Source organism: Papio anubis, chromosome 3, assembly GCF_008728515.1.
Source record: "Papio anubis isolate 15944 chromosome 3, Panubis1.0, whole genome shotgun sequence".
NCBI lineage: Eukaryota > Metazoa > Chordata > Mammalia > Primates > Cercopithecidae > Papio > Papio anubis.
The window spans coordinates 110,445,689-110,517,777 of NC_044978.1; the positions used below are offsets into that span (position 1 = coordinate 110,445,689).

The 72,089-nt window shown below is 33.8% G+C and overlaps 1 long non-coding RNA gene across 1 annotated transcript; it reads right to left on the reverse strand.

Annotated features, from left to right (window-relative positions):
• Positions 1-38,342: 38,342 nt before the first annotated feature.
• LOC103884425 lies at positions 38,343-51,792 on the reverse strand. Its single transcript, XR_001902556.3, has 3 exons — positions 51,731-51,792; positions 43,529-43,702; positions 38,343-42,115 (listed from the first exon to the last, which is right to left on the reverse strand). It is a non-coding gene; the product is annotated as an uncharacterized LOC103884425 (long non-coding RNA).
• Between the last annotated feature and the right edge of the window lie 20,297 nt (positions 51,793-72,089).

Here is a 72,089-nt window from a genome sequence, read left to right on the forward strand (position 1 = left end):
GTCTGTCACTGATGGACATTTGGGTTGATTCCAAGTCTTTGCTATTGTGAATAGTGCCGCAATAAACATTCGTGTGCATGTGTCTTTATAGCAGCATGATTTATAATCCTTTGGGTATATCCCCAGTAATGGGATGGCTGGGTCATATAGTACATCTAGTTCTAGATCCTTGAGGAATCGCCATACTGTTTTCCATAATGGTTGAACTACTTTACAATCCCACCAACAGTGTAAAAGTGTTCCTATATCTCCACATCCTCTCCAGCACCTGTTGTTTCCTGACTTTTTAATGATTGCCATTCTAACTGGTGTGAGATGGTATCTCATTGTGGTTTTGATTTGCATTTCTCTGATGGCCAGTGATGATGAGCATTTTTTCATGTGTGTGTTGGCTGTATGAATGTCTTCTTTTGAGAACTGTCTGTTCATATCCTTTGCCCACTTTTTGATGGGGTTGTTTGTTTTTTTCTTGTAAATTTGTTTGAGTTCTTTGTAGGTTCTGGATATTTAAAAAACACAAATACAAAACAAAAAAGTATAAGCAATGCACACTTCTTTTTAACACATATTATGTTTGTTATTCTGAATTGAAATTAGAGCTGTTGGAAATCACAGTAAGTTTAAAGACACCAGGCCTTTTATCTCAGGAACTATAAGTGTTAGTTAAGAAAAAACAAGGTAATTTTTGTTAGTTAATTTTTTTTAAGGGAAGGACTGCTTTTTAAGACATACTACTTTTTTAAGTGTCTTTCAACACAATTGAAGAATGTACAAATTTTGCACTGTAAAGTGTAAAGGCACCACTTTTATACTATTATTTATGTAAAATTATAATCTTATCGATTGAAAACTTACTTTTTAATGTAGGATGAATTCTTTCTTAAATGCCATTTTAGAAGATCATTAAAAAGTAAGGAAACAATAGGTGCTGGAGAGGATGTAGGGAAACAGAAACACTTTTACACTGTTGGTGAGACTGTAAACTAGTTCAACCATTGTGGAAGACAATGTGGCGATTCTTCAAGGATCTAGAACTAGAAATACCATTTGACCCAGCCATCCCATTACTGGATATATACCCAAAGGATTATAAATCATGTTGCTATAATGACACATGCACACATATGCTTATTGCTGCACTATTCACAATAGCAAAGACTTGGAACCAACCCAAATGTCCATCAATAAGAGACTGGATTAAGAAAAATGTGGCAGGTATACACCATGGAATACCATGCAGCCATAAAAAATGATGAGTTTGTGTCCTTTGTAGGGACATGGATGCAGCTGGAAACCATCATTCTCAGCAAACTATCACAAGAACCGAAAACCAAACACCGCATGTTCTTACCCATAGGTGGGAATTGAACAATGAGAACATTTGGACACAGGGTGGGGAACATCACACACCAGGGCCTTTTGTGGGGTGGGGGGAGGGGGGAGGGATAGCATTAGGAGATATACTTTATGTAAATGATGAGTTAATGGGTGCAACACACCAACATGGCACATGTATACATATGTAACAAACCTGCACGTTGTGCACATGTACCCTAGAACTTAAAGTGTAATAAAAAAATGCCATTTTAAATAAATGATAAAATTGGCTTAAGAGATATGAATTGGCAGGACAATACATATTATAATTTATGTCTTCTAAAATTAGTAATTTGTATTGTATACAATTATTTAAATAAAATACAGCACAATGTGTTGTGAAAAATATGGTTATAACTATGAAAGACTAAGTCAAGTTGTTATTGATATTGTCATTAGTAGTAGTATCATTCAGGATAGGTTATATTGCACCATCACCTGGTCAACAGTAAAGATTTTCTTCGTGTTTGTCGAAGTCAGGAGTAGAGATTCTCCCCTTCTTTTCTTCCTCCCTTCTTCCTTTCTTCTCCTTTTTCTTTTCCTATTTCTCCCTGCTCTCCAGCTCCTGTTTTTCTCTTTTTTCCCTTCTTTTCTTTTTCTCTCTTTTTTTTTTCATTTTCCCTTTGAAACAAATTTTTGTGGAAATTAAATCAATAAGACCTATTAAATCACCATATCTCAAGAAGTCAAAGTCATACTCAATCATGTGACTTAATTCATCTTTATTTTAAAATTTATTTTTAAATAATGTGATTAATATATGCTGTGAGGAAAACACAAAAAGTACAGAATAATTTAAAAAATAAACTTCACGACTCCTCCAAACAATTCCACCTCCACTAGCATTATGTGATACCTATTACCAGTTTGGTATGTACCTTTCTCTACTATCTGTATGCATAGACCAGTATATAAATATATTTAATTTGTATGTATGGTTTCATATTATTCATATCTTTCATCACCTTTCTTTTATCATGTTAAAATTATCTTATAACTCCATATAAATCAACATATACAAAATGATTTTTTTCCCCAGGAAAAAACTAACTGGGACAGTTTTATACATGTATGTATAGACATTTTTACACTGGAATTGTTTAAATAAAGTTCACGCATCTTTGTGAATTGAATAGATTTTATTAACCAACTTGCCGGGTGCGATGGCTCAAGCCTGTAATCCCAGCATTTTGGGAGGCCGAGGTCAGGAGTTCAAGACCAGCCTAGCCAACACGGTGAGACCACATCTCTACTCAAAATAAAAAAAAATTAGCCAGATATGGCAGCAGGCGACTGCTAAAAATACAAAAATTAGCTGAGTGTGGTGGCAGGTGCTTGTAATCCCAGCTACTGAGGAAGCTGAGGCAGGAGAATCGCTTGATATGGGAGGCAGAAGTTGGAGTGAGCTGAGATCACTCCATTGCAATCCAGCCTGGGTGAAAGAGTGAAACTCTGTCTCAAAAAAAAAAAAAAAAAAAAAAAGATGTTACTAAGCAATCTTCTACATTCTTCCATAAAACAGCTCCTTTCTCCATACTACTACAGGTGTTAAAATTTCAAATTTTACTGTAATCCCAGCATTTTGGGAGGCTGAGGTGAGCGGATCATGAGGTCAGAGATGGAGACCATCCTGGCTAACATGGTGAAATCCCGTCTCTACTAAAAATACTCTCTCTATATATATATACATATATTTGCAGGGCATAATGGCGGGCACCTGTGTTCCAGCTACTCAGGAGGCTGAGGCAGGAGAATGGCGTGAACCCGGGAGGCGGAGCTTGCAGTGAGCCGAGGTAGCACCACTGTACTCCAGCCTGGGCGACAGAGAGAGACTCCATCTCAAAAACAACAAAAAAAGAAAAAGAAATTTAAATTAAGTTATTTCACTGAGGAAGCAACAACAGCCAACCAAACGGTATTGATTTGGTTTCACACTGCTGATAAAGACATACCCAAAACTAGGAACAAAAAGAGGTGTAATTGGAGTTACAGTTCCACATGGCTGGGGAAGCCTCAGAATCATGGTGGAGGTCAAAAAGCATTTCTTACATGGTGGTGGCAAGAAAGAATAAGGAAGAAACAAAAGTGGAAACTCCTGATAAACCCATCGATCTTGTGACACTTACTCATTACCACAAGAATAGCACTGGGGGTCAGGCATGGTGGCTCATATCTGTAATCCCAGAACTTTGGGAGGCCAAGACAGGTGGATCACCTGATGTCAGGAGTTCGAGACCAGCCTGAACAACATGGTGAAACCCTGTCTCTGCTAAAATTACAAAAATTAGTTGTGCGTGGTGGCAGGCACCTGTAATCACAGCTACTTGAGAGGCTGAGACAGGAGAATCACTTGAACCCAGGAGGTAGAGGTTTCAGTGAGCTGAGATTGTGTCATTACACTCCAGCCTGTGTGACAGAGTGAGACTCTTAAAAAAAAAAAAAAAAAAAAAAAAAAAAGCATGAGAAAGACTGGCACCCATGATTCAATTATCTCCCACTGGGTCCTTCCCACAATGCACAGGAATTCTGGGAAATACTACAATTCAAGTTGAGATTTGGGTGTGGACACAGCCAAACCATATGACCAACCATTATTTCTGCTACTTAATCATTTTAAAGCTTTTGTGAATTTTAGGAAATTCAAAAATTGAAATGATCAAATTAAATTGTATACTATACCTGTATATTGCTGTTGTATCTGATTTTATACAAATGATATCACATTTTATTAAGAACTTTAGGAAAATCATTAAATAGAATTCTGAGACAGTAGGTAAGAATGAACTGCAGCACCCAGGCAAAGGTTTCTTATTCTTATCATAAGAAGTAGAAAAGGAGGATAGACCTGAAAGGAAGATAAAAGAGATTTTCTTCCACGGCTTCTATTTTGTCTGTGAGGCACTTACCTGCTGAAGACCGTGGAACATATTTGTTTTAATACAAAAAAAGAAATTTTCTTAGTGTTATATTCTTTGGAATAATTTAAGTATTATTGAGACTATCCAGTTTTAAAGATTAGCTCAATTGTCCTGTGAAACTAATTGGAACTGGTGGTTTGAGGGGCAATTTCTTGACAAATTTCTCATCATTTAAGTAAATTAATATGTTTCTGTTTACTATTTCTATTGTGGTTAATTTTGGAAAATTTTATTTAACAAATTAAATTTATATTTTCTTTTTATCTAGGTTTCCATATATGTGTACATAGAATTCTATTTAACAGCTACCCTTAGGATATTTGTTTATTTGTTTCTTTTTGTATTTCTGTAAAGAATGGTTTATTTTTTATTCATTTAAAGTATAAAACTTGATGGTTTGATACACATATATATTGTGAAATGATTACCATGATCAAGCTAATTAATATATCCTTCAACTCACATAGCTATCTTTTTAAATTCTTTGTGGTGAGAAAAGTTATAAACAACTATCTTAACAAATTTTAGGTAATGATACGGTATTATTCACAATAGTCACCCTGCTGTACATTATATCCCCAGAAATTATTCATCTTTTAATAAAAGTTTGTACCCTTTGAAGAGTATCTTCTCATTTCTCCCACTCCCAGCCCCTGGAAGGAAGCATTCTACTTTCTGTAAGTTTAACATCTTTAGATTTCACATATAGGTAAGATTATTCAGTGTTTGCCTTACTGTATCTAGCTTATTTCACTTCACATAATGTCCTTTGGATTAATCTGTGTTGTTACAAAATGGCAAGATTTCCTTCCTCTTTATGGCTGAATAATACTCCATTTATACATGTACATAAATACTTATACACAAAATACATATATATGTATGCATATATACATATGTACACATATGTGTACTATACACATGTACACATATGTATACATATATGTATATGTACACATATTTATATGTATATATATACACACACACAAGCAATTCATTTATCCATTGACAAACAGATTATTTCCTTACATTGGCTACTGTGAATAATGCTCTAATTATCATAGGAGTGCAGATACCTTTTTGACATGCTAATTTCATTTTCACTGAGTATACATACAGAAGATGTATTAATAGGTCATCTGGTACTTTACTTTTTGATCTTTTGAAGAGCCTCCCTACTGTTTCCCATAATCGTTATATCGATTTACATTCCCACCAATAACGTACAAGTGTTCCTTTTCATCACACTCTAGCCAATAGTAATTATTTATTTATATATTTTTATAATATCTATGTCTATGCTGATAATAGCCATACTAAGAGATGTGAGGTTATATTCCATTTTGAGGTTTTGATTTGCATTTTCCTGATGACTAGAGATGTTAAGCACCTTTTTTTATTTCCTTGATTTAATAAAGGTTTATTTTTTCAAATGTACAATTGGTTGGACCTATTCATGCATCATCACCAGCATCTGGAGCATTTCCTCCATTGGTATTTCTGGTACAAATTATTTGAGCTCTGTTAAGCACCTTTTCATACACCTTTGGCCATCTGTATGTTTTATTTGGAAGTATTTATATCTGGGTCCTTTTTTTTTTTTTAACTGGGTTATCTGTTTTATTTGCTGTTGAGATGTATGAACTAGTCATATATTTTGGATATTAACTCATTTTCAGATATTTGACTTGCAAATATTTCATGCTATTATGTAGGTTGCCTTTTCATTGATTTGTTTTCTTTGTTGTGCAGTTGATACTACCCAAAGCCACATAAAGATTCAATGCAATCTTTATCAAAATTTCAGTGATATTTTTCAAGGAAATAGAAAAATTCTAAAAAAAATTTAGAACTTTAAGAAAAATTACTAAAATACGTATGGAACAACAAAGAATACCTCAATAGATAAAACAATCAGGAGACAGAAGAACAAATTGGAGGCATCACACTTCCTGATTTCAGATTATATTGCAAAGCTGTAATAATCAAAACAGTATGGTCCTGAAATGGAAATAGACATATAGACCAATTAGACATAATAGAGAGTCCAAAAGTAATCCTAAGCACACATGGTAAACTAATCTTGACAAAGATGCCAAGAATACATAATGAAGAAAACAGGATGAGTTTGTGTCCTTTGTAGGGACATGGATGCAGCTGGAAACCATCATTCTCAGCAAACTATCACAAGAACAGAAAACCAAACACTGCATGTTCTCACTCATAGGTGGGAACTGAACAATGAGATCACTTGGACTCGGGAAGGGGAACATCACACACCGGGGCCTATCACGGGGAGGGGTGAGGGGGGAGAGATTGCATTGCGAGTTATACCTGATGTAAACAACGAGTTGATGGGTGCTGACGAGTTGATGGGTGAGGCACACCAACATGGCACAAGTATACATATGTAACAAACCTGCACGTTATGCACATGTACCCTAGAACTTAAAGTATAATAATGAAAAAAAAGAAAACAGTAATTTCAATAAATGATGTTGATTAAACTATATATACACATGTAAAAGAATAAAATTGGTCTGAGCACAGTCGCTTATGCCTGTGATGCTAGCACTTTTCAAGGTGGGCAGATCACTTGATCTCGGGAGCTCCAGAGCAGCCTGGGCAACTGGGCAAAATCCCATCTCTACCAAAAAAAAAAATAAATAAATAGAAAATAGCTGGATGTGGTGGTGCATGCCTGTGGTCCCAAATACTCAGAAAGCTGAGGTGGGAGAATCATGATGCAGGTTGAAGTGAATTGAGATCCTGCTGTAGAACTCCAGCCTGGGTGACAAAGCTAGACCTTGTCTTAAAATAAATAAATAAAATTGGACCCTTACAGTACATCATACACAAAATTAACTCAAAGTATATTAAAAACTGAAACGTAAGATATGAAACTGTAAAATTTTTTGGAGAAAACTTTCTTAACTTTGGTCTTGGCAATGACTTCTTGGATGAGATCCCAAAAGTACAGGCAACAAAAACAAAAATTAAAAAGTGGGATTACATCAAACTAATAAACTTCTGCAGAGCAAAGAAAACAATCAAAATATTTTTCTGCTTTTCTAAGTTATTTTATCCTTATTATTTCTTATTTTGTATATCTGTGATTTCTACCTTAGTAAATGGATTAAGTTAACTATTGGTTCATTAATCATGTTACTTTTTTCCAAGAGCCTGAATTATGGTCTATTATTACACCTATTCCTTTTTTTTTTCTATACCTCATTAATTTATTTTTTAATGTTTAATTCCCTGTGTTTCTCAGATGAGAACCACTGAAGGCAATATCCATAATAATTTAGATTTATAAGCCTTATTAGCATACATTTTGGACTTTTGTAACCGAAAAAGCCATATCTGGAAAGCAATCAGAAAAACCCATATTGTTAGAAAAACTGTAAAAAACTCCCCACTGTGCCCCACTGCCTGGATGAATGTGTTTGTTGCCTTTATTATTTGGTTATTCTGTAAAGAGGATCTAAAATGTCATTGGCTATTAAAAACCCTGATCTAGTTAAATACAGGAAAATGTCAGGACAAAATATGTGTATAAATTTTGAGCATATAAAATACCAAATAAATGTTTGATGGAACGTATCTATTGCATGTTATACTTCCTTAAAGTACTGTGACAAGAGAACAAGAAAGCGATGTTTTTGGAATATTGTTCATACCTTTTTTTTTAACTTTAAAATGCCATCACATTGCATTGTTCTTCTGGCAAGAATATTCTAAAAGAGAATAGTAATAAAAAAGAGACTAGAGACCCACCCCATAATCAAATCCACAGGGATCTTTACATGGTCTGTATAAAACAGGTTCATTGTAATCAATGCGAGTTCTTTCATACTGAACAAAAATCAAGCAAAATGAATTCAAAGAAAGCAATAGGCAGGCTTTTTTATTGAACACCAGGATTTTTTTTTCCTGTAGAGTTATAATCTCTGATTCATTGAATCTTTCTCTTTTCAGCAGAATAACATGGATGAAAAAGAAACTTGCTTTAGTGAAATAACTTTTATAGATGTGTCTATTGCTGTAATAAAAAATTAAATTAGACATTCCCTTATCATCAGATTTTACTTTATGAGGCGATGGAGATTTCAATAATTTGTTCAATAAGGTTTCTACATTACAACAGATTTTCTCTATCATATTGATAACACATAGGCATAAGTAATCAATATTTGATTAAATCATATTTATTTAAGTGGTTATCATCTGCAAAACAGATAATTTCTAGTAGAAATTATTATTTATTATTATTTCTGGTACTCAGTTAATAAATTTTCTTCTTTGATTTAGAAGTAGGTTTTGAATTATAAAGGATTTAACAAGGCTATCTGACACAGGACTTCTAAAACATTGATATTTTGAACACTTACTTAAATTGCCAGACCTTTTTTGAAGAGCCAATCCACCTTATTTTAGTTCTGTCCAAGTTGTAGACACAAGTTTAATAAAATAGTTTATGATACACCATAGTTTTATTTGGTTACACAAAAACATAACTCCTTCTAGAAGGTTAAAAAAAAGGTTTTCACTGAGGTGAAGTTTTAATTTGATTCTGAAAGAAGAGTAGGAAATTACAAATGAATTATCAGGAATAAAAACAAAGTCACTAAGCAGAATAAACAAAACATATGAAGGTAACAAATTAGAAAACAAAAGATTATAACAACAACAAAAGTGAACTCAACACATGACAATAATGAGAATTTCATTATATCCACAAAATACAATTATGATGAATAGGCAAGAAATGGAAATGTCATTATAACTTGAGACAAGATTTTAAAAATACTTAGTTTTAAGAGAGCCAGTATAAAGTTTTATTCCTAAAACTAATAACATCAACTTTCTCTTTATCATATAAAAATATGCGCTTTTAACAACTTCCCAGCTGCTCTGCCTAGGAAGTAGCTATTCTTTTATTCCTTTGCTTTCTTAATGAAAAAAAAGTAAAAGAAAAAGAAATGAGAAGGAGAGGGAGAAGGGGTAGGGGAAGGGGAAGGGGAAGGAGAAGGGGAAGGGGATGGAGAAAGGGAAGGGAGAGGGAGAGGAGAGATGGGAGAACAAGGGAGAAGGGAGAAAAGTATTTACCAGAAGAGGAGAAAGCTACTCTCAGGGAAAACCATTAAGTGTCCTTTGCAACAATCTGAACAGGCATGACAAGAGTCTTAACTGAGGCAACACTATTAGTAAAAGAGAGAGGCAGCAATTGGGGAGCATTTCAGAGGTATAATTAGCATAACTGGTTGATTTAATAAAAGCAAAAGTCTAGAAATGTGAATCTAAAGGTTGCTATCAAAATTAGTGCTCTTCAGACTGTGTGTGTGGTTATGTCACCATGTAAGGCCTAAATGAAAAATGCTATAAAGTGTGGTGGGAAGAAAACAAAGGTTATTCAGCATATGTTAAAATACCTGTAGAAACTCTAGAAAGATGAAAAAAAATACATGTTTGGTGCTTGGGAAGTCACAAAGAGGTAATGATAGACACATACTGGAGAGTAGTAGCTGAATTTATGTGAAAGAGAAAGATAATAAAATAAAAAAGGCTAAAACATACTGATTCTAAGATTTAAGAGATATTTGGAGTTGGGAATATTATTCTTAGATATAAGGACACATTTATCATTACAGTGATGGATATTATATAAGCCAATAGAAAGTTGATATCCACCCTGAAGCATTTTTTATTTGATAGTTTTAACCAACTAACATACAATTTTATATTGGCCTGTTAAAAATGTTTTGTATAGATGTATGTGAATAAGTTCATCATCTGCCAATATAAGTATAATTTGAATGAAATAAAATTGGCAATGAACAATTTTGACCTAGAAAAAAATGAAAGTTTTTTTTGTGCAATATAATATCCTTAAAATATAAGACCATGACTTAATTTATTGGTCTTAAACAGAGATTACATGTGATTAGTTCAATTTGTGGTGCGTGACTTCATATCTAAAAGTCTTTATCAAAAAGAAAATTTTAAAAAGCTGCAATTTCTTTATATGAAAGAAAAGATTATCCATGTAATCTGGTTACTGACAATTCAAATATTTATTAGCTCATAATTTTTCAAAATGTTAAATTTAGCTATTTTGTACTGAAAGTCTTGGAGCAAATTTATATGAGTATGTGTTTGATATGTTATTTCCAAAACTGTAAAAAATAATATGCTGAAGAACATGCAGATAGAATTATGTTTTCATAGACATTTGATTTCCAGTTAGAAAAAAATAAGTTACCAGAAATGTCAATAAAAAGGATTCGTTTGGGCAAAATGACTACAGATAAATTTCTAAAGGTTTCACTGCACTTCCTATAGGCTGCTGCTAGAGGGAAATTTAGATTAGTTAACTCTAAAGTAAAATAAGCATTAAATACAAATTTAGACTGAGTAGAATGAATCCAATGTCTGTTTTTTCTTTGGGGCATAGTTGAGAACCACCTTGAAACTGATGAAGTTCTTCTTTCCTTGCAGATTTAGTTTGTAATCTCTACATCTCTAAAAGATGCTGAAGGAATTGTAAATATAAATACTCCACTGAGCTCTAACCTAGATAAACCTCTGAAAATATACCTGAATCTCTATAGTATCAACAGCAAAATAATGGGAAAATAGAGAAGAGTGAATTTAATACCCGCTTATGGTAGCTTCTCCTCTGAAAAAGGAAAGAAAGAAAACATACACATTAATAAGACATTTAACTATTTGAAAATAGGGAGAAGCAAGACAAATGGGCCAAAAAAATTAGTAGATCTAGCCATGATTTTATTATGTTGGACTTCTGCAATAGCATTCTTCCTGAACTCCCTGCTTCGTGTCTCACCTTCTTCCCAGTACGGATTATTCTTTACGAACTGTAACCAAAATTTGATATTTTAAATATAAATCAAATTGTGAATTGTGTCTGTTCAAAATTTTTAGAGATTTTCCATCATACTCAGAATAAAACCAGAACTTTGAACCACAGTCCAAAAGGCTTTTGGTGATAGGAAATTGACTGTGATAGGAAATTGACTATGACTGTCGGGTGGCTAGCTCACTTCTTATTCCTAGTCTCTTTCTTCTCTGCTCACTCTGAGCTAGTCACACTAGAAAATATAATTTCTCGCTTTAAGGAAAGGAACTCTAAGAATGTATCTTAATGTTTGTATATAATAAAAACAAAAATTTTAAAAGGTTAGGGGAGAGACATGGAGTAAGAGACAAAACAGACTTAAGGAAGGAGCAGAGAGAGAGTGTGTGGGTTGAATGACGATAAATAGAACTAAGTGGGAGAGGGAGCTTTCTCCTATCCACTCAAAAGTGTATGCCTGCCAGAACCACTTAGTGGAGCTGCTAAACAGCTTTGTTAAGGTGTTTATACCCTAGACACAGTTCTGAGCTGTGGGCATTCAGTGGTATAGAAAGGAATTTCAGAGTATGCCAAGCACACAAGAGGAGGTTTTCTAGGCAGACAGAGTGTTGTGACTCATCTGCATAATCCCCTCACCCTGTTCAAGGAGGAAGGAGGACACCATGAATTCTGAGGATGTCAGTCCTGACAGCTTTATTACAAAGAAGGAGCCAGTCAACTAATATGCATTCTGGCATGGCTACTTCCAGACATATTAGATGTACCCAATTCAGAGGATACTCTGGTTTATTACTAATTTATTTTTAAGATACAAAAGGGAGAAAGATGAAAATGATGAAACAGATTGGATTACACTCAATCATAGATTCAATTTCATCAGTTTATTTTGGCTGTCCGGACTATGAGAGATAAAGACATGGAGAGAGAATGGATTTTCCTTTTTCATTCCACACCCATCATTGCTAATTTCAATACAGACATCATTGCTGCCAGTGCAATTGTTCTTCCTCTCCTTTCTTTATCCTCCTGTCCCCATTCTTGTCCATGGAGGAAAAATTAAATCACTTGTCATTTAATAAATATATACTTTATTAATCAATTCATCCTTAATAATTATATATGTAGGAAAAAATACATATATGTAGGTGGTTTAACAAAAATGGATACATATATATATTTCCATATTAAGAAATAAATATATCGGTATTTTGATGAAAGAGTTTACTTAGGCATTTATTTTTTTTCTGAGCCAGAAATGGAACTAGCTTGAAGTTAGCAAAATGAGACCATTAAAAACACTCTAATTAATTAGTATGAATGAAAAGGCATGCCTAAAATTTAATAAGGAAGAGTTATATATTCTCAAACATATTTTAAAGATTTTATCTTCAGCTTCAATTACTCTCTTCAATGTTAGAACTCTTTCATATCACGAGCCACAATTTATCCAGTGTCTATATTCTAGAGTTCTAGATATTGGAGATGCCATTAAAAACCAAGCATGCAGGTCTTTGTTTTAATGGTGTTTACATTCTAATAAAAAGACAGTGCACCGATATGTAAATGAAAATAAAATTAATTTAAAATAGTTGTAAGCGTTATGAACAATAAATCACAAAATCAGCTGTAACATTACTGTGAGGGCTATTTTGATAAGGCAACAAGGAAAACCTGTCTAGAAAGGTAACGTTTTGAGAAGGATTTAGTCATATGAGTGTCATAGGATGAGATTCCAGTCAGAAAAAATAGCACGGGCAGGCCGGGAGCGGTGGCTCACGCCTGTAATCCCAGCACTTTGGGAGGCTGAGGTGGGCGGATCACGAGGTCAGGAGATCGAGACCATCCTGGCTAACAGGGTGAAACCCCATCTCTACTAAAAATCCAAAAAAAAAAAAAAAAATTAATTAATCTGGCATAGTGGCGGGCTCCTGTAGTCCCAGTTACTCCAGAGGCTGAGGCAGGAGAATGGCGTGAACCCGGGAGGCGGAGCTTGCAGTGAGCTCAAATCGCGCTACTGCATTCCTATCCATTTATTCATTGTTAATGCCTGCTTTTGTACTACAAAGGCACAATGGAGTAGTTGTGACAGAAACTACTAGGCCTGTAAATTCTAAAAGATTTACTCTACGACACTTTTCAGAAAAAAAAAATTATATCACTCAGTGTCTATTAATGAAAAAGGAAAATGTGATAAGAAACGTGAGGAACTATCAGAATTAAAATATTATTAAAAATAGGATGGAAAAGTATTGTAGAATATTAACAGTGGAATGATGTACTCTACTATGTGTCTTAAAAATATTCTCCCTTGCCCTGTTATAGAAAACAATAATAGAGGTAGGAGAGTAAGTAAAGTGATTATTGCATTCATTCAGTTTAATAATGAAGGTGGATTAGACAAAAGTGCAAAGGTGTGAAGGGACTAAAATGGTCAGATTCTGGATATGTTGTGGGGTAGAGTGATCAAAACATTCTGATGAGTTGATTTGGGACTATGTAGAAAGGAGGGAAAAAAGTATATTAGTTTTAGATTTGAATGATTATGTAACTGATATTGCCAATTACTGGGATAGAAATTATTGGCCAGGAATAGACTATACAGTGATAGATATCAAGAAATATTTTGTGAATTTGTTAAGATTTATATACATACTAGACATTTTGTCCTGCACATTACACAATACTGATAATGATCATTTACATGATCTTCAATGTAGACACTTTACTATAGACATTCAAATGGATATGTTAAGATGGATACACAAATGGGAAATTTGAAAGTGAAGATAGAGTTAAAAATCTGCTACTTAATGAATGTGTTTAAAGGCATGTAACTCTATGGTATAAACAGTCAAAAGGAGTAACAAGGAAAGAGAAGAGGAGTCTCAGGAGTAATTACTGTAGCACTTTAACATTTAGTGGATGAGCCATGGATGGATGTTAGCACAAAAACTAAGATAGAAAGGTCACCAAGGTAGGAGGAAATCTGGAATGCAAAGGAAGAAATAGTTTAAAATAGGTGATAATGTCAGCTGTTTCTAATGTGGCTGAGAAGGTCAAGTGAGATAGGATTTGAAAGCATGGAAGTCAATGGAAAGTTGGAAGAGAAAAAAATTCCGCCGTGGAGGGGAAAGACATCCAACTTCAGTGTGTTGTGGAGAGAATGGAAAGTGAGCAACAGGGTTAGACACTAGAGACAACTCTTAAGAGCTTTGCTGTGAAAGAAAGTGAAATATTAAGTTTTGTTGGAGATAGCTGTGGCGTCAAGAAATATTTATGATTGAGTTTGTCGGTTTTGTTTCTCCTCCACACACCCCCAGTTTCATTGAGACATAATTGCAAACAAAAAATAGTATATATTTAATGTGTACATCATGATTTTTGACACTCCTACAAGTTGTGATATGATTATCTCAATCAAGCTAATTAACACATCCATTACCTCACATAGTTACTATCGTGTGTGTGTGCACGCACGTGCATGTGTGGTAAGATCATTTAACATCTACTTTCTTGGCAAATTTCGAATATACAATACAGGATTATTAACTATAGTCACCATCTTGTACTTTAGATCTCCAAAATGTATTCATCCTGCATAATTGAACTTTATACACTTTGAGCAACATCTCTCCATTTCACCTACTCTCTGGGAACTATTTTACTAACTGCTTCTCTGAGTTCAACATTTTTTGAATCTACTTATAGGTGAGATTATGCAGTATTTGTTTTACTGTGTATGGTCTATTTCATTTAGCATAATGTCTTTCAGGTTCATCCATGTTGTTTCAAATGATAGGTTTTTTTTTTTAATATCTTGTGACTTACTGATATTTCATTGTGTGGGTGTACGTATCCCATTTTCTTTAGTCATTTGATGTGGTTTGATTGTCCATGTCTGCCCAAAATTCATATATTCACATGTTGAAATATTAATCCCAAGGAGATGACAGTAGGGTTATATTGAATTACAGTGGTGAGAGTGGGCTTTCTTGTTTTGTTCCTCATCTTAGAGGAAAATATTTCACGATTTCACCATTGAGTATGATGTTAGATGTGGACCTGTCATATACGGTTTTTTTATGCTGAGGTAAATTCCCCCTGTAGTTAGTTCATGAACTTTGTCTAAGGCTTTCTCTGTATCTATTGAGATGACTATATAATTTGTATCCTTCAGTATGTTAATGTAGTATGTCTGTCCATTTGGACTGCTATTGCAAAATACCATAGACTGGGTAATTTATAAATAAGATAAATTTATTTCTCACTATTCTAGAGGCTGGGAAGTCCAAGAACAAGGTGTCAACAGATTCAGTGTCTGGTGGGGGCCCACTTTCTGGTTCATAAATGATGTCTTCTTATTGTGTTCTCATAGGGTGGCAGTGGCAAGGCAATTATCTGGGGTTTCTTTTCAAGTACATTAATCCCATTCATGAAAGCTCTTCCCTAATGACCTAATCATTTGGTATGGGCCCTGCCTGCTGACACCATCACATTGGTGATATGATTTTAACCTATGAATTTTGATGGAGACACAAATATTTAGACCACAGCATTCTGCCTTTGCCCCACAAAATTCATCTTCTCCCATACAAAAGACATTAACTATATCCCAATAGCTCCAGAAGTTTTAACTTGTTCCGACATTATGTTTAAAGTCTTCTCTAAATATCATTTAAATCAGACATGAGTGAGACGCAAGGTACAATTCATCCTGAGGCAAGTTGCTCTCCAGCTGTGAATCTGTGAAGTCAAACAAGTTATGTTCTTCCAAAATACAATGATAGGACACGCCCAGGATGGGCCTTTCAATTCCAAAAGAAAGAACTAGGAAAAAATAAACAAGTAAGTCCCAAGTAAGTCCTTAACCCAACAGGGGAAAAAATATTTCATCTTAAGCCTTGAGAATAATTATCTTTGACTCAATATTCCACCTTCTGGGCACTTTGAGACAGTGGTTGGTTCCCCAAGGCTCTGGGCAACCCTGCCACTGTGGCTTTGAGGAGGATAGTCCACGCTGTGGCTCTCACTGGTTGGGTAGCATACCTGTAGCTCTCCAAAGCTGGAACCACATGCATGTGGCTCTACTGATCTAGAGTCTTGGATGCAGCCCTGTCCCCTTAATTTTTCTAGGCATTGTTCTGTGGAGGACTCTCTGCAGTTGCTCTCTATCGTAGTAACATTCAGCACGAGTCATTGGTGTGAGGTTTAGGGCAGCACCGTCTTTCAAAATCTAAGTGGAGGAAGGCACACTTCCAAAGCTTGAGTATTCTGCATGATAGGGAAGATGGTACCATGCAAATGCCACCAAGGTTTATTGCATGTGCCATGTGAAGAGGAAGGCAACATGGCCCACACCATACCTGGGCTCATTAGAGCCACACCTCAGATAGTCAAAACGTTTACTGCCAGAATTTGTGTAGCAGTGCTTTGTTTTGGTGCTGGGAAGCAAGTGCCTGTGTCTGACAAGCACTCGTGATACCTCATTTGAAATTGTTCATTCTTCAGACTCTGACATTCCGAGGCTGTGATTGTAGCAGCAGCCTAGGTAATCTCCAATAAGCCTTGGCGTCATCTTTCCATTACCTTGATGAATAACATCTGGCCAAACCATACTAATTTCTTTATTAAACAGTTTTTTGGCCACATAATTAATGTTCCCACCCAAATGTATTTTCGCTTTTTTTTTCAGTGTAGACAAGTTGAGAATTTTTAAATCTTTCAGTTCTGCTTCCATTTTGATGATAAATTCTGTCTTTAAATTGTTTCTCTCTTCTTACATTTTACTATAAGCATTCAGGATAAGTCAGACTACACCTTCATACTTTTGTTTAGACATTTCTTCAGCCAAATATGCTGATATTTTATTATTCTTAAGTTCTACCCTCCACAGAGCACTAGGACATTAACATAATTCAGCCCATTCTTTGCCCTTTTATAAGAAGGATCACATTTTCTCCAGTTCTCAATGATATGTTCTTCATTTCCATTTGAGACCTCACTATATTTCTACAAACATTCTGTTCACAACCACTTACATAATCTCCAAGAAGACTGAGGTTTTCTTGACAGCTTTTAAATTCTTATGAGCCCACACCAGAATCACCCTTTATTATCTATTAATGATAGTGTAGGCTTTTTCTACATGCACCTCAAAACTCTTCCAGCTTCTTTCCATTACCCAGTTGCTAAGTCACTTCCACATTGTAGGTATTTGTTATAGTAGCACCTCTCCCTACTCAGTACCAGTTTTCAAAATTTTAGTTTATATAAATTTCTATGATAAAATATCACAAACTGGGTATCTTATAAACAAAAAAATATATTTCTCACAATACTAGAGGCTGAGGAATTGAAGATGAATGGTAGATTCAGTAACTGGTGAAGACACAATTTCTAATTCATAGATGCCATTGTCTGTGTCCCCGCATGGTGGAAAGGGTGAGGGAACTCCTTTGGGCCTTTTTTTTTTTTTTTTTTTTTTTTGAGACGGAGTCTCCCTCTGGCGCCCAGGCTGGAGGGCAGTGGCCGGATCTCAGCTCACTGGAAGCTCCGCCTCCCAGGTTTACACCATTCTCCTGCCTCAGCCTCCCGAGTAGCTGGGACTACAGGCGCCCGCCACTGCACCCGGCTAGTTTTTGTTTGTTTGTTTGTTTGTTTTTGTATTTTTTAGTAGAGACGGGGTTTCACCGGGTTAGCCAGGATGATCTCCATCTCCTGACCTCGTGATCCGCCCGTCTCGGCCTCCCAAAGTGCTGGGATTACAGGCTTGAGCCACCGCGCACGGCCTTTGGGCCTATTTTATAAGGAAACTAATCCTTTCATGAGGACACTAACCCATTCATGAGGACTCTGCCTCCATGAGCTAACCACCTCTCGAAAGATCCCACCCCCTAATATCTTCACTTAGCCTATTAGGATTTTAAGATATAAATTTGGGTGGTAAGATGACAAATATTTGACCATATCATTCATTTTTAATATAGTTTTTCTAGATTCCACTTATTTCCTCCTTATCATTATTTTCTTCTTTCTAACTTTGGCTTTAATTTTTTCTTCTTTTTCTAGGTCCTTAAGGTGTAAAATGAGGTTGTTTATTTGAGATCTTTATTTTTTATTAATGTAGACATATATCACTATTAACTTTACTCTTAGAATTACTTTTGCAGCATCTCTTAAGTTTTGGTATTTGTGTTTTTATTTATGTTTTTATCAATAAGTTTTTTTAACTTATCTTTTGATTTCTTTTTTAATCCATTGGCTATTCAGGGACATGTTGCTTGATTTCCACATATTTGTAAATTTTCCAAATTTCCTCCTGTTAGTAACCTCTAGTTTCCTACAATTGTGGTCAGGAAATATATTTGATATAATGTACCTTTCTAAATGTGTTAAGACTCGTTTTGTAGCCTAATATATGGTCTATCACGGAGAATGCTTCATGCGCACTTGAGAAGAATATGAATTCTGATGCTGTTGGATGGAATGTTTTGCCTATGTCTGTTAAGTCTATTCAGTATACAGTGTTGCTGAAGTCCACTGTTTCCTTATTGATTTTATGTCTGCATGATCTATTTATTGTTGAAAGTATGGTTTTGAAGTCCCTTACTATTATTGTACAACTGTCTATATATCCCTTCAGATATATTCAAAATAGCCTTATGTATGTAGGTGCTCTGATGTTAGGTGCGTATACATTTACAATTAATTGTTAAATCCTTTTGATAAATTGATACCTTTATGATTATATAGTGACCATTTTAGTCTCATTTTACAGTATTTGACTCAATGTATTTTTTGACTGATAGCAGTATAGCTCCCTCGTTCCGTGCTCTCTTTTGGTTATCATTTGTATGAAATATATTTTTCTATCCCTTTACTTTTACTGTGTCCATAAAAGTGAAATGAGTCTCTTATAGTCACGATACAGTTGGGCAATTTTTATACTAATTCTGCTGTACTATGTCTTTTGACTGGAGAAATTAATCAATTTACATTTAAATTAACTATTGGTAGATAAGGCTTTACTATGGCAACTCAAAAAAAAAAAATGTTTTCTTACTCTTTAGTAGCTCCTTAGTTCCTTCCTCCTTCTCCTGCTGTCTTCCTTTGTGATTTGATATATGTCTTTTTGTAGTGGTACACTCTGACTTCAGCAGGAAAAAACCCTGTCTTAGTCAATCCATCCAGACATTCCGGGAAGTTTGGCTGGAACTGCAGGTGTGGGCCTAGCTCCTGCAGCTGTAGGAGCCAGCCTGGAGACCCAGGTTATAGGAGCAATCTTGGAGCCTGGTTCTGAAAGGGCCCGCCTGAATCCTGGGGCTACAAGGGCTGCCCTGGCACTGGGGCGGGCCTGGAATCTGCATCCATGAATGCCTTCCCAGAGCCTGGGTTCACAGGTTCTGGCTTAGCAATTGGCACTAGGGAGGACCAGGAGCCTGGGTCGGGTCTGTGGGTATCAGCCTGGTGCTTGAGAACACTGGTGGCAGTGGGACTGGGAGGCTTGGAACCTGGGTCCATGGGGTCCAGCCTGAAACCTGAGTCCATGGTTGCTGTTCTGCCACCTGACTCTGGGATGAATCTGGTGCCTGAGGTCATGGGGGCTGACTCAAAGCCTGGGTCTGCAGGTGCTGGGTTTGTGGGGGCTGGCTTGATGCCAGCGTTTACTGTCACAGGTCAGGTACTAGGGTCTCTGATGAAACTGGGTAGTTGCTTCCTTCATTCTACTTCTCCCACACAGATGGTATGTCTCTCTGTGTTGTGCTGTGTAGGCTTAGGGGGAAGACTGACATGAGTAATATGATGTGATCCTTCTGACCTCTTTCAGTGTGTGTGAGTGTGTGTGTTTGTGTGTGTGTGTGTGTGTGTTTCTGTGCTCCACCAGGTGCTGCAATCTCTCATCTTTATTTATGGCTCTTGTAAAAATATTTTCATGTGCAGACAGTTGTTCCAACTGATATTCTTTGGGACAAGCACTAGAAAGTCCTATTATGCTTTCTTGCAGATGTCATTTTCTTAATTCTGCTTTAAAAACATTATTTAAATGTGGGATCAACTATACTGTTTATGATCTTTTGGGGATGGTCCTGGGGAGTAAGAAACACAGTTAGAAAGGAGATAGAGAAAAAAATGGAGAAGAGAATCTTTTCATACCGTTTGAGGCATAGGATCCATGACACAGATGGCAGGTTTGGGCATTGATGGATACAAACCTGAGTCATTCATTGTAATAGGAGGGAAAGGTATAAATGGTAAGTAATGAACTAGGAATATTAGATAGTTCCTGAATGAGTGCTTATGATTTCTCAGTATAGAACAATGTCATCATCAGTCAGTAGGAAAAAGTGTGCTTTGAACAGTAATAAGAGTGTGAAATATTTACTTTGCACAGCAGGGTGCTACACATTTTAGGAAAGTATAGCAGAATTGCTGGGCAATTTTCCGTGTTCATTTGTTATTTGTCATCATGGACATTAAGTGAGAAAAGTGAGTATTTTTAGGAGGCTTTTATGTTTGTTTTTCTAAAAATGTTCACCTGTTAAGGTGAAAACAAATAAGCAGCTATCTGGGTTTGAGCAAGGAAGGCTAGATTTGGTCAGGGTTGTTCATAGTTAGAGCTATTAATATATAAATACCACAATTATTCTCTTCTCCAGGTCTCTAATAAAGTTGAACTCCTCCGCCATTTGAAAATAAGTATCATTATGTGACTTGTTTTTACTTTCCCCAGATTTATAAGCAAATTTGACATAAGTTACTTTCGTGTGAAGCTCTAAAAGCCACAGCATAATTTTCCATCCTCCATGTTAGCTTGAATCTCAGAGTAAAGATATGGATCAGAAGCCCCAAAGTACCTGTAACAAAAATGTAAAAATCACAAGGAATAACATTTTAAGCTTTAGTCTCTTTATTATAATTTGAGCCAAGAATGTGAGCTAAAAGGAGACTGATTTGAGTGTTGTTATTATAATGTCAAATATATATCAAGCTAATGTAAAGATAGGAGAAGGTCTATTTACCATTCTTATTTAGTAGGGTGTGATTATAATACCGTCCAAATGAATCTAAGATGCATAAGGAGAAAGTTAACTTAAGAGAAGAAAGGTATCAGGGTCAGTGGATTGGATGTCTAAATAAAATCAAAATATATTTTTATTAATTAGGTATAATAGAGCAAATGATCTATAAACTAGGTGGTTGCACAGAGACCAAAAAGCTTGCAGTTGAATTTCAGAGATGATTCAGTTGAGTTGGCATGGTCTAGATTAAGGCTCCGAGGATGTGTTATTGCAGTTAAGTAGATTAAAAGATTATTAGAGGTGAGGAGGTACATGATCTGAGAGCCCAAAATATGAATAAATGTACCACAAGCACTGGAAATTTAACAGATCATATTTAATATAAAAGTGTAAATTATGTGCTGTATCATGCAAAATAATTCATAATCTTATTTACTGCTAAGGTACACTAGTCTCTGCGCTTCCAAATTCTATGTTCTACTTAATGAAATGTCTCCTTTTGCTAAACAGACTGTGTTTTCCCTTGAACATGGGCTTTTGTACATACTTTTCCCTACAACAGAAACTCTCCTCCCCCAACTCTGTCTCCTTCTCATTTTTGTTTTGGTACAGGCATTATACTTTCTTTAAATTTTAGGACTCAACGTGAACAATATTTCCAATAAAAGTCTGTTTAATTGCCAAATTCACCCATTCTTACTCCTAAAATTATAACGACCTTTTCATTGACTTTAATAGAAGCATTCTATCTTTTTGGTCGTGCTATTGAATTATACATGAATTTTCAGTCTGTCTTTCTAAGTTGAGGTCTTTTTGATGTTGTAGAATGTGTATTATGTGTATTGATCAGGTGTATTCCATTTAGCAGTGAGATTAAGCAAGCATTGAACAAGTACGTTGATTAAACATTGTTTTTGAGAAAAATAAATCCCTCCAAATGTATGAAAAACTTAAAAATAAATTGGGCACAATTGTGAGATTATCAATATATTGTTATAAATGCAAAACACTTTTGTTTTTAAAGTCAAACTCTTATCTTGAAAGTGAGAGGCTAAGTTACAAAAAAAAAAAAAAAAAAAAAAAAGAAAAGAAAAAAAAATACCACCAAAAACAGTAAACCAAACCAACCAACCAAACAAACAAACAAAACAGTAGCTATTTTGTTTGCTTTCATCCTGGAATGACAAATCAGCTTTACCTCCCTAGACTAAATCTTATGACCTTGGCTTTTCCTTATTTATTCAAAAAATTCATGTTGCTCTTATATATATTCCTCTTTTTGTTTCTCTTTTTACAACAGTATATTTTTATCTATATTCACTGAGGTGATTGACAACAAATGCCTGTATCTTTGACCCATTTTGTAAAGAGTATTAGGTATCTTAGAACAAATGCAATATTTAATTTTAAATGGTAATAGTTATAGATAATGAACATTGAATTTTATTCTCTTTTCATTCTCTTTGAGCTTCTTTTAAAGAAACAAAGGGTTAGAATCAGGACTGAAATGAAATGAGAACATTGGTTAAAAATGAGAGTTCAGTGCATAAGGGAATAATCAGAATATCCATCTCTATGAAACAATTTCATTTTGCAGAAACAAAACAAAATGGATGAAATAAGAGTTCTGGGTTGTGTTCCGAGATTTCTCATGTCTTGATGTGCAACTTAAGGTCTGTTGTGTTTATGTTTTAGCCAAGCTATATAAAAATTAGATAAAAACTTTCTGGGGATAAACAAGACATCCTAAATTGTTTTGAAATTTCTACCAAAGCATTTTACAATATACATTATGTTTTCTTTAATTTACTTTAAGGAAAGATGGGAATTTTGAAATAAGGTATAAAGCAATGTGCCCTACCTATATAAACATTAAATTTGCATTTCTTATATTTACAATCAATTCAGATGTATAGAAAATGAATTGTTTTTAATTATATAATATTTGTTAAAGAGATAGAAAAGTTTTCCTGAAGAATATAAAGAATTCTATAATGTTTCATTTCAAGTCATTTTTACAAAACATATTCTATTGTGTCAATCTAAAAGGTCCTGATGGGACTGGAATATTTGTTAACTTATAAAACACTTTTTTTCCCCATAAGTTATCTTTTAAAATCTAGCAGCAATTAATTATATTCTCCACTGTGATGGTCAGTCTTACATGTCACCTTGGTTAGATTAGAGTTCCCAGTCATCCAATAAGAAAGGAATTTAGATGTTTCTGTGAAGGTATTTTGTAAATGCAATTAAAGTCCATAATCAATTGATCATAAGTAAGGGAGATTATTGTAGATAATCCAGATGGCCCTGAGTCAGTCAGTTGAAAGGCCTTCAGAACAAAGCTAAAGGTTTCCGGAATAAGACGTTATGTTTGTAAACATCAGTTTGTGCCCAGAAGTTCCAGCCTCCTCTGCCTTATAGTCTCATGGATTTCAGACTTGCCCAGCCAGGTCCTACAATCACATAAGCCAATTCGTTTCTATAAATACCTTAATGTATAACTCTTACTGGTTTTGTTTCTCTGGTTACACATATCTTACATGTGATTCTTATTTCCTTATGTTCTTCATCTACTTCCTGCTGCTTTGGGAATTTGGAGTTGGCACATATATCCTTGTCCAAGATTTTGCTTCAGACTAGAAGTATTAATCAAACAGTAAGTTTATATGGTATAAGAAAACAGCAGTAATCAAATATTAGTTTTTACATAGAAAAATGTCTCTTTGTTGTATAAGATCCATCCACATTCCCTGGAATGGAGTGGAATAGTTAGAGAGGACAAGATGATAAAAGAAGGCTTTTTATTAAAACTCAATAACTAAATATAAATTGTGTCTCTAGACTGGTACAATGATCCGATAAATAATTGTTAAATACATCTGATTTAAATACCTTCTTCACAAAAGATTATTTAAATAATATGTAATGAAGTATTTAAATTATTTGCAATAACATACCATTTTATATAATAAGTGTTTTAACTCACTTTTGGTTATAGATACAACTTTTAAAAAATGAGTCCTAGTTTAAGAGTTCTAGTTCTAGGCTTTTCAATAGAATTTATTGCAATGATAAAATGTCCTGTATCTGAACTCCAGAACAGCACTGTTCACTAGCCACATACGTCTACAAACATTTGAAATATGGCTAGTGAGACTGAGGAAATGAATCTTTTATTTGTTGTAATTAAGTAAAAGTTAAATACCCAGATATTGCTAAGGGCTGCCATGTGGACCCTATATATCTAAAGTGCACATTTTTCAAAGAATAAAACCCTTGTAAATCAAAGCCTCATTTTAGAAAAGTATCCTGACCTCATCCCTTCATCAATCCAAACTTTTATAATTAGTTCTTTAAATAATATATATGTGTAAGAGTGTGTGTATATATAGCATTTATCAAACACAATGCATTTGATATTTTCTGGTTGTAAAATTAAAATAATGTAAAGTCACAAGTGATAGCAATTATTTTGGCTGAATATATTGTCTTTAAAAAATAGGAATGTGGAAACCATACTCATAGTGTCAAAAGTGCTAAAGGTCTTTTCCCACTAATCACATTTTTCTCTATACTCTCTTCTTACCTTGTATAAATTTTTATCATTTCACTATCTTACAATAAATACTGTCCTCAATCCTCTGGGTAAACCAAGAGATATCACTAGAAATTAAGAAAAAAACAAAATAACATATTTTTAGTTTTCAATATTTTAAACTAAAATATTCTTGTAAACATTTATACAGTTACTTTTCAGATATTTACACTAACCCAAAAGATAGTGTCAATATTGATGCACACAGTCAGGGAATTTCTTACTATTACATATTATGGAAAAATTGACCTTACTTATTATGTCAACATCAAAGAGTTTTACAAGTGATTTTCTGTCTTTCTAATGACTTTAACTCACTAATTTCAATAAATGTATTTTTAAAATTAAAGAGAATTAATTTATACATGACAATTTAGTGATACGAAAATAATTTAATTTGGGAATCTAATAATGAATTGAAATAAATTTTTTCTGGCTATACTTTGTCTAGGTTAACATTCACTTTTGTTTGTTTTCTTTGATTTCACATCAGTGGGTAAAAAAATGACAGGGGAAAATCCATTGTAAATAATTCACTTGTTAAAAAACTGAAACTTGATTAAATTATTTTCTACCAATAGTTACGGTGACATATTTAGGCTTTTCTTGTGCATGGCAAACGTTTTCTTCAGAATTTCAGCAAATAATTTTCTACAGCATTTAAAAGTTTAGTAAGTAATGATGCATTTTTTTCCTGTACTGCCAGACAACACTAAATGGAATATATTTTTCCAAAAATTGAATAATTTGATTCTTCATCTTAACTTATATTCTGTGTATCTAGATCTCTTTGTGCTTAATGGTACAATGGGTTTTCGTCAGTTAATTCTTTATTGTTTTTTTCTCATTGTAAATCAGCATTTTAGCAATCAGATGGAGATTTGTAAATAACACCCCTTAGTATTGAATGTGTTTGCATTCTTTTCACAAATAAAAAATTTTAGTTGGAGAAATTGGTTTAAATGTATATAACAAAGCACTAGCTTACTAGCTTTTGGATTTGAACTACCATGTCATAAACAGTGCATTAGAAATGTAAACTATTAAAGCTGTGGAACTGATTTAATGCTCGCTTCAAAATGAGTAGTTCACCTCAACATTTAAACATCATATATTTCATAAATATTTCTTTTTCAAAAACTTATATTCATTGATAGTACAGAAAATTTCTGTAATGAGGAATTTCTAAGTCCAATCCGTCAGGAAGTATTAATTTATCCACATTGTTCTAAGCGCTGTGGAGAATTCATCAAAAAAACAAGATGTCCTCAGAGTCTAAAATCATACAGGGCTCATTTGTCAAATGTCTCTTGAATTCTGACAAGCACTTTTGAGCAGTACATAAGTGTCAGAGAATAAACAGCACTGAGCTCATTTATAAAAAGTTCCTTTTATATTCATAAGCACCTTTTGAGTAAAGGTTGTATGTCAGAAATTATTAATAAAAAAAATGAAGTGATCCATTTTTAGAAAACAAGACTTAGTTAAAAAGAACTCTGATTATCTGTAGTTCTCAAGTGAATGGCAACTTCAATGGAGAAAAAAATGCATCAAGAAAATATGTTATCAAAATCACTCCTTAAAAATGTTACCATAATGACATTTTGTTCAACAACTTCTTTCTTACTGAATATCCATTATGAGTACATGAAAATAAAAGCTATTCTTATGTCCTTAATGTATATGTGGTAAACTGGTTTAATTACTAATTTTTATCACTCATTTCACATTTATTGATTAAACATTTACTGTATTTAATTATTTGCTGATAACATCACATAAGAATACCAAATTACATACATATCATTTATAAAACTGTGGGAGTATATTACCTACCTTGACACTTTAAGTAATATTTTGAAGTAAATAGGTCATTTTCAAGTTTGGGGTTTTTTCACTTCCAAGTCAAGAATATTTGAGGCAAAAAGAAAACCTAGAAACTGCATTACACTGTTCCTTGATACTGTAGTGCCTAGCTGGTCTTCATTCTTCTCTCCAACTTTCAGAGTCTTCTCATGTTTCTGTTATATATAATGTTTTTCATAGTATTCATTGGAAGGAATAGTCAAAAATATCTCTATACCACCTTCCCATAAGCAGAAGATGAGACTATACAGACATTTTAAAGTTTGAATTTTGCTATGTACTGGTGAGGATTATGGCTTGAGAAGAAGTAATATATGAGAAAGTGACTAATTAGAATCAAAGATCAGAGTAGTTCAATTTGATTGACTTTAAGAAAAATAAAAAGCACAAACTAACAATAACATTAAAAGGGTTTCTGTTTCTTGTACTTTTTCTTAGCTGTAAAAGGGCTAGAAGGAGAAAGGCATTGCAGTCGAGAAGGAAGTATACTACAGTTTTTAAGTGTTAAGATAGTGGAATCAGAGTGATTTTGAAAACTGACTTGACTAGTTGTGCAATCTTGAATAAGATCTTTAATATCTTCAAATTTTACTTAACCACGAGATAGTTTTAAAGACTGTTTAAAAGATTGGTTTAAAGAGACAGTGTAATTTGCTCAATATATGCATGAACATATAGAATAGAATTTGAATGGAGATTTTAAAGAATATAGATAGAGACTACATCATTTCCAGATAATTTAGTGGGTCTGGAAAAAGGGTCGAGCTGAATTGGAGGTATAAGCAAAGAAGAAATCCAAGCAGACATATTCCATGTGCAACAAACAAGAGAAAGAACCAAGTTGAAGTGACCGAGCAGGAAAATGAATGGAAGCTATCCAGCAGGAAAGAAATCCTTAAAACAAACAAACAAACAAACAAACAAAACAAAACAAAAGTTAATGCATTACCCAAACTGAACGTAAACCCAAACCTGGAGCTTTTAATAATTCTAAATGAAAATGTTATTTCTCTTAGAAAATTTTAAACTAGGAATAATATATCTTTTCTGATTCGTGTCACTAGCTGTAGAAACCTATTTAAGAACTGTAAATAAGTAGTGAATATGCTGTTTTCTACAGCTTCTATTCTTTCTGTATACGCTATAATTACTTGAAAATTTTTAATTTTGTGTGGTCATCAAAAATTTTAGGTATGCATGTCTGGTGTTTAATTATACTTCTTCTCTGATAATAGAATCTTCTTTTGCATTTTCTACCAACTACCTTCTTAAACTATGGAGACAAAAGTGTCTCTACTTCAACAGAATAAGTTTTCTTGGACTAAACTATTTTTTGGAAATTACAAGAACCTAAATCCATACTATAAAGAAGGACACATTTTCTCACAGATAACAATAACCTGTTGATCCACAATTTTGTATTAGTGAGTTGATATCAAACAATTTTTGGAGATACTGGAGAATTGGAATGTTACAGCCAAAAGTAGAAGACACAAAATTTTAGGGAAAATAACTTTGCCCGGTTTATAATAAAGGCATCAAGATAAAATCAACATTAGTTGTTGATATTTAACAAATTACTCAACTCTCTGTGCCAAAATTATTTTCATTCCAGTTGGAGATGCTTTTAATATTAAATGTTTTCTATTCTTAAAAGGTACTTAGCATAATAAATTAGTAGGTCATTTTTTTTTCCTAAGTTACTGTCGCCTTTATACTTACCTTCAGTCAGCATATAGGTCTTCTCCATTCCTTACCCTAAAGAGATTTCTTTACATCCCATTTGTTCCTTCCCCAGGACTCTGAAGACACTATCAGTTAAGATTAAGCTGCATTATGCCCATGATTCCCTGTGTAAATGAATTAAACTGAACTAACAGAAAGTGTAAAATGATGATACATAGTCCTTTCTCTTAGCAGGTCTAAAGGTGTAGGACTTTCAATAGCTTTGTGTTAAAATTCTGAAAGACATGTTTTAGAGGCTTTTACATTTTGTCAGATAAGGGTCAAAAGAAGATACCTTATGTGCAGTTACCAGGAAAACTTATCCTTTTGACTTTAAATCTTTGGGAGAGACCTTTTCGTGAGGTGACCAAATATAATGACTTTGGATTTATCTTTTGATTCCTTGCTCACATGGGCTGAATAGTTTTCTGCTCAAGTATCTTTTTTCTATTTTACCTCTGGCAGTAGAAACCAACATCAACAAATATTTCAAAATGATATGCATATGTGCACACATACATATGTGAGTATATTTATAAACAGATATGTAATTACTGCTCTATTGTTTATGTGTATATATTTACCATTATTAACACATTCTTTGAACAAGCATTTATTGAGAGCCTAGAAAGTGCCAGGCTGGCTACAATAGAGTTGTTAGGGATACAGAGCTGAAACAGAGTTTCTGTTCTCAGTTTCACAGGCAGAGGCATCAGCATGGGCATTTCAAAGCTACAAATGCATAGCTTTTGTGAAGTACATACCAAGACGTAGGAAGCACATTTCCAAATTTGTTTAAGTCACTGAACAGACAACCAGGAGGATGGCAAAGCTCAAAAGAGAAGGTGTGAGGCCAAAGTATATATGGTCAATAAAGAAAAGAATGTTAAAATTAGATTGTAGAATTATAAAATACAGATACATAATTGATATTAAAGCTATATTTATGTGGAGTTATCTTTTCTACCAAATAGAAATCATTAGCATTCCTATCAGACAAGATTTCTAAATTGTCAATATTCCTCAGGATAGCACCTGATATTCCAGACTCTGGACCATAATGAGGAGCAAAGAGACAGTCACACAATAAAGAAACTCTTTTGGCTTCTTCTGAAGATGACTTTAGGGACGCGTTTTGGACAATGCTCTAAGGTAGCATTGAAAATCTACATGGTGATCATTTGCCACATTTTAAATTCTGCATCATTGTTTTGCATAATTTGTGTAAGAAAGACAAGTAACCAGAAATTTCAAACAATATCATGGAATGACTTCCGATTCGGGAAATACTTGCTGAGGTTTTCCTTATAAATGTTTTTAAGTAAAAGAATGAGCTGAATAAAATAATTTTCAAATACTCACATTCATCATGCAACCAATTTCTTAAAATTGCCATATTTAATGCTCTAAAGTTTGTTCCTTTCACCTGACTTATTGTGTTGAATGCTTATGAAAAATGTATTGACTACCCTGGTGGACCTCAGTAATTAACTTTCATTTTCTTCATAGCCCATCATTTTAATCTTTTTAAATGCCATTTGGTAGGTGCCAGATACAGCTGCGGTCTTCCAAACTCTCCAAATCTTGATGTGGCTGTACATTCTTTATCTCTTCCATGTGTATAAGGAGATTTGCAGCTTCCATGGTTATTATCTCAGCCCACCCTGAGCAACATAGACTCAAACAGGACTCTCTAGAGTAAAACCCTCTGCTGGGCCATCTGTTCATATAGGACTGTTTAAAATATTATTTGCATTTACTATATCCCATAGGAAACCACAGTAATATTCCCTTTTGGGCAAATCTGTGACATAGATATTATCACTGAATTTTTAAAGCCAACTTTTAAAAAATAGGAGATAATATAACACCCATTAATTCAATTGGGAATAAAATGCAGCTCCCTAATCCCACAAAAACTTGTCATCTCCATGAGCAGATGTTAACACAAAAATAAAAATCAGAATACAAAAATCACAGATCAGCACACTTTTATTACTGAACAATCATCTGCACATTAAAACACATGAATACTATTTTACACTTGTGGGACTTTTTGTAAGCAAATCTCAAAGAAAGAAGGTTTATATAACTCCAGGTAATAACTTGCCTTTTCAATCTTAGCCTTTATTCTGGGTTAGAACCTTATAAAATATGTTAGTAAAAAATAACTAACATGTAGTTTTAGATTTTATGAAGGATTTAGTACTGAACCTAATCAATAAATAAAATATTTAAAATGTCTAAATTTTAAAATAGAAAATTCATGTTACTATTCCATTTGCCACTTTTTCTTCAGAACTCTTAAATCAAGAATTCAATGTTACTTCTTCATGGTTTAAACACAAACCACACTGATAATTTACTCTGTGTAAGGTATTCCTGATTCTACTTAAAATGATGTACACTAAACCTCCTATAAAGAATTTTTAGTCATAGTTAAATACATTTGAGGGGAAAACACAGCTATTTCCTGATGGACCATTTTTAAAAAGGTGGGTGGGCAGATAACATAGGGACCTTGTTGAAATGTTATTGTTATTGTTGTTTTTGCAATTGAGCTGATTGTTTAACCACAATCCAAATGTAGATTTACTTTTGGGATAACTTTCAATGATAATTAAATACTCATGTTCTTCAACTTTCTCTTACACGTTTTTCTTTATCCTGCAATCCTGAAAGCAAGCTCATGGCCTATTGGTTAACACTATCATTATGATGAAAATAAAGTGGTTATTATTGCAATAATAATACATGTTTGTTTTAGAAAATTCTATGTATGAAAAGTAAAATAAAAAAATGTATAAAATAATTGCTTTACTTCTACTACCAGGAAATAGACATCATTATTAAACTTAGGTGAGTATCATTCCTACTTTTATTTTTATGTAGAAAGATTAGGAGGGTCGGATAGATCAAAATACTACTATAAAAACTTGATTATGTGGTATTATGTGGTAACCTGAATGTAGATTATTAAATTTATTTATATTAGGACAAGAAAAACAAAATGGAAAGTAAAGGAATAGTTAAAATTCACATAGTCATAGTATACTTTAGAGAAGAAAAATAATGTTCTAAAAGATTGCCATAACTATTAATTAAAAATGATATTATGAAAAAATGTATGAACTTCAAATGTCTTGATTGTAGGCAATTTCATTTGCCTCTCTGTTGTGATGAAGTGCTCACACATTTCCTCCTACTCCCCTACTCTGATTTCTGTTAATTCTAGCATCACTTGTTTCAATCTCAAACTTTAAATTATTTTTTTTCTTAGCAATAATTTACATGGAATTACATGAACAATTTAAATGGAATAACTGCTTACCCTCATTTTATCCTCTGCTTCTTTATTTTTAAGCCCTTTATTTTGATACATATCCTATCTTAAATTGGTAGCTTCCTCAGTAACGTTTCTGCTTCATTCCTTCCTTTTTTCCTTCATTTTTTCTCCCTTCGTTCTTTCTTTTACCCTTTCCTTTCTTCCTCCATCCCTCTTGCTCTTTTTCTTTATTCTCCTTTTTTCTTTCCTTCCTTCCTCTTTTTCCTCTCTCTCTCCTTTGTTTCCTCTTCCTTCCTTGCCTCCCTTTTTCCATTCCTCCTTTTCTTCTCTCTTTCCTTTGTTTTTTTCCCCAAGAAGAGCTAATATATGTACGTAGTGACTCCTTTCATCTTTTAAATATCTATCTCTTTAAGCACGTAATATTCCTTGAGTTTAATACTCTTAGGTCACTTGTTTTCAGAATTCTGTAAATACTGCTCCAGTATTTTTTAAACAATGTTTCTGTGGAGACATTCGATGCTAGCCTGATGTTTTCACTTTTCTAAGTTATTTTCCTTTTCTTCACAGAGTTCTGACATCCTTTCTTCATTTTTGAGGGTCAAAACGTTTGCCAAGGTGGCACATACTATTGAGTGTTCTATACTAAATTTTCCTGTAATTTCTCATATTTTTAAATCAGGAGCTTGAAGTTTTTCTTTACTTCAAAGAAAATTATCTGTTTCATTTATTGAGTTTACAAATTCAGGACAACTTACTATGCTTTTGATGTTTGATTGTTTTATCCTATCCCTCTGTAAGTCAGCTTCTCTCCTTTCAATAATTTTTCTTCTTTCACTTGCATCATTGCCAGTTCACACTCAACTACCTTGCTGCAAATTAAGAGTAGATTTTCTAATATTGTATTCACCTTTACATTAACTGAACGCTTTAATAAATGATGAACGGTGTTCAGGCCAAGGAATATTATTCAGAAATGACAGCTAACAAACTATAGCTAGCAAAGAAATATGAGTAAATGACACAAACACTAACAAACACTTAGTGGAAAAAAGGTAGCCAAAACAAAAGAATGTTCTATAATTTCAGATATCCAGTTTTCAAATATAGGCTAAAAATTATAGTTAAATATTAAAATAATTGTTATTTTTGATAAGAAGCAAAAGGTGATGTTTTGGAAGGGAATGGGGAGAGTTTACAGATGGTGGCAAGATTTTATCCTTTGACCAGATAATTATAGCATAACTAATATTTTTCTCAATGAGCAATTTATTACAATTATTTTTAATATCAAAAAAAGAAATTTTGAGATTTTTCAATGTATGTGACATTGTTTAAGACCTTGATGACATTTAAGATAGAAAACAAAATAGTCTGGATGATCAACATTTATAATTTACATTGTTATTTTAAAATTATTACACACTAAGATTATGAAAAAATTATAAATCAGTATATATTATTTACAAAAAACAATGTAATCTTTCAGTTTTATTTTAGTAATCAAATTTTGTTCCCTTAAAATTTTTTTCACTAAAACTTCATATATGTGAATTTCCATGTGAAAAATTAAAAGTGGTTTTAAATATAAAATATTATTTTTACTTGACTTTGTCCTCTTATATAACAATTATCTGAATCATACATCATAAGTCACATGATCTCAGGTTATTTTCCATAGATACTTATCTAATTGAATTTATTAATATTCTCTTGTCCAACCATTTTTAAGGATTATCTAAAACTTTAACATGAATTATATACATTCCTTTACCTTACAAGGTAGGTTATACATAATGGGACGTATCCCACCTTAGCAACTCATATCATACTACCTAGTTAATCCTCTTCAGTAAGTGGTCTAGTCATTACCTGTAATGTGCCTTGCCCTAGCATCATTGCTATCATTATCATTATCATCATTATCACTGTTCTAAGAGCTTAACACATAATTTATAGCCTACCAATAACTCTGTGAAAAAGGTATTATCACTACCTTTATTTTATGGTTAAGTAAACTAGAATACAAAGTTTATATAATTTGCCCAAGGTCACATAGGTAGTAAGTAACTGTTTTACAATGAGAAGCCATGTACAATAAGATATTCATGAAAATACTTAGGCTTAAATCTTTAACAGAAAAACTAAAAGAAAGTAAAATAAAACACTTTCTTATATGAAATAATACCTATATACTTTGCATAAAGACCAATTTAATGCCCCTTTTTTTACTATCTTCCTTTTTAATAGAAATGTTAAAATCTTAGACATATAACAATACAAAGGACCATCATAATACCATTTCATCTTATGCTCATGTACTGATACACTGTCACCTAAGTAAAGGAAAATACAAGCCTAAATCATAAGTGCAATTATATATGTTTCATCTCATTTTCAAAGATCATTGAAATCATATGACATATAATATGATATTCTTCATTTTGATACCAACATTTATTTTGGTATGTTTCAAAATCATGAATACCATGCATACACTAAAGAAATAAAAAGTAAACATGCAATTTTCTCAGTTTATCATATTTTATTTTGTAGAATTATTGAATCAGTTTTCTTTAGAAAAGTATAGAAACCACATGGTGCAAAACTCAACCCAGTGGATCTCCACCATTCTCAAGACTTCCCAAGAATAATTTAACAAGCAGGCCATATAACACATACGTGCATAGTCTTGAACTGGCTTTCTTCCAGGCATGCCATTTAAACAGACTTTAGATCTGTGAGAACTGAATATGAATAGTAAATCCACTGAGGCTAGGGGAGACTTTGAGAGAAAAGAGGGCTGCGAGCTTATTAGATTCCTTCTGAAGATCTCTCTCTCTCTCTCACTTTGCATAACCCATTTGGTTGTAGCAATAGGAGCCACATTTCCAGATGTGTTTGGGACAGTTCTCAAGAGCAGTAAGAACTGTGTTCCAGCTTAAGCAGAGGCTTAAAACAGATTGATCAGGCAGGAGAAGTCATGTGTCTTGGGTAATGGCATTCCATTAGATCTACGCTGGGGCTGGATTCAAGTCTGAAAAGGGAAGTGCCTGTGGCAAGCATTCTAAAGCTCAAGGCTCATATAAGGGGACTTCATTACCTGAATTACCTGAGTCTAAGAACAATATTAAAAATGCTTTCAGAAATATAGCTAATGCATAATATTAAGTGCATCTAAACGTTTCCATTTTTCTTTTTTTTTGCTACTTAATCTGTAACATTTTTAAGTCAATTATCAAAAAATCAGAAAAGCTATAACAAATTTCTTCTGGTGATATAAATAGGTAATTTCTTTGAGTTTCTATATTAAGATAACCATCTATTTATTCTATTAGCATTTACTCAGACTCAAATATTATATTAGGTACTAGACTACAGGAATATGCCATAATTATTTCTCTTAAGGAACTTTTAGCTTTGCGGGAGAGACAGAGGAGAAAACTGGTGACGAGTGCATTGGTAATGTATGTTTTAGAAGCTAATCAGCACAAAAGGGTCACCATTGGTAATGCAATGTTGGAGTGACAGAAGTTTTCTCTTGGAGAGTTTTAACTCAAAAGAGATGTTAGCAAAGCAGACCCAGGGAAGAGCTCCCATATTAATATATGATGTAAATTGATCTCTCTTCTATAATCTGTATTAATCACTGGATAAATATCATCACCTGTCTAAAGGCTTTGAGATTCTTCTAGAAGCATGATTACTCTCAACCATGAACATTATCTATATTAGTTTGTTTTGTATCGTTATCACAAAATACCTGAGAATGGGTAATTTATAATGAACAGAAAATTATTGGCTCACAATTCTGGAGATTGGAAAATTCAGTATCAGGGAGTAAGTACCTGGAGAGAGCCTTTTTGCTGCATTATGTGATAATATGGCAGATGGTGACAGAGTAAGAGAGGGCAAGAGGGGGCCAAATTGCCCTTTTATCACAGCATGAATATTACCCACTAGTGGAGACTTCATAGCATAACCACCTCTGAAAAGTTCCATTTCTTGGCCAGGCGCAGTGGCTCCTGCCTATAATCCCAGCAGTTTGGGAGGCCAAGGTGGGCCAGTCATGACATCAGGAGTTTAAGACCAGCCTGGCCAACAAGATGAAACCCTGTCTCTACTAAAAATAAGAAAGATTAGCTGTGCGTGGTGGCGGGCACCTGTAATCTCAGCTACTCGCAAGGCTGAGACAGGAGAAGCGCTTGAACCCGGAATGGTGAGCTGAGATCGAGATCGCACCACTGCACTCCAGCCTTGGCGACAGAGCCAGACTTCGTCTAAACAACAACAACAACAAGCCACTTCTTAATACTGTTACAATGGCAATTACATTTCAACATGAGTTTTGAGGGGGACATTTATTCAAATCACAATAGTCTCTAAGGTTACTTTAAAATGTGATATTTAGATCTAAAAAAGTTTTATAGTTGTATTTGTGCACGTGTGTGAATGTGTGTGTTAGAATGTCTATCAGAGAACTATGGGAACATTTTCTCAACTAATGGTGGAAAAAAGTGTAGCACTGAAGGACAGCTGTCATGAAGCTTTCAAAAGAGAGCAGAGTAGGGATAGTTTTGATAAGATTTGTTTGTGTTAGTGTGGCCAGCAATAGACAGGGGTAATGACAGACAAATTTACCGTCCCCACCCCACCATTTTATCGGAAATTTCTTCGTTTCCAGTAATATTTTATTTTCCAACTGAAACAATTCCAAAAATGGAATCTGAAAGGGCAATACAAGTCTATTGAAAGTAAGTATTTCTTATACTTGATATGTTTTCTGACAATTAAATATATGGCATGGATATGCTAAGCAGAAAATAAAATTGAAATTATAATCCATATAATTCTCACGAAATTATTATAAGCAGAAATACCAAATAAAAATTTAGCATATAAGGGTTTTTTTGTATTTAACTCAATTTTGAAGATGTTATACCTATATTAAATAAGGTTCAATTATTTTATAGTAAACATTTGGTAATGTATTTTAAATTTGTATTCCACATAAATTATGCTTGGAAAATATTTAAATAACCAATATTTAATAAATGTCCTGAAATAAGCTAGGAGGAAGTGTTTTTAGAGAATCAGAAATTATGAATATAGGGCAAGAGAAGAGAGTGTGATGACACTAAATGATGTATAATTTTGGGTCACTCTTAACTCTTGACAAGAATGCAGTATATTCACAAAGGACAAAATTTGAAATTCCTATCCTTCACCTAGAAGAAATAGTATATTCGTACATATAACTTTTTAGTGGGCTGAAAGTTCAGCATTCTTCAGGCTATGTACAGCTGAAGAGAAATTTTAATGATGAAAAGCAATGAAACCTAATCTCCGATAATTTTAAAAATAGATAAACATAACTGGACTTCAAATTCACTTCCCTCTTCACAAAAGAAATGGACTCTACACACTAGTGACTCTGCCAAGGTTTTAACATTCGGTAATATCCCACCAGCGCACACTAAAGAAAATGGAAAGCAAATACCATGCGAAGATTAGACGTTTGCAGTTCTGTCTGCTTTTCCAACTCTCATCACACTCAGACACCAGGGACTGAAACAACATCATTTTAAACTTAAAAGTAAAGTTTGTCATGTGAAAATTGCAGATGAAATAAATCCTAGATAAGCATGCCCTTTTCTCTCAGGGAAAAAAAAAAAAAAAAAAGCAAACTGGATTATAAGGATCAAATTGCTCCACTGCTTTGAGACACGTTCAAATATTCAGTTATACACTATGCATTTGCAATTTATGCATGCTTATTACACTTCTGGTTTTGTCATGTACTAATGCTAGATAAACAGATTCTCTGCAAAATAAACTCTATTTAAGAGATGTTAAGGTTAAGATACATGCACATGAAAGCCAGCAAATGCAAAACTAAAGCTGCCTAAAGGTGTTTAGATTGCCCTGCTGGGGAAAGCACACACATTCCCAAATGCAGGAAAAGGGATCAAAATTAAAGGTTAGCATGCCTAGAAAATTGTGTATATTTTATTCGTCCTTGAACATCAAGCTCAGTTATTTGAATTTTTAGTGAAAAAAAAAAGTCACTTTTGAAAAGTACAAGCATAAGTAGCAGCAAAATATAGAAAAGTATATTACTTATTTGATTGTAAAAAATACTAATAGCCACTGCATTTTTTGCCCCTTGACAGTGGTTTAGGCTTCAAAAAATGACAAGTAGAAAACAATGGTAACTGCATTCTATTTGGTTTATAGTTCCCTAAAAATGATGAAAACATGACCCTTTTTTGGCTGCACTTTTATTGTTATAATTCACAGGCCAGACAATTCACCCATTTAAATGTACAACTCAATTTTTCTACTATTTAGTATTTGTTTTTAGAACTTATTGTATTCACAGAATTGTGCAGCCATCACCACAATCAATTTTAAAATATCTTTATCACCCATAAACAAAACACCGTGCTCCTCAACTATCATTCCCAAACCCCTGTTGCCCCCCAGACCTAGGCAACCATAATCTATTTTCTGTCTTTTAGATATTCCTTTTCTGGAAATTTCATATAAATGAAATCATATAATATGTGGTCTTTTGTACTGGCTTTTCTTTTTCTCTTAGGCTGTTTTCAAGGTTCACCCAAGTTTTAGCATATATCAATATTTTATTTTTTTTGGCTGAGTAATATTCCAGTTTATGGACAAGTCACATTTTGTTTATTCATTTTTTCAGTTGATTCATACTTAGATTGTTTCTATATTTTGGATTTTGTGAATAAAGTTGTTGTGAATATTAGTGTACAGATTTTTGTAAGAGCATATGTTTCCATTTCCCTTGGGTATATACCCAGAAGTGGAATTGCTGGACCAAATGGTAGCTCTATATTTAACATTTTGAGAGACTATAAGAATGTTTTCAAAGTGGCTGCATCATTTCACATTCCCAACAGCAATATGTAAAGATTCTAATCTTTCACACCTTCATCAACACTGGATACTATCTGACTGTTTTATTGAAGTCATCCTAATGAGTGTAAAGTAGAATATCATTACGGTTTTGACTTGCATTTCTCTAATAACTAATACTGAGATTATTGTCATGTGTTTATTGACGATTTGTTTATTTTCTTTAGATAAATGCCTCTGCCAAATATCTGTCCATTTTGTAATTGAGTTATCTGACTTTTTGTTATTTAGTTGTAAGTGTTCTTTATGTGCACTAAACATAAGTCCTGTATAAGATATAATATTTGCAAATATTTTCACTAATTTTATGGATTATCTTTTCACTTTCTGATTATGTTCTTTGAAGAACAAACTTTTTTAATTTTGATAAAGTAAAATGTATCTACTTTTTATTTTGTCAATGCTTTTGGTGTTATATCTAACAATTTATTTCCAAATCAAAGGTAACTAATATATACCCCCATAATTTCTTCTGAAAGTTCATAGTTTTAGCTTTTATATCTAGGTATTTCATACAATTTGTGTTCATTTTTGTGTATGGTATGAGGTAGTCTTCAAATTTCATTGCTTATACATGGATATCCAGCTGTCCCAGTACTATTCGTTAAAAATACTATTCTTTCTCCATGGAATGATATTGGCACCCTTGCTAAGAATCAATTGATGATGGGCATATAACTTTATTTTTGGATATTTAATTATATTACATTGATTTGTATGTCTATTCTTATGTCAGTATCACTCAGTCTTCATTGCTTTTGCTTTGTAGTATGTTTTGAAATTTAGATGTGTGAGTCCTCCAAATTTGCTCTCCTTTAATATTGCTTTTGGTATTTGGGATCCTTTAAATTTCCAAATAAATTTTAGGATCAAGTTGTCAATTTCTTAAAAAAAAAAAGAAGCCTGTTCAAATTCTGAAAAGTATTGTGTTAAATCTGTAGATAGATTTGGGAAATATTGCAACCATAACAATAATAAGTCTTCAAATTTATGAATATGGAATACTTTCCATTCATTTTGTTTTCTGACAATGCTTCACAATATTTAGTGAATAAGTCTTATGCTTCCTTTGTTAAATTCTCACCTATATACTTTGTTCTTTTGATGCTATTCCTAGTGAAATATTTACTTAATTTCATTTTTGGATTTTTCATTGCAAGTTTATAGAAATACAATTGATTTTTGTATATTACTGACATAGTTTAATAGTTCTAACAGATATTTTTAGTGGATCTCTTAGGATTTCATGTATAGGAGATTTCTTCAGCTGCAAATAGAGATAGATTTTACTTATTTCAACCAATCTTATAAAGATACTGTATGTTTCTTTTTCTTGAGTAATTGCCCTGGCCAGAGCTTTCAGTGTCTTACAGCAAATTAGTTTATTGATTTAAGATTTTTAAAATTATTTAAATATGGGACGACTTACTTTCAATTGTAAATTTTCTTCAGTATTTCTCATAAGGCAGTTCTGCCAGCAACAAAATTAATCAGATTTTGTTTATCGTGGTGTGTCAATATTTTGCATATTAGTTTTGCTAAATATATGATTTTTGGCTGACTGTTTTTTTCTTTGAGCATTTTAAATACGTTATTGCTTTCTTGCCCTCATTGCTCTGATGAGAAATCAACTGTTACTCTAATGGGGGTTTCCTTTATTTGTGAGTTTTTCTCTTGTTGCTTATACAATTTACCCCTTGTCTTTGTCTTTTCATATTTTACTTTGTCTAACAGCATTTTATTATGTCATTGAACAGACCTCTTTGCATTTATCCTACTTAAATTTTGTTAAGCTTTTTAGATGTGTAGATAATGGTATTAATCAAATTTTAAGTGTTCAGCTGTAATTTCTTGCATTTTTTTCTCTTTCTTCCTCTCCTCTTTTCTTAGAACCTCATTATATATATTTGATGTTCTTAATGGTGCCCCACATTTCTCTGAAGCTATGTTCATTTGTATCATTGTTTTCTCTCTGTTCTTCAGATAGTATAAATCTCTATTTACCGCTGATTTAACAAATTCTTTCTTCTGACAGTTCAAATCTATTGTTGAGCCTCCCTAGTAATTTATTTTTTTGTCCATTGTAGTTATGTGCCTTTTAACTCTAGAATTTCCATTTGGTCCTTAAAAAAAGAATACACTTTCTGTCTCTTTATTGGTATTATCTATTTGATAAGACTTTGTCAGCATAACTTCATTTACTTCTTTAAACATGGCTTTCTTTAGTTCTCTGAACATATTTTTAATTGCTTCTTTGAAGTCTTTGTTAAATATGGCATCTGGTTGCTCTAACAGGAAGCTTCTGTTGACTTACTCTTTTCTCATGTAAGAATTTCTTGTTTTTTTGTATGTCTCGTATATATTTGCTAATGAAACCTAGATACTTTAGCAAATATATTGCAACAAAATTGAGAACTAATCTCTCTCTATGCAGGGCTTATTACTGTGGTTTTCTTGTTCATTTTAGTGACTGTTTAGATTATTTTAGTAAAATCCGTTTCCTCTGACAAATTGTTTAGATTATTTAGTAAAATCTGTTTTCCCTCAGATATGTAGAGACTCCGATGTCCCACCTCAGAGGGCACAGCCTTGTGTATGCACATAGTCACCTTGGGGATAACAATGGTTTTAGCAGGACAACATTTGACTGTCTCTTTTTCTGATCACACCAGAAGAGAATTTCACTAATTGTTAGTTGATTGCTTTCAATTTCCACAATGTATTTTTTGACATTAATTGTTCCACAGACTGATCCAATTAAAATTCGGCCTCTTTGCAGTGATACTTCATGGACTCAGTGATGGAGAGTTGTTGTGACTCCAAGCAAAGTTCTACTTACTTGTTTCTTTTCCTGGATTTTTCTTGTAAAGTAATTGGTACATGATTTGGCTCTTATCACCAATGAAGCTACAATTCTCTTTTCAATTTCTGTTTACTACAAACACCATTGTTTTTGAAAGTATCCTTGGGCTTAATATTCCCACACTTTGTTGCCAATAAAGTAATTTCTTTTAGGGAGAGATTTAAGCTGTTTGTTAGGACCTGCCTCTCTGCCTGGGCAAAATATCTGAGCCACAGTTCTGGAGCTGGGATCAAGGACAGTGCCATCCTTCTTTCAGAGTGCCACCACTACTTTAGTAGCTGAGTACATAGAAGAGAGAGGTGGTTGCCTCGGGACCTAGTTTTATTAGCTTTTTCTTTCCCAACACTTAATCTCCACTTTATGACCAAGACAGTGAGGGTGAACAGGAATCCCATACTTTCAGCTCACTACACCTTAGTTAAAGCTTTGATACCACAAATAAGGTTGGAAAGAAGAAAATAACACTGTTGCTTTTTTTCAGGAATTATCCTCTTTGACAGGTAACTTGAAGTCAGGATATAAAATGCTGATGTCCCAACTCTCTGGAGAAGATACTGTAGTCCTTAACAGGAAGCTGGAACTAGAGGAAACTTTGTGTTCTTGACATTTCCTGGTTGGGATGGAGTTTCCATTACACTAAGCTGGAAGGGGAGAAGAGTGGAGAGGTTGTGGTTCAAATACCGCTGTTTTTACAGAGTCTTTATAATAGAGTATGTTGAATATTTCATTATTTACTACATATTCTTAGCTGCATTTCCAGATACTCTAAACATTATTGTTATCTTTGTTGCAATTGTTTGTAATTTTTACCAGTTTTCCTGAGGAGTGTGTCCAAGGGCTCCTCACATTGCCATACTGAAAATGGAAACCTTGACTCTTTATATTCAGGAATTCAAGGCATTTCCAACATCAATATTGCAAATTATTAAAGATGCCCATTGACATTTGCAAGGCTCAAAAAATAAATTCCTAATTTTAAGTCTTACTGATGATCACAGACCGGTATCATATCCAAAGTTATAAAGAAACCAAAAGGAAGACTCTTTAGCTCTGGGACTGCCGTATTCCATCAAGCAGTAATAGTAACAACTCTCATGATACTTTTCAAAGCCTAGCACATTGTTTCACATTAATCCTGACTGTAATTTTTGTGGTGGTTACTATAATTTATATTTTACAGATCAAGGGACATGGAAGAGATTGTGCTTTTCTAGTGTCTGTTCTTCCCAAGGGCCCTTTTCTATTCTCCTCTGCATTGTAGGGGCTGGCTTACAGGCTGCTTGTAACACACTCCACTGTCAGCTGAATTCTGGATGGGATCAGACAATGTGGCATTATTGGGAGTTGGGAGGACTGAAGAAAGAGACAAGTCAGGTTATTTCTGCCTCTCCTTCTTTGCATCTCCTTTCTCTCCTTCCATTTCTATTACTAGCTATATCTGTTGTATGGTTTCATTTGACATTAAGTGGGACTACCTAATCGTCACATTTTCTGAGTGATCTAGACCCTGCCCTGCAGCAGCACTGCTCCCTCCCTCTGACCTTCTGTCTCTGGGTATCTAGTGACTTTCTGGTGGGACTTATTTCTGGGGAAACTTACATTCTCTGTTTCCCTTTATATCTCTCTGAGCATCTATGTAGCCCAGTTTCCAAATCAAAAATACATTTCTTTTTTTTCTTTCTTCTTTTTTTTTTTTTCAGGTGGAGTCTTGCTTTGTCACCCAAGCTGGAGTGCAATGGCGACATCTAGGTTCACTGCAACCTCCGACATCTAGGTTCACTGCAACCTACGCCTCCGGGATTCAGGCTATTCTCCTGCTTCAGCCTCCTGAGTAGTTGGGACTACAACGTGGGGTAATTTCCCCACCTTGGCCAGGCTGGTCCCTCCACTTGAGGCAACTCCTGACCTCAAGTGATCCGCCTGCCTTGGCCTCTCAAAATGCTGGAATTACAGGTGCAGGAGTAAGCCACCGTGACCAGAAGAAAAATAAATAAATAAATAAACAAATAAATAAATAAGTAAATAAAAACACCTTTCTTAAAATGCACAAGTACCTTCTGTTGTGGGTTAAGTTCCTGTGGATTCATTTACTCAGATGTTAAGTGGCAAAAATAAAACTTGAACCCAGAAGAGCCAAATGGACTACCAAGACTGTTTCCACTTCTATGACAGAGTAGCCTTCCAGATCACTCAGTCCATTGCTGATTCTGTTTGGGAAAGGGGTTATTCTGTTTAATGTGGGGAAAGAAAGAAGCATAATATTGTGAAATATTCATACAAATGTAATGAATATTACTTACTGTTCTGTGATTATTCTAAAACTGTGTCCACATTTTGTCATGGGTTTTGTTTATTGTTACCAACAATAAATGGCAAATGTGAGTATATGTTCATTGAGATAATATTTCATTTAAAAAATGTTAAATCAAAAGTATTTGACCACCTTGTCCCTACATGACTTCCAATTTGTTTCCAATCATTTGCCAAATAATTTTTAATTACGTATTATCACATTTTATACATAAGGTATAGAACATAATACACAAGAAAGAACTATTCAAAAATCACTGAACACTAATGTGCTCTTTTAATCATGAAGTAGATTCAAATAAATTTGGGGTATTTATTTTAAAAGTTTAAAGACTCTATTAGGCTGTATTTGATCACATATACACATTTTACTTTCTGCCACATTAACATAGGAGGAATCAATTTCTGAAATAATTGTTAGTAATAGATTTTATTATTTGTCTTTTCTCATTAATAAAGATTTGATAGCTGACAAGAAGCAGTAAAAGATTAGAGAAATATATATAAATTATACAAATGCATATGCTTCTCCTGGTTTCTGAATACTATTTTGTTAATAAAGAAAAAAATGTAATTCACATGACTATTTTAAGCTAATTTTATCTTTTTTTCTTAAAAGGGGTATTAGTTTGATTCTAATACTATAATTACAAAGAAAACCAATACTCTGCCTTGTCCATAATTTATCTCTTTCCTTTATCTAGAAGTATATAATTTATGCCATTTAAAGTTCATTATTTGTTTCTTATTATTATACCTTCAACAAGCATATATTAAGGGCCTGCACATGCGCATATCTAGTTAACAGAGTTGCATTTAATTTTAAAAGGCAGTTAATGTCATTTCCCAACTAACAAAACCAAATTAAAATCTCTATTGACAGAATAGACCAAAATTGAGAAATAGCTGATATAACACAACTCTCTACACAAAAATGTATGCGCGCACACACACACACACTTGTTCATAGACATAGTATTCATGATGACAAAATTCTAGAAATTTTAACCAAATATGTATGCTAAGTATCCTGAAAAAGCAGATTAAATAAGCAATGATTTCTTATTATGGATTCCCCAATTTAAATAGCTACGAAAAGCCATCTGGGCATATGCACAGATGCACAGCTTGGCTGCAAGCACAGCAGTTTACAGAAAGTCATATGCTAAATTTGGACATTCAGGTCTTCCCTTTGCACTACATTTTCAAAGGCAGATTATGAAGAAAAGAGTTGAGAATGTAATGCACATGTATAGTTAACAAGGTTTTTGCACTTAACTTATTTGAAATCGATTGCAATTTAAAGATGCAGTTATGTGCTCTCTAACCCCGTACTGAATGTATCATGGGAAAGCAATTTCAGAGTAATTGCCTCATAAGACGTAGTTAAGTTAGTTCCTAAAATATGTAAATCAAACTTGTTCCTTGACTAATTGTGATTCAATCTATGATTAAATTTAATTCCTCTTGTTTTACAAATCTAGTATTTTCTCAATGGAAATGCAGCTATGAATATAAATAAATTAAGACAACATATTTTGTTACTTAGTGGTTCCCAACCAAGAGTTATTTTTTCCTTCAAAACAACATTTAGAAACATCTGGGTATACTTTCAGTTGTCACGACAGAAAGAGGGGCCCGCCTCTAGTACATAGATACCAAGTAAGTTTCTGAACATTCTGCAATGCACAGGACAATTCCCCTTGTAACCCAGGCTAAAACATCAGTAATTCTGAGATTGAAAACCCTGTTATGGAGTAACATTTGATGATTATATTTTATTGTCATGTCACTACATCATAAATATACGCAGGGCCAGTTTGGTGAGTTATGTGTAAAAACAAGAATTCACTGAATTGGACTAAAAGCAGCTTGGAGAAGGAAGAAGAGTCAGTAAGCGTGGACTCTGATTGGAGAAATTTTTCAGTCTGAACATGTGAGACAAGAACAGACGGGTTAATAATAAGCAGCATCCAAGTGACATGTGAGATAATATAATATTTCACATGTATTTAAATGGAGACCCAGAGGAAAGAAATGGGTCAAAAATAATTTAAAGACATAAAGATAAAATATTTTCCAGATTTTGTGACAAACCTCAGCTTAGAAGTCTAAGAAGTTCAGTGAATCTCAAGAATGTTAAAAGCAAAGACAAGGACATCTAGAAACACACAGTCAATCCTCTGAAGGAAGATAAAAAGTAAATCTTAAAGAAAGCCAGGAAAAAAGAGAAGACAAACCGCATACAGAAAAACAATGGTATAAATCATCTCGACCTTCTCTTTAGATCCTACAAAGGCCAGAATAAAAAAGAAAATGACATGCTTCGAAAGATGAAAACACTGTTGTTCACCCGAATTCTATATTCATCCAAAATATTCTTTAAAAATACAGGCAACATTAAGACATTTTCAGATAAATGAATACTGAGAGAATTTGCTATTAGAAAACTGTGCTACCCTCCTCAGCAAATGTACAAGAACAGAAATTATAACAAACTGTCTTTCAGACCACAGTGCAATCAAACTAGAGCTCAGGACTAAGAAACTCAATCAAAACTGCTCAACTACATGGAAACTGAACAACCTGCTCCTGAATGACCACTGGGTACACAACGAAATGAAGGCAGAAATAAAGATGTTCTTTGAAACCAGTGAGAACAAAGATACAACATACCAGAATCTCTGGGACACATTTAAAGCAGTGTGTAGAGAGAAATTTATAGCACTAAATGCCCACAAGAGAAAGCTAGAAAGATTTAAACTGACACTCTAACATCACAATTAAAAGAACTAAAGAAGCAAGAGCAAACACATTCAAAAGCTAGCAGAAGGCAAGAAATGAAGGAAGATCAGAGACACAAAAAAACCCTCCAAAAAATCAATGAATCCAGGAGCTAATTTTTTGAAAAGATCAACAAAATTGATAGATCGCTAGCAAGACTAATAAAGAAGAAAAGAGAGAAGAATCAAATCGACGCAATTAAAAATGATAAAGGGGATATCACCACCGACCCCACAGAAATAGAAACTACCATCAGAAAATACTATAAACACCTCTACGCAAATGAATTAGAAAATCTAGAAGAAACGGATAATTTCCTGGACACTTACACTCTCCCAAGACTAAACCACGAAGAAGCTGAATCCCTGAATAGACCAATAGCAGGCTCTGAAATTGAGGCAATAATTAATAGCCTACCAACCAAAAAAAGTCCAGGACCAGATGGATTCACAGCTGAATTCTACCAGAGGTACAAGGAGAAGCTGGTACCATTCCTTCTGAAACTATTCCAATCAATAGAAAAAGAAGGAATACTCCCTAACTCATTTTATGAGGCCAACATCATCCTGATAACAAAGCCTGGCAGAGGCACAAGAAAAAAAGAGAATTTTAGACCAATATCCCTGATGAACATCAATACAAAAATCCTCAATAAAATACTGACAAACCGAATCCAGCAGCACATCAAAAAGCTTATCCACCATGATCAAGTTGGCTTCATCCCTGGGATGCAAGGCTGGTTCAACATATGCAAATCAATAAATGTAATTCAGCATATAAACAGAACCAAATACAAAAACCACATGATTATCTCAATAGATGCAGAATAGGCCTTTGACAAAATTCAACAGCCCTTCATGCTAAAAACTCTCAATAAACTAGATATTGATGGAATGTATCTCAAAATAATAAGAGCTACTTATGGCAAACCCACAGCCAATATCATACTGAATAGGGAAAAACTGGAAGCATTCCCTTTGAAAACTGGCACAAGACAGGGATGCCCTCTCTCACCACTCCTATTCAACATACTATTGGAAGTTCTGGCTAGGGCAATCAGGCAAGAGAAAGAAATAAAGGGTATTCAGTTACGAAAAGAAGAAGTCAAACTGTCCCTGTTTGCAGATGACATGATTGTATATTTAGAAAACCCCATCGTCTCAGCCCAAAATCTCCTTAAGCTGATAAGCAACTTCAGCAAAGTCTCAGGATACAAAATTAATGTGCAAAAATCACAAGCATTCTTATACACCAGTAACAGACAAACAGAGAGCCAAATCATGAATGAACTTCCATTCACAATTGCTTCAAAGAGAATAAAATACCTAGGAATCCAACTTACAAGGGATGTAAAGGACCTCTTCAAGGAGAACTACAAACTACTGCTCAGTGAAATAAAAGAGGACATAAACAAATGGAAGAACATACCATGCTCATGGATAGGAAGAATCAATATTGTGAAAATGGCCATACTGCCCAAGGTAATTTATAGATTCAATGCCATCCCCATCAAGCTACCAATGAGTTTCTTCACAGAATTGGAAAAAACTGCTTTAAAGTTCATATGGAACCAAAAAAGAGCCCGCATCTCCAAGACAATCCTAAGTCAAAAGAACAAAGCTGGATGCATCACGCTACCTGACTTCAAACTATACTACAAGGCTACAGTAACCAAAACAGCATGGTACTAGTACCAAAACAGAAATATAGACCAATGGAACAGAACAGAGTTCTCAGAAATAATACCATACATCTACAGCCATCTGATCTTTGACAAACCTGAGAGAAACAAAAAATGGGGAAAGGATTCCCTATGTAATAAATGGTGCTGGGAAAATTGGCTAGCCATAAGTAGAAAGCTGAAACTGGATCCTTTCCTTACTCCTTATACAAAAATTAATTCAAGATGGATTAGAGACTTAAATGTTAGACCTAATACCATAAAAACCCTAGAAGAAAACCTAGTTAATACCATTCAGGACATAGGCATGGGCAAGGACTTCATGTCTAAAACACCAAAAACAATGGCGACAAAAGCCAAAATTGACAAATGGGATCTCATTAAACTAAAGAGCTTCTTCACAGCAAAAGAAACTACCATCAGAGTGAACAGGCAACCTACAGAATGGGAGAAAATATTTGCAATCTACTCATCTGACAAAGGGCTAATATCCAGAACCTACAAAGAACTCAAACAAATTTACAAGAAAAGAACAAACAATCTCATCAAAAAGTGGGCAAAGGATATGAACAGACATTTCTCAAAAGAAGACATGCATACAGCCAACAGACACATGAAAAAAATGCTCGCCATCACTGGCCATCAGAGAAATGCAAATCAAAACCACAATGAGATACCATCTCACACCAGTTAGAATGGCAATCATTAAAAAGTCATGAAACAACAGGTGCTGGAGAGGATGTGGAGAAATAGGAACACTTTTACACTGTTGGTGGGATTGTAAACTAGTTCAACCATTATGGAAAACAGTATGGCGATTCCTCAAGGATCTAGAACTAGATGTACTATATGACCCAGCCATCCCATTACTGGGTATATACCCAAAGGATTATAAATCATGCTGCTATAAAGACACATGCACACGTATGTTTATTGTGGCACATTCACAACAGCAAAGACTTGGAATCAACCCAAATGTCCATCAGTGACAGACTGGATTAAGAAAATGTGGCACATATACACCATGGAATACTATGCAGCCATAAAAACGATGAGTTTGTGTCCTTTGTAAGGACATGGATGCAGCTGGAAACCATCATTCTCAGCAAACAATCCAAGAACAGAAAACCAAACACTGCATGTTCTCACTCATTGGTGGGAACTGAACAATGAGATCACTTGGACTCGGGAAGGGGAACATCACACACCGGGGCCTATTATGGGGAGCGGGGAGGGGCGAGGGATTGCGTTGGGAGTTATACCTGATGTAAATGATGAGTTGATGGGTGCTGACGAGTTGATGGGTGCAGCACACCAACATGGCACAAGTATATATATGTAACAAACCTGCACGTTATGCACATGAACTTAAAGTATAATAATAATAATAATAATAATAATAATAATAATAATAAAAGAAAACTGTGCTACCAGAAATGAATAAGAAACTTAATCAGGTTGAGGTAAATTATACCAGACTAACAGGAGGAAAACTACATCTGAAGAAAAATAAATAAATAACTAAAGTGGACCCCAGATGGAAAATAAATGATAGCTATAAAGGACTAAATTTTTTGCCTCCTAGATAATGTAAAAACAAATAACTACTTAAAAGAAACAAAAAACCTACCACTGTAAATAGGGGTTTATATTGTTTGCAGAATTAGAATACATGAGAGTAATAGCCAATGCACAGGGGATGATAACTGTAATTATACATTTGAAAAGTTCATATATTTTTAAATTATGAATATGAAATGATTTGGTAATTTTAAAAAGCAAAGAGATAAATTAAAGATGTATTTTCTTTGTAACTCCTATAGCAACCACTAAAATACGATAAAAATCTGTTTAGCTAAAAAATCAATATAGGAATTAAAACCTATGTAAAAATGTAGGCCAATGTAAAATAAAGTGAGAAAAAATAAACAGGAACTAAAAAGTAATGAAACACACACACACACACACAATAGCAAATATTTAGACGTACATACATCAATAACTGCATTAAAGGTAATAGACTATACACTTCACTTATAAGACATAGATTATCAGCCATAATAAAAAAAAAGTAAGATCCAGCTATCAGTTGTCTGAAAGAGATGCACGTTAAATATAAAGACACACATAAATTGAAATTAAAAGTATAAGGACAGATATACTATGCCAATAATAACTATAAAATAGATAATGTGTCATTATTAATATCAGAAAAATTAGACTTCAAGATAAGGAGTAGTAGCAGAGATAACGATAACATTTTATACTTGTAAAAGGTTGAATTCACAGGAAGGCATAAAAATTCCAAATGTATCTGTGCCTAATAATATTTCAAAATACGTAAAGAAAACTTGACAGAAATAAAAGAAGAAATTGATGAAAACAATTTTCAGAATTTTATAAATTATTTTGTTTATATTTTGTAATAAGTACATTGTGTCAAACACGAGACAGAAATGAGAAAATCTGTCCCAGAAAGTGGTAATCAGAAGCCAGTTTGGATTTACCAATATGACATGGGTAAATTGAAAATGCTTATGAATCAACAAAAAGATAATTCTTCACTGTCTGTATCAAAGTGGTCACAAAAGCTTAAAGTAGAACGATCTGTGGCTTGCTCAGTTTTCAATCCCAATCTCAGTTATTTATTTTCAACACTAATTGACATAACACAGCAATTTATTTTTGGTCTATTATTTTCACAAGACAAGCAGCCTAGTGTCTTCCAAAATTTTCAGACCATGGATCAGAATGAGAAATGCACTTCACGTTGACGTCCAACACACACATGCACACACACTCATACACAAACCTAGAATAAAAAATGTTTCCTAAAACAATACTCCCCCTTATAATGTATAATGGCAACCCTCTCTATTCCACTCTATACTGTTTCAGTTCTAATCTATTCTACTTAATTCTATTTTATTTATTAATGCAGGACTTAACTCATTAAATTTACTTTAGGACCTATTAACAAACCATGATCCACAATTTTAAAATTTATATTTGGACTACAATCAATATGGTTGGTTAGACTAAACCACTAAAACGAAATATATTAAAAAGTGAAGTATCTGAAATCATTAAGCTATTTAGTCATATTATGAATATGATTATTTAACTAGGTTTTACTTAATTAGAAAAACATTGATAATCTGGTTCTTAATACTGGTTCATCCATGAGGTAGGCATGATTTTCAGTGCACCATTCAATATATGTTACACTTTTTTCTGTTCAGCTTTACGAGTTATATGTAGAAAGAGTGGTTTATTGAATGAATCTTGAGAAGTTAAAGTTTATAATAAAGATGTATGAAAGGAAGGAGGATTAGAAATAGTGAAGAAAAGAATTGGAATAGAATAAGGTCAACAGCAGAAAATAATACGGAGAATACAAGGCAAAAAATAGAAAATAAGACGTACATAAAAGTTTGATAAATCAATAAAGAAATTAAAAATGTAAGAAATTTGATGTTACTTGTGTGGCATGAGTAGGATGTCAATATCAACGGCCTTTCAACAGCAGAACTTACCAAGAGTGATATCATAATTGTACAGAACACTTCTTGCTTGTCAGGTACTGTTCTAGGTGTTGAACATGTGCTAACTTGTTTATAGGCTCATAACAGTTCTAGAAGTTAGGTGCAGTTATTGCTCCCATTTTATTGAGAAGGAAACCAAGATTTTCAGGATCACAGATCTTGTAAGTGTAAAGCCACAATGTAAGCAATAATTATGTATCACTAAAGCCCACATTTACACGCTATAGTAACTACATTGTGAGCTAGACACTATAATATTCAATGTTGTCTTTTTTTTTTTTTTTTTTTTTTTTTTTAGACAGTCTCACTCTGTCACCCAGACTAGAGTGCACTGGCGTGACCTCGGCTCACTGAAACTTCCACCTCCCGGGTTCAAGCAATTCTCCTGTCTCAGCCTCCCGAGTAGCTGGGACTACAGGCACATGCCACCATGCCTAGCCAATTTCTGTATTTCTAGTAGAGACAGAGTTTCAACATATTGGTAAGACTGGTCTCAAACTCCTGACCTCAGGTGATCCACCTGCCTCAGCTTCTTAAAGTGCTGGGACTACAGGCATGAGCCACCGCGCCCAGCTTCATGAGCCTTTTAAGAGTCATACAAGCCAGTAACTGACAGAGTAGTGCTTCAAACTCACAAGACTCTGAGTTCTACTAAGAATTATGTTATACAGAAACTTACTATGAAATTGACTATGCTCTCCACACTCTGCTGCATGCTTTACCTACTTTGCAATATGACATTTAATTCTTGGAGTAGCCTTATCTAAAGCTATAATTATGATCTCTGCGTTTAGTATGAAAGAAAACATTCACACAGAGATGATTTGATAGGTTATATAAGATCAAAAATATAGTAAATAGGAGAACCTGGATTCAAACCCAGGCCATCTTCTTCTAGTGCATTCAATCTTATCCACTGACAATGATACAGCCACGGGATAATGTATTTGGAGTACAGATTTGAAACTCATAGAGACTGCATGTTTTATGAAAAATTTTAAGAGTCATACAAGCATGAGAGAAAAATAAGGATAAGGCTAAAGGAAATAGAGATTATATTTGTTGAAGAATCTTTGCAGCTCTCCCATTTAACAGTGCAATAAAGAACAGTTATATTTAAAAAATTAGTATATCATCAGTACCAGTAAAGTTGTACACAGGCCTGCTGGACTGAGAAAGGACTGTAAGTACAATGCAGAACTATGCTTACTGAATATAGTAGGTCTTTACACATATGAAAAGAGAAGAGTCAAGACTGCTTATTGAGGACAGCAAAAAGCTTTTTTTGTATTTTTCACTTCATACCAAATACCAAGATAAATTTCTGATATACTGAATAGTTAACAAATAAATAAAATCATATATAAATAAAATATGGGTGAATCTATATCTTGTCTAAGGTATTTTTGGGATATAAAAGATAGAAAAATTCATGAAAAATGTTTAAGTTTAAAAAGAGCACTTTAATATAATAAATGCAAGCAAATAGGAAACGGGAGAAGTAAATCTACAAAATATTTATTAAAATAAATATAAAATGCACTAAAATTCCATTAGGAAGATAGACTGTGAAAGGTATTTTGTGAACAGCAATAATTAATCTTGATCACAGGGCATAGGTGATGATGATCTGACCCGAGGATCCGACGATCTGATTGACCTGACGATCGACGAAATGATTGATCTGATCTGATGATTGACGCGGACGGATCCGGAAGGATCTGACTGTCGATGCGCGTGTTTCTGCCGCCGTCGCCGCCAGTTTGCCGTCGCACGGCCGTTCCTGCCGCAAGCTGCCTGGCCGCCGTCGTTTGCCGCTTTGCCGCCGTTTGCCGCCTGCCATCTTAGCCCAGCTGAAGTGCTGTCGCAGAATCTCAGCTCACTCCAACCTCCTCCTCCTGGATTCAAGCAATTCTTCTGCCTCAACCACCCAAGTAGCTAGGACTAGGCACAAACACGCCCAGCTAATTTTTGTATTTTTAGTAGAGACGGGGTTTCATCATGTTGGCTAGGATGGTCTCATTTTGACCCAGGATCCGCCTCCACCTTGACTCCTTCCAGTGCTAGGATTACAGGCATGAGCCACCACGCCTTGGCAGTTTTTCTTGTTCTTTTCTTTCTTGCTTGCTTTATTGCTTTTTTCTTTCTTTCTTTCCTTTTTTGAGATGGAGTTTTACTCTGTCACCCAGTCTGGAGTGCAATGGCACGACCTTGGCTTACTGCAACTTCCGACTCCTGGGTTCAAGCATTTCTTCTACCTCAGCTTCCCGAGTAACTGGGATTACAGGCGTGTGCTACCACTCCTGGCTAATATTTGTAGTTTTAATACAGACAGTGTTTCACCATGTTGGCCAGGCTGGTCTGGAGCTCCCATCCTCAGGTGATCCACCAGCCTCAGCCTCCCAAAGTCATGGGATTACAGGAATGAGCCATGGCGCCCAAGCTCTGCAGGGTTTTCTTACTTGGTATTCCTGTGGACTTGACACATATGTATTTCTTATAAGCACCTCTATTCCTGCTTTCTTCCTTCTGTAATCTTGTTTACCTCCTCTTCTTTTATTTGCTGATCTTTTTATTTTGAAGATGATTTTATTGACGAAATCATTCAAAATTAGCATAATTAGTAGATATGAAATAATAAACAGCATGAGAAGAGTCAAATTTTCAAATTTTCAGAGGTAATTCTGAAGAAGCTAGGATTGCCCATAGTTAAATTTCAATATCAGATAAAAAATTAGTATTTGTGACATACCTATACTAAAGTGTTTTGAGTAAATATGACAGTAAAAAAAGAAGGGCATGTAGCAAATAAAACAATCTTGACTTTGGAAAATTCAATTGAAAGCTGACGAATTTATTAATTTTTCTAAAATGACAATCTGAATTTGGGAAAAGATGAAGTTGAAAACATATGTTAAAATAAATCAGGCTACTATAAAGAGAAGAATGTGATGTAAAGAACTGGACTTAGAACTCTTAACTCAGAAGCTGCAGAAAAGCCATACAAGGCAGGCAGTTTTGTTTAGTACAAGTAAAATGGTTGTCTCTAAGGCATATCAGATATAACTTGGAAGATTTATTGCAAGGATGAGTCACAAAGGGAAAAAAAGATTGGATTTACAATTATATATAATCCAAAGACATAGAAGTCTAGAAAACTATTCGTTTATGAATGGAAATAGAAGGTTGATGCAGTATATCAAGTCAAAAGTATGTCAAATGCATTTGTTGAAATGGATGTAAGTATCCTAAAATTCCATTAGCAGGACAACGCCAACCATGTGGAAGAGTGGCTTTATCAAATTTTTTAAAGACAATGCTTATATCAAAGCTTTTTAAGGCAATAAGAACAGTTTTTCTAGAAAATCTATGTGTGAACTCAACATATAAAATAGAAAGCATTAGAATTGCAGTAATAGAAGCAGCAGAGGGTTTCAAAGTCCCAAGAAACACAACATTAGATATTTAGCAGCCTTCATGAAACACTAAAAAAAGGATGATCTTCTTTGCTACATTAAAATGAGAAAACGAACAGACAAAAATATTCAAAACTGAAAACAATTCTACTAATAAGTACTAAAGTGTCAATTCCTAACTAATTCTTATTTTCAGATATACATTTTTAAATAAATTATTCTACCTGTTGATCACTTGCTTTACTGGTTCCTTACACAAAAGCTTAGTATACATATCAATTATTCAGCAATTGTAAAGTTTATGATGTCTCCCCTGCTTCCTCCAAAGAGGCTCTAAAGAACCAGAAGAGATTTTCCTTTTTTAAATGTGTATTTCTTTTTTGAATTTTAGTTTAAGTTCTCGGATGCATGTATAGAATGTGCAAGTTTGTTACATAGGCCTATATAAGCCACGGTGGTTTGCTGCACCTATCAACCCTATCAACCTGTCATCTAGGTTTTAAGCCTCACATGCTTTAGGTATTCTTCCTAATGCTCTCTGTCCCCTTGTTCTCAACCCTCTGGCAGGCCCTGGTGTGTGTTGTTTCCCTCCCTGTGTCTATGTGTTCTCATTTTTCAACTCCCACTATGAGTGAGAATATGCGGTGCTTGGTTTTCTGTTCCTGTGTTTCTTTCCTGAGAATGATGGCTTCTGGTTTCATCCATGTCTCTGCAAAGGACATGATCTCATTCTTGCTTATGGCTGCACAGTATTTCACGGTGTATATGTGCCACATTTTCCTTATCCAGTTTATCATGAATGGAAATTTGGGTTGGTTCCAAGTCTTTGCTATTGTAAATAGTGCTGCAATAAACATATGTGTGCATGTGTCTTTATAGAAGAGATTTTATCAAAAACATATTTTGGGCAAAGGCACTTAAGTTCATTAATAAGGACAGGAACTACAGGCAAGAAGGAATAAAATTTGTGATGTATGGAGTCAAAGGCACTGGTTTTCCTGATTGTTATGTTATCAAAACTAAAAATTATTTTGTAAAAACTAAAAATTTTGAAATAATACATTGAAATTATTTAAATCCTATGCCAAGGTAACATTATTACTGGAGAGATAAGAATAATAAGGAAATGAACAAAAGCCAAATTCTTATTTCAGTGTAGCAAAGTATGGGTATAATTTAAAAGATGAAGACATCTTTCACAGAAAGAAAATATAAAGCTCTAGGATTTAAAGAACATATATAGGTATTTCCAATGGCAAAATCATTTAATGATGTTCAAAGGCAGAAAGTCGAATTTGAAGAAACAGCAGGCAATAGAAATACTTCAGCTTCACATACATTGTATAAGCCTTTCCAGATATTCTGGTCCCAGGTTTTAATTTATTACACTCTCTTCCTAGGTATTTATACCTGCTCCCAGGACTTTTTCCCTATGCTGTTAGTGTCCACAAATAAAACAAGCATTTTGACATTTCACAGAAGTAATGCGGAGCGAGGTTGGTAGATGTCCGTTATAACAATAGACTATAGGAGACCAAAAGCAAGATAGATTGCCTTTGCATTGCACCTCAGAGCCAGCTGCCGTATTTTGAAACATTTAAATATTACAAACCTTACATTTGCTGCCTCCTTTAGGGGTATGTATGTTATAAACTGGAAACACCATGTCAGTGTTACTGTCTTTGAAACCCAGGTTCTTGATGGGGCTATACCACTCTCCTTGGATGAGCACAGCTTTGACAAAGGGAAGTTTGGATGCCTATCTTGCATTCAAAGTTCTTAGTTTTCATGTAGCAGTTGACTTGAATGTTGACTTAAGAGGTAGAAGATTTGCTGGGAAGTCTACAGGGCCAGGGCAGGAAAAACACTCTTCTGTCCCCAGCCGCAGAAACTGAGGAGAACTACAAGCCTGTGGTATTTTTCCTTTTGGAGAATGTGGCTGAAACTTGGGACTTGGTAGCTGCCTATACTCAAAGGCAGTAGACTCGGTTTGAGAGGACCAATGAGTTCCATCTAATCCAACAGATTAGGTCTTTTTTTTTTTTTTGGTCATATTAACCTATGAGTGAATTCTGATGAAAACTAATTGAATAAAATAAATACTATTAAATAAAGTTAAAAAGCAAGGCTTTCTCAAGACATAAGAGTTACAACACAGATACATTTTGCCAACTCACTACTAACAATTCTGTTCATTTGACTGAATTTACTAACATCTGATGACAATTACATTATCTCATACACACTCCTCAACAAATATGCATTCCTAATTTTGATAGTAGAGGAAATCATAGCAGGCAATATTGTTGAAAGGAGGACTGTGGTCAGATTTTTGAAAATCTCTGCACTGAAAACACATTTTTCATTTAGAGTGAATGTTTATTTAGTGTGGCCTTGATATAATTGAATAAAACTTATTCCGTGATTTTCTCCCTGTCTTAAGGAATGTCTATCTCAAGTTGTTTATTATGCCTTTAGAGCAAATAAATGCGGAAATTTTGACTGGCAGTTGTATGTGAAATTTTATTTATCCAGGTAATATGCCAATTCAGTCCCTGTAAGTCAAACATGCATTGCCATCTGTCTTTAAATTCAGATTCGAATAATAGTTACTGATTGCCATTTACAGACCAAATCTAATGCAGAGCTCTTTACAAACATTTTATCATTAAAATATCCTGAAAAATTTATGAGACAAATATTATTATACCCAGTTTGTAGATGAGAAAACTGAAATTGAAAGCAGTTAATGAACTTCCCAGGAACAACCGGTTATACAGATGACAGATCCAAGGTCTGAATTATGATGGTTTTGTGTTTGAAATTCTCATGCCTTTGATGCAATTGATGCTGCCATTTTCTTGCTGTTTTTTGTTTGTACTCTGCCTTTCTCAGGCCCTATTAGAAAATCAACCTGTATTCTCGGATCTCTGACATTCAACTATCTTTCCCTGCTCCCAAATCTTCAAATTAAACAGATTGGAGCTTTTACAATAATGTTTCAAAATAAAAGCCAAAATAAACCCAATTTAGTTTCATGGCAGATGTTATAGTTCTAGGCTGAACTAGAGATCAAATCTCCCTCTCCTTTGTATGTTTTTATTGTTGTTGATTTTGGAGAAGAGCACCAAATTAATGAATTGCCTTTCAAATCCCCTCTCGAAAATGTGCTTACAGCCATGGACAGTCGGCCCAGGTGTGGTAGCAGAGTTAATTAGCAATATGCACATTAGACACATCTCAGAAGACTGCATATCCAACGCAAATGTTCCAGTGCTTAATGTTCATTCAGACGTGTACAGAGATTGCAGCATTACAGAGGACAAAGCTAGAGTGCTGTGAGCTTATGAGCTTGGACAGAGCTTTCTTGTGGACTCAGGAAAAAACTGAAAGGGGCAAAGTGGTGAAATCTTTCACTGATTCCTTTGGAATTGATTCTTATTGCATTAGCTGGTAGGATGCACATGGTGCATAATAATAATTACATTGCTATAACAGGACATTTATTTGGGATTGCTTCAGTGCACAATATCCAGTGTATGCTTATGTCTGTGCTGTTCCATTTTAAAGTACTCCCTGTCAAACAAAATGCCAGTGTCACATGACAAACATGACTAATACTCCTGTTTACCATTCAATAATTGTACTTTAGCTTTCAAATTTTATATTGTTTTTGTATTGGACCATTTTTTGCACAGATGTGTAACATATTGAAACAATGACACAAGAGTCTCTGTCAGACAAATGAAAATCAAAATAGCATTATTCTTACTAAGTAAACCAGTCAGAAAATATACTTTAGATTTATGATAAAATGGACTTGTTGACGCCAGAATTACATTAGAATTAGGTAGTTACAAGCAGCACTGGACAATCTCAGAATGCCTCTGTCAGGAAGAGGTCTCTTAGCGCATGGTAGAGAAAATGCAGAATGAATTTATTTTGCACATAAAATTTTACAAAAAAGAATCAAAGTAAGATTTAGCCACACCTATTTAGTTATTTCCTGAAACTCATCAATCAAATAAATTAACCATTGAAAATGTCAAATTCTCTATTTCAGAATAGAATAAAATATTGCTTTGTTAAGACAACTAGAATTTGTTTAATGTGTTAAAAATTTTTAATAAAAAAAGAATAATCTCTTGGGGCACATATCAACTCCTCCTTGAGAACATGTATTATAAGGAAAAAAACGTAACTACAAAAACTATAATCCTTCATCCTAGATTAACTGAGTTTAATTACCCATTGTTTGAAAAATTAGCTACTGGGTACAATGTTCAGTAATTGGGTGATGGGTACATTAGAAGCCCAATCCCTACCATTAAGGAATATAGCTATATAACAAACATGTAAATGTACCCCTGAAGCTAAAATTTTGAAAAAGTAAAAATTTAATCTAAAAAAATTGTAACGTTAAAATGTGAGTATATATGTAACTAATTATTTTATATATACTATATATATATATACACAAATGCCAGTGTCACATGACAAACATGACTAATACTCCTGTTTACCATACAATGATTATACTTTAGCTTTAAAATTTTGATGTGTGTTTTGATATACACACACATATATTTATATATATATACACACATCATATATATTATATATATTATATATTATATATACATAATTTAACTTTTAAGTTCAGTGGTACAAGTTCAGACCTGTTACATAGGTAAACTAGTGTCATGGGGGTTTGTAGTTTGAATAGAATCTTTAAGGTTTACTTATTTGAATATTTGGCAATTACACAAAATAATTTTGGTAAAATATTTAACTCCTCTGAGAGTTCCCCCCACAGGCTCCGTTAAATAATGGGTATAAAACTGCCTATTTATTTACTTATGTATTTATTTATTTTTGTTTTTTGAGACAGAGCTTCACTCCGGCTCCAAGGCTAGAGTGCAGTGGCGCCATCTTGGCTCACTCCAACCTCTGCCTCCAAGATTCAAGCGATCTTCCCACCTCAGCCTCCCGAGTAGCTGGAACTACAGGTACATGCCACCACACCTGGCTAATTTTTGTACTTTTAGTAGAGACAGGTTTCACCATGTTGGTCAGAGGGGTCTGGAATTCCTGACCTCAGGTGATCTACCTGCCTTGGCCTCCCAAAGTGCTGGGATTACAGGCGAGAGCCACTACACCTGGCCTGCCTATCTATTTAGATCAATGCCACACACTGATGTATTGTAAGGCTTTAATGTTAGCTTTAAAAAAAACACTATTCTCACTAGAAGAGCCTAAACACAACAATTGTGACAACTATGAAATATGTTCGTGCACCTGCATGGTTAAGCTGAGGTCGCCCAAATCATGTCTAAGTATCTGATGTTTATGTGACATTCTAATGTGTTATTTTCTTATTAGTTCTGTAATAAATTACCACAAACCTAGTAGCTTAAAACAGCATATATTTGTTACCTCATAGGTCTGGGGGTCAGATATACAAAATAGGTTTCACTGGGCTACAATCAAAATGTCAGCATGGCTCTATTCCTTCTGGGGACTGTAGGGAGGAATCCATCCCATTGCCTTTTCCAGTTTCCATAATTCACCTACATATTCAAATCCAGCAGTGTAGTGTCTGCCCATCTTTCTCTCTAAGGACAGAAGGACAGAAGGAGGGAAGGAGGGACGGGAGGGAGGGAGAGAAAGAGGGAGAGAGGGAGGAAGGAAAGAGAGAAAGAGAGACGAAAAAACAATGCAAGCAAGCTAGCTGTATTTTGGACAAACAATTCTGGAAGTTAGCAAGTCAGTGGGAAGCATAAAGATCTGACTTAATTTTGTTTATTCAGATTGCTGAGATTTTTCCCATAACATTTGTTAATTTTCAAAACAGAGCACTACTAGTAAGGCAAAGGGGTCCAAACAAAGTTGAGAAATATTGTAATATTTCTGTAAAAGTAGGCAGGGAAAATCATTTTTAAATCTACTGAAATTTTTTTAAAAAGTATAATAAGATAAAAATGCTATGATTTCAATAAAATTTACACTATTTTTATTTTACAAAATTTCTAATAAAAATGTATATATATAATATATAATACATTCCTTATATTATATGTAAATATTTTATTTATGTTTTATTTATATGTATTTTATTTACACATAATATATAATGAATATATTATATATATAATGAATGCAAAGAAGTAAAAATATACACAATCCAGTTTTTTAAACAGGGAAAAGAACATGTACTTCACAAAGAGTGTGGTGAAATGACCAACACGTATTTAAAAAGCCACTGGACATCATTAACCATTTTTGAACTGCAAAATGTAGATTATAATAGGATATCTCAGTACATGTTCAAAACGAGATAAATTTAAAACATAGTGAATATCGAATATTGATGTAAAGATGAACAACTAGAACTCACATATGACTTTTAGGAAGGAAAAATGATACAAACACTCTGGAAAGCTATTGTTTTTGCATTCACCATAGAATCAATAATTTTACTACAAATTATATATGAATGAGAAATAAGTGCATATGCCTACAAAATATATGCACAATATATTACAGTAGATTTATTCCTAATATTTAAAGAATTGGAAACATTCTAAGTACACACCAATGACAAATGAATAAATAATAATATATTTTAAAAACAGAATAATTCTACACAGCAATTTACAAAGGAAATTGGTACAATTGTTACAAGTAATAAGAGGGCTGAATCTCAAACACATAGCAATGGATAACAGAAGTTAAACAAAACCGTACATAGTTTTACTCATGTGAAATTTGAGTATAGATTGTTATCTAAATGGTATTACCTCTGGGCAGTTCTATAGGCTGGAAATGTATACGAGGAAAACATGCGGCTTGCTGGAAACATTCTCATGCTTTATTTAAGGGGCAATTACATAGATTCCATATCTAGAAAATATTTGAGATATATATATATGTGAAATTAGTGCACTTCATAGATTTGATATTATCAATTTAAAATAAATAACTAACTCTCCGTGTGTGTGTGTGTGTGTGTGTGTGTGTGTGTGTTTTAAAGAAAATATCATATTTTCATTGGGATTGTGTCTTCCAATCCAGGTCCATGGCCTATCCATTCACCTGTTTATATGCTTTTTACTTTTTTGATTTTTCCCAGACATGTTTTGATTTGACTCACTTAAGTTCTTTTTACTTTTTTGATTTTTCCCCAGACATGTTTTGATTTGACTCACTTAAGTGCTTTTTACTTTTTTGATTTTTCCCCAAATATGCTTTGATTTGTATTCTTGTTATAAATCATATTTTTAAAAATTGGTCAACTAACAATATTTAAAAATTTTTCCTTTTTAGTTTTTATGACTTTTGTACATTATTCTTGCCAACTTACATTAGCTAACCACTTTAAAATACACTGAACAGAAATCATTGTACTGGGTGTTCTTTTCTGATTCCCATCTCTGTGGCAAAGCTTTCAGCACTTGACCATTAATTATGATTGTTGAAGCTTTTAGTGATTTTTTTTATTTTATAAATGAGGTTGTTCTTCTATAATTTTGATTTGCTAAGATAAATGTTTTTGTTATGAATATGTTGAGCTTTATAAAATATTTTTCCTTTACCATGAGGAAAATAAGGTTATTATCTCATTATTTTAGCATAGTGAGTTGTTTATCAGTTTTAATATAATAGGTTTAGCTGGATTTGTATTTTATCTTATCTGATATTTTTGGGGCTTTATAATTTATGGTTTTTGCCAATAAGCAGATTTGGACAATTCTTGTATAATAGTTATTCCAATATTATTTTTCCCAATTCTCTCTCTCTGGCTACTGTGGGAGTCTAATTACATGTATGTTACTAATGTCACTCTCTCATGTAGGTCTCTTCTACATTTTTCCACATTTAGTACATTATTTTGCTCTTTATTTTAGCCTATTCATTTTTTATTGTGATATACCCATTCTTCTGTTAAATTCATCTGCCTTCTCAATTTATGATACTTGATTTTAAAATTCACTTGTAATAATTCCCCAAAGCGAGTCATCTGTGAATCTATTAATATAATCAATTGTTTTCTCTTCTTTCCTTGGCAGGTTTTGTTATTTTCGATAGAATTCCAGATATTTTAAATTGTAGAGACTCTAGATGATTTTTCCTTCCTCTTTAGAAGTTTGTGTTTGTCCTCTGACAGACTGGAAGAATGGAGTTATGAGGGATTGAGTTCCCTAGAAGCTAGGTTATAATTTCTTAGGGAGTATGTTTACTAATATTAGTATAGCCTACTTGCACTTCCAACTGAGATACGGGATATTTTCTAGGCCCTTTTCTTTTTGGAAATTCTATCTATCTATCTATCTATCTATCTATCTATCTATCTATCTATCTATCTATCTATCTATCTATCTATCTATCTATCTATCTATCTATCTTTTCTCTGTAGTACTATGACATTAGAAAACTCAGCTCCACTCATCAGGGGCTCTGTGTCTTAACTTCTTATCCTATGGCCCTATGAACCTCAAGACTTTCATATCCTTTAAATGGAAAACTGACAGAGTATCACTACCACTTCGCTGAACCTCTCTGCTTACAAGATGAATGCCTACTCTCAATTTCCTAACTACCTTGGCAGCCCAAAACTTAGTTCTCTGAACTTCTTAAGTTCTTAAGTTCTCCAAACTTAAGAAATTGCCAAAATTTCACTTATTAGCGAAAGCCCTCTGCCGGAACTGACTCTCTGGATTCTTGACCTTTTCATGTACAAGTAATAGCACAAGCACTGAGGGTGAAAATTTGTTACATAATATCACATCAACTCTCTGCATTTCCTTCTTCCTGGGATTTTGACCCCGCAAGTCTTGTTTGACTCTGTAATTCTCTAGTTCCACCAAGCAGGTATTTTTAAAAAACTTGTTCTGTGTGCTTCCTACTTGTTTGTAGCAATATTGTTCTACTACAATGTACTCTATTGTGGCCCGGAGAAGTCATCTTACAAGGTTTTACTTAAAGTATTCAATGATGATGCTTAGACTAAATTTTAGAGCCACAGTTATATGTATACCCCAAAAATCATTATTAATAAATTGAAATTCTCTACCATTCTCTATGTAACTGATTAATAAGTGTTTCAGGGAGTGTGATGACATGGTGGCCTCTTTATCAATAATATTCGGGGCATAAAGAGACTAATTCAGATTTGAGGCTACTATTCCTATCTGCTTCTCCACATTTCTACAGAGCCAATCTAAATAAGACATTTCTATATGCCAGTGCATCATTAGTGTCTTACAGCTCCTAGCAGAGAAAGATAGGGATTAGACTTTTTACTGCTAATTCTATAATTCTAAGATTACAGCTGTATTTTTAGTTTTCAAATTTGAATAAACATTTTAAATTATAGATAACACACTTTTTTTCAGGTAGTCTAACGACATTTTGAAAAAATAAAACTGTTTTCATATCAATCAAGTCCTATTACTAGGCTCATGAAATAATTCGGGGAATGTACTGTTTTTATTCTTTGCAATAATTGTATGAGGATAATGATAATTTCTTATATGTTCAGAAGAACTGACCAGTGGATCTAACTTGCATTCTGGGAAGGTTTTAAAATCAGATTCAACTTTTTAATTAGACATAAGATTATTCAGATGTACTATATCTTTTTGTTACAGCTTTAGTAATTTTTAGGTTTAAAAAATTGTCCATTTCATCTTTTTGGTTATTTTTGGTTGATTGTTTTTCAGGGTATAATTTGATTTTCTAACAAGAAAGCACTATTTTTAATTTTATTACTAAATTGTCCCCCCAAATTATGAAATTGGGTAAATTCCAGTCTTCGAAGGACATTTTAAATATGGGAAGAATTGTTTGTCAAGGTTTAGAGAAAATGTAAAGCAATAATAAATCTTTCTAAAACATTTATTCACAGTTGCCTACTTACTCCTTAAAACTGTAACACTCAATCACCATCACATACTCAGAACAGCATGAAACACTTTCACATTTTTCTCTGAAAAGTCTGAAGTAAGTAAATACATTCTAGTATAGAACGTAAAACAAAATTGTGAGAACAGAGAAATAAAATGCCAAATTAAGATAAGAAACATTTACCTCACTGCCTTGTGCATTCAGCACTGTTTTATATTCTCAAACTGAACTACAAATATTTAAAATACTGACAGTAACCTATAGAATTTCTTCAACTAGGGAGGGTTTCCTATGAGTCAATGTCCTTAAGGTAGCATATAAAGAAGGTGTCATAGTAATCATAAAAAGTAAATATTGCTCTGTCATTAATTATAGAAGAAATGTCTCCTAGAAGCAGCTTGAATGATGTCAGTAAAAAGATGTAAAAAAAGAAAGCAATATGCAATGGCACAGAAGAGTTCTATGTCTAGGGAAAAGCTAAGAACATTTCTTTCGGCAAGATTTTCTTTTAGTCCATTAGGGCTGCGCCAACAAACTACCAGAGGCTGAGTAGCTTATGAACAACAGACAAGCATTTCACACAGTTCAGGAGGCTGGGAAGTCCACGATCAAGGCACGCACAGTATCTGGCAAGGGTTCCCTTCTTCATAGACAGCACCTTCTGGCTCTGCCCTCATGATGTAATCATCTCACCAAAACCCCCAACTCCTAATACCGTCACCTTGAAAATCAGATTTCAACATGTGAAGTTGGGGAAACAGCTTATAGCAGATTATAATCAGTAAGAAAAAAAAAGGTTTAATATATTTCCTGGGAGGAATAGAGAGAGCACGCAGAGAAATATACATGAAATTGAAAACACAAAATTGTGTTCAAAAATGGAGGAAATATAACAGATTACATGACAATATCAGGCACCTTCTTATAACTAAACCCATAATTGTGTTCATTTCAGGTTGAAATTTACTGACTAGATCCGAAGTTTTATTCCTCTTCAAAACATTTTCTATATATCTATATATCTATCTATCTATATATATCAAATTAAATGTAATAATTAAGTCTGAAAAATAGAATTGAAAATATTTGAAATATTCCAAAGTCATAGCACACCCTTAGGAAAAGTAAAAGTTTTCAATATTTTATACTATTAAGTTATTTCACTTTTAACGTGTTCTTACCTGCTTTATGACTTATAGATGAGGCACTGGAAAAACATGGACACTAAGAAAGAATAAAATATTTTACTGACTTTGGTCTCTGTCTTAATGCGGTCTCTAACTTTAGTCAGGGCTCTGGGTAGCAGAGCTTATGCGAGCAAAATAGACTCATGAATCCTTAAGCATAGGAAATATCTTCCCTGAATACTGCCCCTAGAAGTACTGACTTCCAGACGTAAGACATTTTATTTGCAAGTCATTCTAGGGGGAAAAGATATGGCTTTAGGAATCACATAAGAAAACATGTTCCAAGTAAATTTTCTGCTCAGTATTGTAGCTGTACCATATCACGACTGTATAAGGTTGAAGAGTTTATCTGAAATGAGCTTCTGAACCTTTCAAGGTTTCTAACATAGTTTTGGTACAAAACACATTTTCATTTGTCACAATCTGGAATGTGGAAATACCCTCTCAGTGAACCAATGTCAAATGTGACAGTCAGTCTGGCATTAGCAAAACATTTTATTTTATTTTTTCTAAAAATCCATCAATCAAAGAAATCAAAGTTAAGAGAGTTGATGGACTGTACCTATATTCCAGTGTGCTAATGGATTTTTTCAATAAAGAATACAAACATGAATCATTGTGTCGCATATATATAGTACCACATACATATATACATACATACATATATATTTTTTTATTTGTAAAGCAAAATTATTTAACTCAAATAAAGACCATTTTTAGATTACATGTTTTTATTCTTGTTACTTCAGAATGCTGCTTTTTAGAGTGAAAAAAAGGGTGTTAGTTCATTGTAAAATCACATTTATGTTCAAATTCCATGTTATATTGGAAGATGTGGGTGAACATTTCAAATTATTAAAAATAAAACAAAAATTGTTATTGGATAAGTAGTTCTTATTTGTTCTCATTTATTGTAAGCTAATCAATAAGCATTTTATTCTGAAATAATTTTAGATTTACAAAAGGATAATGTCATATATGTTTCCACATTCCCTTTATCCAGCTTCTTTCAATATTAACATCTTAAATAACTATAGCAAATTTATCCAAACTAAGAAATTAGTATTTATAATAAACTGCAAATTTGATGTGAATTTTGCCAGTTTTACCATCCATGTTCTTTTTTCTGTTACAATATCCAATCCAGGAAACGATGTTGCAATTTATCATTAGTCTCTTTCATTTGTGACAAAGTTTTCTTATGTGTTTACAATCTTGTCACTTCTGAATGCTGGTTACCGATTTCAAAGAAAATCCTAAAATAGGGTTTCTATGATGTTTTCTCATGGTTAGATTAGAGTGATGGGTATGGGGATAGAGTCCACAGAGGTGAAGTGCCATTCTTTTTCATTTTTAATTTTTATGGGTACATACATAGTGGGTATATATGTTTATGAAGTACATGAGCATTTTTGATACAGGCATACAATGCATAATAATCGCATCAGGGTAAATGAAGTATCTGTCACCTCAAGCATTTGCCATTTGTGTTACAAACAATTAAATTATACCATTACTTATTTTTTAAATGTACAATAAATTATTTTTGACTGTAGTGTCCCTGTTATGCTATTAAATACTGGTTCTTATTCATTCTAACTCTATTTTTATACCCATTAACCATGTCTACTTCCCGTTAACCACCCTGTGCTTCCCCCGACCCCCCACACTACTGTACCCTTCCCAGTGTTTGGTAATCATCATTCTGCTCTCTATCTCCATGAGTCCAGTTGTTTTAATTTTTAACTTCCACAAATAAGTGAGAACTCATGAAGTTTTTCTTTCTGCGCCTGGGTTTATTTCACTTAATATAAGGACCTCTAGTTCCATCCATGTTGTTGCAAATAACAGAATCTGGTTCTATGGGTGAAAAATATTCCACTGTGTATATACACCATATTTTCTTGATCCATTTGTCTGTTGACGGTTCATTTTCAGCACATTGCATCATGGATTACATGGTATCAACATGACTTCTTACCAGTGATATTAACTTGACCGCTTGGTTAAGATAGTGTTTGCCAGTATACTTGTAAAGAATTTACTATTTGTGTTTCTTTCTTTCCATATTCTATTTTTTGTATGTGAGTCAGGAAGTCTATCCCATACTTGACATGGAGTAGGGGGTGATATTAGCTACTACCTCATGGAGGGGGAGACTACCAGAATACACTATTTTAAACTTTGCTTTTAGGATGAATTGAGCTTTCTCTCCATTTGCTACTGAATATTTTTATATCAGTATGAATTCATACATTTTTATGCTATTCTTTGAGTTACACGCTTGTGTGTGTGTTTTTTTTTTTTTTTTTCATCTTTTTTACTCAAATTTTTTCCAGGTTTGACCAGCATGAGGACTTTCAGGTTGACTGTTATATCCATTTAACAAATGTATATAATTTATTTCATTGGTTGATTTTGAGCATTTCATTACTTTCTAGCATTGTAAAATATTTCAGGTTTAATAACATAGTTTTATTTCTCCAGGCCTTAATTCATTTTAATGGAGAAGGGTATTTGAAAATCATCATTCAGGCGCTTAATGGGTTCATTTTTATTGGGGTGTCAATGATTCTAGGCCCTCTCAGTTGGCAGAGCAAGCAAATACACGTGTGTATAATAAGAAGCATATGCACACATATGCATCTGTTTATCTATATCTGTAGCCATGTACTCTCCATCTATCTATGATGTATTGTTCAACCAATATTTCGTGATCTAGCATATATTTCTATTAAAATAAACATGAGTTCATTTGCGTACTCTAATCCAGCACAATCAGGTTCATTGTAACCTCTCTCTCCCCACTTGCTTGTCACTTTATTCTCTAACAGTAAAAAATATGGCTTCCTTTGTCTATAATTCATACACTTATTTGTTCAACTTTAGATACATATAATTTAAAAATTGGTAATACATACCCTTATTTGAAAAATATATATAAACTAGAGCAGAGGTTGCTAAACATTTTCTGTAAAAAGCCAAATAGTAAATATTTTAGATTTTGCAGGCCAAAACGTAAAATTGAGCAACTGTTCTGGACAAAATGCCAGAGTATATACATAATATATATAATACAAATCTCTATTTGCCAGGCACGGTGACTCACACCTGTAATCCCAGCACTTTGGGAGGCCGAGGCGGGAGGATCAAGAGGGCAGGAGTACAAGACAAGCCTGACCAATATGGTGAAACCCCATCTCTGCTATAAATACAAAAATTAGCCAGGTGTGGTGGTGTGCACCTGTGGTCCCAGCTACTCGGGAGGCTGAGGCAGAAAAGTCGCTAGAACCTGGGAGGCAGAGGTTGCAGTGAGCCGAGATAGTACCACTGCACTACAGTCTGGGGGCAACAGAATGAGACTCCGTCTAAAATAATAATAATGACAATCCCTATTATATCTCTCTCTATTTATGTGTGTGTATATCTGTGTGTGTGTGTGTGTGTGTGCATACAGATATGTTTTAAATTGTAAAAGCATTTTTCCTTGATGGCCATATAAAAACAGGTGGCCAGATCTTGCTCACAGGTTAGCTTGCTAAGCCATAAAATATTAATAGAATACAGTATCTATCTATAACTCTTTTTACATCTGCTCAGAGCATCATTTCCTATTGTTACTTAGGTTGTATTTTTACTTCAATCTTTTCAGTAAGAGTATAGCATACATATATGTTAATTTTATTTTTAAGAGGCTCAGGTTCTCTAACTTTGTAATTCAAGCATAATCAACATCATAAGATCAATCTCCTTTATTTTTACAGTTGTCATTTCATAGCTCCTTTAGCTATGTAACACGTGCAATTTACTAAATCTAAAAAGAAAAAGAAAAGAATAGAATATTTACCTGTATGTTGCAGATAAGCCAACAATTAGATTAATAATAATGGTTATTCAAATGAAAAACCCTGAAGGGACTGGTCAAAAGAAAGGCAGCCACTCAATTCCTTCCTAACTTCCTTTATACTAAGCCCTAAAATAAGCTAGATTGAGAGCGGGATTTGGAAAGCTCTGAACTGTAGAATCTTTACCCTAAATCTTAGCTCTAAAGTTAACCTTAGAGTTTTTTGTATACATAAGAAACCATTTGGCAGTAAATCCATCTTCTAGTGAAATGAACATTTAAGAGAAACTTTTGTTGCTTACAATATTTGTTTCTCACTACCACAGTGGCAATAAAAGGATTACCTCTCAATGAGAGTGCTGTTATTTCATATATAAGTGGAACCATACAGTATGTTTCCAATGACTGGCTCATTTCACTTAAAATATTGTCCTCCAACTTCTAAAATAGTCAAACTCACGAAAGCAGAGAGTAGAAAGATGGTTGTTACAGGATGGGGAGAAAGGAAAATGGGGAGTGTCCTTCAGTGAGTATAAAGTTTCAGTTATGCAAGATAAGGTTTCGAAACCAACTGTATAAGATTGTGTCAAAAATTAACAATATTGTAGTGTCAACTTAAAAACTTTTTACAAGGTTAGAACTGTTAAGTGTTCTTACTACAATAATACAAAAACTTTAAAAAAAAGTTTTAAAAGAATACTGTTACAGTGCTGAAAATGATCATTTCAGGAAAAAAAAAAAATCATGCTTTATTTAATTTCCATGTCTGGATTAGAAAAAGAAGGATGGATCATTTTGCGATTATAAGAAATTGCCATTTTAAATTGTGGTTGGCAGAATTTCAAGATGTCCCTGAAAATTTTCTACCCATAGTATATCCTCTATATATAATCTCCAGGAAAATGAATATGACAGATTTTACTTCCATTATTAAGTTATGCTATATGACACAGTTGACCTTCACATAGAAAGATTATGTGGACTATCCTGACCTAATCTCATGAGCCTTTTAAAAGCAGAGTTTGTTGGTGGTGGTGGTAGTGTTTGTTTGTTTGTTTTCTTTTTTCTTTTTCAAGATGGATGCAGAAACCAGAGACTTTAAGCACAGAAAAGATTTGATGCACTATTGCTGACTTGATGATGAAGTTGATCATGTAGCAAGGTAATAGAAACCTCAGTCCTGTGACCACAAAAAACTGAATTCTGGTAACCACAAATACGAGATTGCAAGTGGATTTTCCCCCAGATCCCCTAAAAGAGAATACAGTCAAGCTGACATGTTGATTTTAGCTTTGTGATACTCTGAGTAGAGATCCAACCATGCCACACTGTAATTCTGCCTTACAAACTTCTGAGCTAATACACTGCTACTGTTTTTAGTTTTCATGTTTGTGTAACTTTTTTATGCAGAAATAAATTAGTACATACATTGTATAAAATATTTGCTCAATGCAATTTCAATGCTAAGATGATTTACTAATTACGCAGGACATTTTAGCATATTTACAGATTTTAAACTATTTTTTGTTTAATAAATGGATGTCTTAATCTAAATGTGGCCTGATTTACCAAAGACTGTACAATTAATTATATTAGGTCAAAGAAGATAATGCAATTATCTCAATGCATGACTCAGGTGTTCCCTAACTGATATAACACATCATGAGAAAATGTATCATTAGATATTAATGTTCTCACTTTAAAAAAAAAAAATAATGCCTTCCATTGCAAAAACTTGGAGAGCATGAAATAAAATAATTCATCATGCTCTAAATTTTGTTTAAGTTCTTTTTCTATAAAGTCATTGACTTTCAGTAATTAAAATCATTTATAAGGTAGCCAAAAACTAATTCATTATGAAGAGATTTAAAATAAAAACAAATATTTGAGCTCCTACTTTATAATGAAAATAATCTATAGTGATGATTTTTGTCACATATTA